Raw genomic sequence first — 71,626 nt, 5'->3', positions numbered from 1 at the left:
GTAGGAGTAATGCTCCCTCTGGTGGCCGAAAATGTTCTAATATTTGTTCCAAGGTTTGCCGGAACCAATTGGGTGACTCTGTGAACCCCTGGGCTAGAACTGTCCACCAATACTGTTGTTTCCGCCCACGCTCAGGATCTTCCCACTCAAAGGCAAATATGTCTCTGCTTTCAGATCCAATGGACAAGACCAAAAGGGCATCCTTTAAATCTATAACACTGAACCGCCTGTTCCCATTTGGGATTTTGTTCATCAAGGTATATGGGTTTGGAGCCACTATATTTTGTACTATGTCATTAATTTTTCTCAAATGTTGCACTAATCGGTAGGAACCATCGGGTTTTTTTAACTGGCAAAATGGGGGTATTGAAAGGTGACAGCCATGTTCCAGCAACCCATCCCTTAGTAATCACTGTATTACAGGTTTAAGGCCAATACGTCCCTCAAATGGATGTGGATATTGTCTCTGTCTTATGACTTCATATTTTTCTTGCATTTTTATGTTCAAAGGGGTTATTTTTAATCCCCCTCTATTTCCTTCTTTGACCCAAACCACAGGGTCTATCCCTCTCTCATCTGCCTTAGTTAATATATTTATTGATACAGTAATTCCATCTTGACACAGTGTTGTTTGTATTCCTGGTTTCATCATGAGATGTCTCCCCAGCAAGTTAGTCCCTGCATCAGGTACATAGAATAATTGTCCTGTGATTGCTTTAAACCCCAGTTTCAACTCGATACTTTCATCCCAGTTCCCTCTACCCCATTTATCTTTAAGGTCTCATTTCTTAATATGAGTCCTGACACCTTATGGGCCAGCGATGAACAAGCTGGCCCTGTAAAAACACAAATTCTTCCCCCTCAGGTTCCACTTTTATATTTACCAGGGGCTCCTGGTGGGACCACAGTTTTGAAAACCCCGGACCCCCCTATTCTGAATTCAAAGCAGCTGGTAACTTTTTCTCTCTCTTCCGTTCTGGGCAGTTTTTCTTTATGTGTCCTGGCTGACCACACCAGAAGCATTTCCCTACACTTGGTTGCAACTGGGGCCTCACTTGATATCCTTGGGATCTTTCTTCTCCCTGCTTCCCTCCAGGGCACAACCTTCCTCCAATTTTCTTTTCCCTATTACCCATTCTTTGTTTCACCACCTGTTCTGCCATGGAAACCATTAACTTTGCCTTTTGTTTTTCCTTCTCATCTCCCCTTCTAACGTACACACTCTGAGCCTCTCGTAAGATCTCCTCCAGAGACCTCTTACTCCATCCTTCTGTCTTCTGAAGCCTCTTTTGCACATCTGGCTGCGCCTTGGTTACAGAGTTAACTTTTAGAAGCCCTTGGGCTACAGGATCCTCAGGATTCATTCCCGAGTATTTTCTCATTTTATCTCTAAGCCTTTCCAGAAAATCACTGGGGGGTTCTTCCCTATCCTGCTGAATCCCAAATACCTTGGTAAGATTCGGGGACTTGGGTACTGCCTCCCTAATCCCAGCCATTATTATGTCTCACCGATATTTTGCCGATGTTGTGCGTTATTACTATCCCAGCTGGGGTCTTCCACTGGCTATTTTTGCTCTGCTGGTACCACTCCAGGACGCCCAGGAGGGTTATTCTTTTCCCACTCTTGTGTAGCTGCTCGCCTAATCATGCCTCTTTCTTCTGAAGTAAACAACATATCCATAATAGACATCATTTCCATCCACGAGTACAAATTTGGCCCCAGAAATTGATCTAATTGTTCTGCTACTCTTATAGGATCTTCAGTCGAGGATTTCAATTCCTTTATAAAATGTCTGACTTCTCCACTACTGAGTGGGGAGTTTACACAGCCTATTTGTCCTTGTCCCAGTGGTACCTCCCGTAAGGGGTACACTGAGGTGCTGGTACGACTGGGGTCTGGTGAAGGAAAACTTTCGATATCCCTTTTACATACAGGGTCTTGCAAATGACGCCAGGAAGGAAGTACAGGCAGGAGGCCCAGCACCCTGCAACCTCCAGGTGGGGGAGAGCAGCCAAGGATTCCTTTGGGATCTGCAGGCTCATTGTGTGGAGCATTGCATCAAGAAACATCTGTGTATAGAGATGATGGCAGAGGTACAGAGCTGAGCATCATAGAGAGGCAGAGAGGCTCAGCTCGTTTCCCACCATAAGACAGGAACTAGGAGCCACAAAGAAAGTGTGGGCGCATTCTGCTTTCCTCTTCTGTCCCACGCCATCTGCCCCGTCAGAGGGGAGGAACAGCCACGCTTCCACTGAGACGTTCCTCTCACAGGCAGGCACCCCTCAGGTTGGAGCACTGCCGGCTGCTGGATGGGAAAAGCAGCTGCAGAAGTGCGTGTACACAGGAGTGTGCGGAGAAGTGGGGTAGCAAAAGTGTGTGAGTGCAAGTGTGAGTGTGTGCAGGATGGGTGGGAAATGTGTGTGCATGCACGTGCATGGAGTGCAAGGATGGGGTTGTGCACATTGGTATGAGCAGAGGGGTGTGCAGAGGGGTGGGGTTGTACATGTGTGAAGATGCAAAAGCGTTCCTGGATGGTATTTGCACGTGGATGTGCAGAGCGTCTGCAAGCATGTGGATGCACGTGCCTAAGCAGTGTGTGAAGGGATGTTCTTTCATGTGTATGTGTGCAAGGATGGGGCTGAATGTCAGGGTGTGCAGGGATGGGGTGGAACGTGTGTGTGTGTGTGTGTGTGTGTGTGTGCAGGGATGGGGTGGTACGTGTGTGTGTGTGTGTGTGTCATGGTTTTGTAATTTTGTAATTTTGCTATCAGTATTCCACATCATAACATCATGTCAAGTATAGATACTTCTGTTGAATGTGCAGTCCACAGAAGAAGACTACATATCCCAGAGAACAACAGGAGTAACAATAAGTCACGGGACCAGGACTCTATATAATCTCGTTCCCAGGCTGGAGTGCCCTCCTTCTTCTCTATAACTTCTCGGAGAGTGGGAAGCGTTCCAGCCGTGTCGCCTAGAGTTCACAGTAGGCCTCTCGGTTTTCGGAGACTCTCTCTCTCTGTTTCATTCGATTTGTTAGCCTTAATTATATTATATTGTGTTATCTTGTATTTTGATATCATATTTAGTAAAATAAATTTTTCCTCCTTAGATTGTCGCTGTTTTATCCCACTCCCCTTTTCCCCCTCCTTTCCGGGCCCCGGGGGGGGGGGCGTGGGGTGGCTTCCCCTGTCACGGGCATAGGTAAATCTAAGTAACCCGTGACAGTGTGTGCAGGGATGGGGTGGTACGTGTGTGTGTGTGTGTGTGTGTGCAGGGATGGGGTGGTGGCCATTTGCACGAGCACAAAGGTGTGCAAAGCGGTGGGCGATTGCTCCGTTGAAGCAAGAAGGAAGCGTGACAGTGCTCCAGTTGTAAGGAAGTGCATTGCTGGAACAGGGCAGAGCTGAGCCTGCAACTGCAGCCTCCTTTGCACAGCCCAGCTCTCAGAGGGTGAGACAGTTGTGCTTCCTGAGCAGCTCAGGGACGTTGTGGACAGAAGCAGCCGAGTCCAAAGTTCCTGGTGTGAAGTGCTCCGAACATCGGGCTCTCTGGGCGAGCTCCCGGCTGACAGCACTGCTCCCCTCTGCCCTCGCCCGGGCCTGCTGGGAGCTGCAGGGCCTGCTGGGAGCTGCAGGCCCCGCAGGAACTACCACTCCCAGGATGCTGTGCGGCAGCACCGGGCGCCGCCATGACAGTGCTGTGTGCAGTGCTGTGCAGGGCTGGGCCTGTGGGCTCAGGGCACCGGGTGCTCCTTCCCTGAGCCTGCCAGGAGGTAAGGCACCGTGAGGGTGGTTTGGGGGAGACCAAAAGACGTAGAGAGGACGTAGGTGGGACATGGAGGTGAGATAGATGGGGCATGAACTGGATCTAGAGAGAGGGGTGAGAAGGCAAGGTGGATATCTGACAGGTGGGGACAGGGGCCTGTACAGGTCAAGGGCCAAGTCCAGCTCTGCAAGCACAGCAACATGTCGGGGACGCCGGGCTGCGGCTGGGGATGGAGCAGAGCAAGATGGAGAAAGGGGGGAACATTCAGGGAGCGAAGAAATCTCCAAGTGGGGCTTTCTCCATAGCTCAGCCTGCAGCGCAGCCACACGACCTAGGCAGGCCTCAGACTGGGATCCTGCTGCTGGGTGCTGCAGGGTGCAGCCTGGCTCAGTCCTCTCTGCACCTGGGGACTGATGGCTGTGTCTGGGATGGCAGTGAGCCTCCTCCACTCCAGGCTGAGCCACTCAGCTCTCCCAGAATTCCCATCCATCCCCCTTTCTCATCCCTCCATTCCCACGCAGAACTGACTGAGGAGGGGAGGGATGGGTCCAATGGTGGTGGCAGATCTGGGACACTGCCCTTTCTGCTGCCCTTTCACATTGCCCTGAAGGTGGGCCCGGGGGCCTGGGGAGGTGGGCTTTGTAACTGAAGGAACGGCCGCAGGCAGGCAGAAATATGGCAAAGACATTTAATAATTGAACGTAGCAAACAGTCAAGAAATGACAGTATTCCCAACCATTTCCCACCCCAACAATCCTTTCTGATCCCACCCCCTCAAACTCCCACCCCCAGTCGACTTCCCTCCCTCTGCCAAAAACCTCCCAGCCTCTTGTTGTAATCCAAGAAGAATGGCAGCAGCCATGGATCAAGAGAAGGACTTGACAGAGCAGCAGCTGTGGAGCAGGATAAAGAGCAAACCGTGTTGGTGGTGGATGCGACAGGCAGTGCCAGCAGGGCGTCCCCTGCTTCAAAGTGCACCTTTCCTCTCTCACCCACCACACATTCTCTCCTGCATTCAGGGTCTGAGGGATTTCTTCCAGTTGTACTCCATATCCGCATGGCCAGTGCGTGATACAGAGCCCAAGTGGAACACCTGCTTGGAAAATGAAATCAACTCTCCCATTCAGTTCTATGAGCGTGCGCCGTCCTCTCAAGTGATGCGTGGTCATATTTGAAAAATCCAAATTAGTTGGATATAAGAGAGGTAATAGCATCATAACCGAGCATTACTAATACATTCAATGATTATTGCCGCAGATTCCAGCACCATTGGTAACATCAGACCCCATTGGATTCACATCCAATCTATTAAATTAGTAGAAGCACACGATAACCTGGATAATGCCTAATAACTCTGGTTCCTGAAACAGTAGTTGGCGAACCTGAAGGCAAAAGGTCAGCGTGCTAGGACAAACAGCCAGACAGCAGTATGGTTAAATATGGCTGCGTCCATCGACTGCCCAAAAAGCCATGCTTTTATAGCAGACAGACGAGGGCGTTTAAAACCATACACACCAATTGGAGGAAAGCTACCGCAATAACAACCCCCCCTTCAAAGACCCCCCTTGAAAGCCGCGAGCTACTCATTCTTTTCCTAGAGGTGTCCTTGGTTCTCATGCTGTTTCTCCCTCCACAGCTGCTGCTCTGTGAAGCCCTTCTCTTGATGCATGGCTGCTGCTCTGTAAAATTCTTCTGGTATTACAACGGCCCCCCAGATTCCCACCCCAATAATTCCTTCCTCCAAATTGCAACACTGAATTTCAGAGTGTAACATTATCAGAGTACAATTTCTCCCCCAGAATTGCCACCCCACCAAGTTCCCTCCTCATCTCCCTTTCTGCTCTTCTCGTCTGCGCGTCTTCCTTACTTTCACCCTGTCCTTTTTCTTCTGGTGATGGAGATCTTCAGTCTGGAGGAGCTCTTGTCTTGCTGCAGCCACCCCAGCATCCCTTGCCAGCTGTGCTGTGCCCAAACTCATCCTCGCTGATCCATGCCAGCCGATCATTGATGTCTGCCATGTCCTCCGGGCTGCCTTCTTCTCAGTTCCTTCTGATCTCGATATACAAAGTAGTTCCAAGTCCCTGTAGCTTTTGTGTTTTCTTTTGCAGAAGGATTCTGTGATTCTGTGTGATTCTGTGATCTTTGAGATCCTTTTCAACCCAGGCCATGCTATGACTGTGCAGTTCCATACTGGAACAAATATAAAATGCTAACTATGTAAAACATGGAGTCAAACCTGTGTGATTTGTCCACACCAGGAGGTGATTAGAAAACAATTTGTAAGCTACAAAGCTGCTTGCTGGAAAGGAAAAGAAAATAAAACTACAAGAAAAATGGAAATCATTTCTTCCTGAAAATAGGAAGAATAATGGACCTGCCATGAAATTTGAGTGAAGCTGCCTGATTTTATGAAGCTATTCCCATTATTTTCTTGTTGCTGTGTGTCCCAAATGAGTGGTTTCTGGCTGTGCTGCAGCACCAGTCTGCATGTGAACATCAACTCCATTCACCATCTGGGAAGATTAGGACTTCCCTTCTCCCGCCAGCACCACTGAATTAGTTACTCAGTGGTTAAACACAGGAATCCTTAAAGAAGGGTTTACAGCTGTCGTGTTGTCTGAAGTGCTTGGGGCATTCTGATGCTATTAAGCTCTATGTATTAACAAGTTCAAAAAGAAAAGGTAGGCATCTGATTGTTGTGACAGTTTCTAAGTTATTTGGAAAGCTGTACCACCCAACCACTCCTTCTATTTGATGGAGGTGACAAAGCTCAGTTTAATTTCTGACTGCTGTTTAAATTCTGAAGCTTGAGCTGGTTCCTGGAGCAGAAAAAGCTCGGAAGCTGTCCCTCCTACAAGCAGGCATCTCTGAGCAAAATATGACATCTCAGTTTCTGATGGTAAGGTCAGGAGATCTGATTCCAGCGTCTAGCTTTCGGCTTCATGCTGTGTTAGTGGGACATTTGGCATCTAGCACTGACCAACAGCAACTGACAGGCTGGTAATAGTGCACCCCAAAACAGTTATGTGTCTATTTATGTTATGAGGGAAAATTGTATCGCATTGAGATTTCCTATTTTTACTCTTTGCAGATCTAACTAGCTGCTGGAAGAATCCTGTATGCCATGTTCACACCATTTTCAATGAGCTGGATGAGTCTGTTGTTGGCATTTTAATACCATTTACCAGGCAGGCAATATGTATGGAGTATTTGGCTCTCTCTACAGTCATGAATGTTTGAGTACCTTCAACATGTGTCTCTTTGCTTCGATTTCAGGCTGCCCAGAGAAGCTGTGGATACCTGTCCTTGGTGTTGAAGGCGAGGTTGGATGGGTGATGGGCAGCCTGAGCTGGTTAGTGGGCAGCCAGCCCATGGCAGGGTGTTTAGAACTTGATGATCGTTAAGGTTTCTTCCAACCCAAGCCCTCCTGTGATCCTATGATTCTGTGATTTCATTCAGGTTTATTAAGATGAGATGAGTTCTCCTAAATGCGCTCTTCTCCATATGATTATAATCAGAGTCTAGATGGTTGACTCAAACCAGACACCAAACTTTCTGATGGCCAAAATGAAATGTAATCAATCCTTTAATGTGTCAGTAGTCTGTAACTAGAGCCCATCAAGTAATTCCCAGCCTCCTGCCTGTATCAGTGGCTGCACACAGTGAAAAAGTCTGATGGGATTTTAACCTCTAAAATGTTCCAAAGCAGCCAGAGGGTGAATATATTCACTATGCAAATACCTGCAGGAATAAGCTTGTCATGTATGTCCTCAGGTACCACAGTAGTTAATGGTGGGACTCAGTAGGTCATGCTGACAGTTGAGTCTGCTGATCTTGAAGGTCTTTTCCAGCCTACATGACCTTCTGCTAATATTTCTGTATTTCTTTCTGTTCAGCTCCCAGAAAACCTCCCACCCAGCCCCCAACTGACCCCGTGGTGAAAAATAAAACAGAAACCTCAGTGATGCTGGCATGGTCCCCTCCGAAGATGCACCGCCCCATTCCAATCAATGGCTACATTGTGGAACCCAATAAACTAACTGGCTTCACCTGGGTGAGGTGCCACAAGTCTCATGTCCCCGTCCCAGAGTTCACGGTGAGCAATCTGTCTGAAGAGGCTGATGATCAGTTCCGAGTGTCTGCAGTCAATGCGCATGGACAGAGCCCGTCTCTGGAATTCCCAGGGAGCGTGCACCTTGGTAAGCACAAAAACCCCAATGGAAATGGGTCAGTGTGTGCTGAGCAGCTGTGTTGGTTCCCTAAAGATGTTTCCTTTGACTTTAAGGATAGTAGTGCATTAACACACCAAAGGCTTTCCTTTATTCCTAGTTCTCCTATCTCATATCAACCTCCAGCTACCACTAAAGTGATACGAGATATGTTTCTGTGACAGAGACATGAATATCCTTATCTTTTGATATCTCACATGTGCAAGAGGCAGAACATTCTGTAACAGATCTTAAGCACAGAAGTGCTTCTTCTAGCAAAGGGAGAAGTAGAAATGTCCCTATGATTTAATCTTCCATCTCTAAATGAGATACCAGACTTGCATCTAAAGAGCATTAAGACATACATGTTGTTCTTCCTCAGGACCAGTCCTGGTTGTGAAATCCCCCCTAACAACTGGTGAAGCTGTACCTGGAGGGGATGCCATGTTTACTATTGACCTTACAACAACGTGTTGCGGCACTTGGTACCTCAGTGGTAAAGTCTTACAGGAAAGCGAGACCTGGATCATCAAGAGAACCCAAACTACTCACAGCCTAATCATAAAGAAGGTCACCAAGAACGATGATGGAGCAGAAGTGAAATTTGTTGCCAAAAATGTTGATGTCAGCAGCAAGATGAGAGTGAGAGGTATTTGCTTTGATCCTTCTCCTTTCCTCTTACAGTCAAGGCATAGTTGCTGTGATCTGACGATTAGAACTGGGGCTGCAGGCATTCACTGACTGTACCAAATACCTGAAATTGCATCCCATGGACTGACGTGAGTCCTGGTAATGACCTAAACATGATAGCACTGAGTGTAGGGTAAGCCAATCTACCCAGCTGCTTTGTATCTGAACCAGATTGCTTCATGCCAGCTGATGAATGTCTGCAGTTCACAGCTATTGGCCAGTGCATTCAGTCACCAGGTTTACCACTGCATCACCATAGAGCAGTACTTTCAGCTCCAGGTTCAGATAGCCTTTCTGATTGCACTGGAATAGTTTAGAAGTAGGGGAGCAATCATTCCAATAGTATCTCTATCAATCAGCTTTGCATGACAAAATAGAACAAATAAACATTCATGATGGGAGGACCTGTTTGTCATTGGGTGGAAACCTCTGCAGAAGCATGTTTAGAGCATTATTAATCAGTAGAAGGAGATGTTTGGTTGTTTTTTACTTAGTAAATCCGGCAAGAAGACCAAATTAAATATCTTGAATTGCTCAGCTGACACAATGATGAGTACAGGAACAGAAGGTGATACTTTTTCAGAGATGTTGCAGCAAACATTGACCACGTTAGCCTGATATCAATTGAAATAACGAGGCCTTTGCTCCTGACAGGTGCTGCAGTGAGATTTACCAATAAGAGCAAAGTTGTAGAAAAGATCTGCGCTCAGCTGCGTGAGGAAGCCAAACTGCAGGCTGAGCTTTCAGACACAGGTGCTACTGTGGAGTGGATGAAGGATGGGAAAGAGCTCAAGGCCAGTGAAAAATAGGAACTGCAAATTGTGGGGGAGAAACACACCCTAAAAATTCACAGCGTCTCAATGAATGATGCTGGAAGTTATCAGTGCATCTGTGAGGGGGATAAAATGCTCTATCAGCTTTCAGTGAAAGGTATGTGATATTCTGGGCTGTCCTCTTCCTGCCCAGGGCCAGCAGACTGCATTCACCTGACTCCCCGACAGTCCAGCTGTTGTCAGACAGCATCTGGGGTGTTTTCAGTGGCTGTTTTGACTTGAACTGGCCAATCTGCTTTGTAGAGCCATTTGATTTCTGTGTTCTGTGCTGTGATTCGTCCCTAAGATATAGAGGAAATCAAGGGAAAGATAGGAAAAAGAGCATCCCAGCCTTCCTGCTCTTCTGTCAGGGTGGGCCACGAGAGATGATGTAAACAGCTCTTTTTGTAGCAGTGATCCCAAATGTAGAAGAGACCTGTGAAGAGTCACAGGGATGTTTACTTAGCTGTCATTCCATGTTGGGCTTTTTCTTACACAGATGGAGAGAGAAACTGAACTTTCCCACGCAGGTCTCTGTTTTGCTGCAGGGTGTAGGTCTGATCTCTGAGATCCTCACGCTGGGCCTTGATTGCAATAAATGAGAGCCCTTTGTTTGCTCCAGTGGAAGACTTTCCATTTCTGCAGTACCCTCTGCAGATGACACAAATGCAAATGCACCTTCTTCCCAGCAACTATTGCCTTTTTTTTTTAACACTGAGTATGCATGAGGCTCTTCATCATATTCTGCTGGCTTGTCACCCTTGTTGATCCATGGAGAAACAACAAAGCCCTAGAGTAGTGTATGCACTTTGGCATTGGAGAGCTTACTTAATTGCTTCTTCTCAAAGAACAAACTCCAGAGAGGCATGGAGACAGCTCCCAACAGAACTGAATAATGGGACTAAATTGATGGAGAGCAGAACTTCCTGCCAAAGCTTGTCAGCTAGTCTTAATTTTGCTTTTCTTCTCTCTCTTTGTCATGTTAGCATAATATTTCATACTGGCAGGTCTGCCCAAAGAATTAATTGAATTAGCTGATGGACATTTCCACGTGCTTTGCACTGTAATGTGACTATCAAATGAGTAATCAATGCTGTTATTTTAAAATCTGTGTTGGCAAGCTGTAAGACCAATAACTGCTGTTAGTTGCTTGGTTACTGCAGAATCAGCTTTCGTGCATCTCATAGATAGGGAAGAGACCCTTAAGGGTCAGCTAGTTGGACTCCCCTGCAACGAACAGGGGCACCGCAGCTCCATCAGGTGCTCTGAGCCCTGTCCAGCCTGACTTTGAACATCCTCAGGCTCACCAATCTTATACCCATGCCACACACTCGCAGTATTTCACCATTCAGCATCGCCACTTGTATCTTCTCTTGCTGTAAACCAGAGCTAGCTGGTAAATCATCTGCTGTGCGGGTCAGCTGTGTCTCTCCCATGGGCATCACGTGGCTGCTGGGAGGCTCTGAAGAGCTGCAGCCAGAGGTGTGTCACCCGCTGGGCCTCGTGCCCAAAGGAGCCCACAGGAAAGTGTTGTTGCAGTTTGTCATGCACTGCACTGCCATGAGACTTGACGTGCCAGACATCCTCTGACACGTGACCTCCTGCATCCAGGCAGGACATCTGAGACGTCTCCTTCAGCCTGACGTGGCTGCAGTTTCACACTGGTTTTACTAAGGAAGGAGAAGGCACGTGGATGAAACACTTTTCCTGCTCTTCCTGGCATTAGCTCATAGTACAAGTAAAGCACTGTCAGGTCAAGCCTGGAGGAGTAATGCTTGTCACTGACATGTTCCTGTTCAGGGTGGAGCTGGAGGGTAAAATAACACAAGAAATTGTCATTGATATTCAATATCTGTGAAATTCAGCTGGCTGCATTCACAGAACCTGGCGTTAAGATCTGTTTTCTGGTTTCTATCTTGAGCCTCTTTTTCATAACGCAGTCCTCATTTATGAACTGAAGCTCTACTGAAAGCCTTTCGCTGTGTATGCTCATGCTGCAGCGCAGTGCTTGTGACCTTTAACAGCACATTCACGTTCCTCTGATCACAGGATCCTTAAGGTTGATTAAGACCCTCTAGTCCGACTGCTCACCCATCACCACCATGATGCTCACCATCAGCTTAGCTAAAAACTCAGCAGAGATGATAGATCAAGCACAACACTGGATTTGGGATGGCTAGAGAATCCTAAGATATTGAAGGATTCTTGCAGGTGGTATTGGCTCAGGTATTCACCCTGCATCCCACCTCCTGTTCTGTTTGGTTGAGAATCATGCATTCTGCAATTTCACTTTGTAATTCAAAGACCCTGGATTTATCTGTTGAAAAACTGATCTAAAACAAGCCAAGAAGACTCCGTTGGAACTGGTTGATGCAGAACAAAGGCATCCCCAAAGGACAAGTTGCACTGTTTGATGAACATTATTGGATGAGAGCTAAGCTAAGATTTAAAAGGTTCTGGGGCTGTCTCTGAGCATCAAATACAGAGGAAGCCTGCATGATTCCCTGAGAATGGATACCTCCTACTTTGGTGTAGGGTTAAGGGAACACTGGCAGTAACTCCTATCACAAAATGTCACATGGCTCAGACAAAATGCCATCAAGAGGGCTTAATTAGGAGTACCAAATGGTCACAAGATGGTTTAGGGCAGGGCAGTAATCTATCTACGTGATATTGGTTGGTGCTATTAGTTCTTCACAGCTTGACTCTAGAGGGACTGTTCTTCTTTGGTCACCTAGTTTTAAAAGAATAGATGTCTCCTGTCTATTACAATTTTTAAGGAATTATTTGTTCACTGATGTCATAAATGTGCCTGGCATAGTAATTGGCCTTTGTGTATTCAGTGACTGAAAGCAACAGTTGTTGCTCTAAGAAATGCGATACTAAGCTAGGTCTGCCTGTAGCTGACAGCCATCAGCTTGCTCCTCAGGCAGGTTCTGTCTGGATGGAATGAAGGGCATGAAATACTGATGTGCTCATCAAACGCTGCTTGTTAGCTTAGAGACAAGGTGTTGAATAGGTTTGTTCATGTATTGCAAACAGGTTACTTAGCTGCCTTCATTTTAGCTTCAGAAGAACATGTGCAGAATACAGAATTGATTAAAAGAAATAAGAACTGTCTGCATAGAACTTACTCTTTCCTTACACAGGAGAATCAAGCACACGTTTGTATGTGAGTACCTCCAGAGGTGAAACTCGATCACCCAAATGTAATGAGCAGAGACATTACAATCAGTTCTAACTGTATCTTCTTGCTGTGCTGAATAAGCCTGAGTCAGGATGTAAACCACTTTCTCTTTTTTTCTTCAGATGAAGCCATTAATTCTGTCAACAAGCCCAATACGACTCCAGAAATATCAGTCAGTCCTTCTGAAGACCTGGAGCTGGTGTGTGAGGTGTCAGCTGCAAGCGGAGCTCTCGTATGGAAGAAAGATCAAACAGAGGTGAAGCAGGACCAGAGGACAACCATCATCTCCCAGGGGACGCACCGCAAGCTCATGGTCAAAAATGTGACCCTGAAAGACCAAGGGAGCTACAGCTGTGAAACAAAAGATGCAAAGCAACATTCCAGGTGAAAGTCAGAGGTGAGAAAATGCTTGGAATCCCAGAGATAAAGGAACGCTTCATTTTGTGTGTCTTGCATTTGGAGGATCAACTTACAGCCTCTCTGGTGCAAAACATTTTGGCTATAGGACTTTCTTTGTCATGTAGTGTCATAGCTACACTTTTCTACATGTGCTCTTCCATCCAGGAATGAATTACTGCAACAAACAATAGGCAAGGAGGGTAGCTTGTGCAGCTCTTGTAGTCAGCTGGTGTCTGCAGGGTTACAGTGCAAGAGCACACCAGGCATGCAAGGAGTGAGAAAAGGGGAGGTGTTTGAAGAGATCTGGTTACAAAATTTGAATGACACAATTAGGTGGAAAATGCCACTAATCAGACTCATATATGGCCTGGGTTGCAAAGGCCCACAGTGCTCATCCAGTTCCAACCCCCTTCTTCCTATGTGCAGGGTTGCCAACCAGCAGCCCAGGCTGCCCAGAACCACATCCAGCCTGGCCTTGAATGCCTGCAGGGATGGAGCATCCACAGTCTCCTTGGGCAACCTGTTCTAGAGACATCAGAAGAAAAAAAGATAAGGGAGGAGGTTCAGTTGTGCATGCAGGTGTTCTAAATCACATGTCCAAATCTGCTATCAGACTGCAAAATGTTTAGCTTTGTGATATGATGTAATATGATATGATATGATATGAAATGATATGATATGATATGATATGATATGATATGATATGGTATGATATGATATGATATGCCTATCATTTCCCAAGGCAAAATAGAGGGGAAAGTATTTTCCTGTTCCTGGACGGGGCCCTGGGCAACCTGATCTAGTAAATGTGTATGTTTGGTGGCCCTGCTAGGCAGGGGGGTTGGAACTACATGATCCTTGAGGTCCCTTCCAACCCGGGTAATTCTGTGATTCTGTGATTCTGTCTTAATGAGGCATCATGATGGTCCCTGTGAAGGGCAAGTATAGTGAAAATGGGGAACTGGAGTTAGCTCTGCAGCAGACTACAGCAAAACGGTGTGACTGTTGTGATGTCCCTGCAGAGAAAGAAGACCTGTTTACAAACAAGGACAAGGTACAAAAGGAGGTGAAGGCTGTACAGACTCAAAATGCCACGCTGAGCTGCAAGGTGGCCCAGGAGAAGACGGAGGTGAAGTGGTACAAGGAGGGGAAACTGATCACCTCGAGCAAGAAGTTCAAGGCTGAGTCAGAGGGCAAACAGCATCGGCTGGTGGTGAGCCAGGTGGAGAAGAAAGGTGCAGGGGAGTACAGCTGCGAGGCTGCTGGCCAGAAACTCACCTTCAAGATTCATGTAACTGGTAGGAAACACATTTTGGTTAATATTCTTTGATTATTCCATAGTCTGGCTGTGGAAACGTCTGTGTGAATGTGTCCTCTTGATTCTGCCATGAAATTGTTTTGGGGAGGATGAAAAGAAATGCTTACAAATGTGCAGCTAAAATGATTATTTGTTTTTAACAGTGTTTCATCCAGCTCTTCCCCTACGACTACTTTTATAATGAGCTGTCCATAGATGTCCAACTGTGATTTGTACAATGTGCAACACTGCTCTACCAGTTGATATTCCAACAGTAGTAGTTACAGATCTCTACTGTGGCTGCACTGAGAAGGTTTGGTTGTCGGTGTCCTAAGAACATTTAGTCAGAGGCATTGCACTTGCCTTTGGCTTGTTGAATCCCATGTTGACGACCATTCGTTCCATGTTCTGTAAATGTAATGACCAGTCGTGAATCCATTGATACCTTTCTAATACGTTTCTCATTAGTCTGAAAGTTTAGAACAGAGGCAGATCTCTCACTCCAGCTGCAGTAGAGATTGCTCTGGTGTCAGTATATTTTGCACATGATCTGGTAAATTTTAACTTAGACTCCAGATAGCCATGGGCACATCAGCTGCATTCTGAGTGACCATTAGTGAGCTGGCTGATGATGAGGGTTTGTCTTCTGTTTTATTTGTAGCTGCACTCTGCTGGTTTTTGCTCATAAGTCAACTTGTTCTCTGTTAACTTTACAGTTCTCGTATTCTGAGCTGATCAGGACAGGGAATCTGTTTTCTCCTCTTCTTTCTTATGGCAGTGAACACATTGGAGCTTAATCCTGGTCAAGGTTTGGCATTTGATCAGCTATGTGGAGGAGCAACTGTACTGGGAGTCTACTGCCTTTCTGCTCACACAGACCTGGTGTCCTTGCAGGGCATAGCTTGCGTTCTGTTCCCTTCTAAAGGTTGCAGTCTTTGCTTTCTCCATCTTGGGGCATTCTGCTCCTTCAGTCCCTGGTGTGCAATGTATCTCTGCTACTGTAGTAGACAGTTTTGCTGCTGCCTGCGGTGTAGACTCTAAACTATCAGCTCTTACTATTCCCACACCATGTGGATGTGATTCTGGGGCCTTTGGATCTGTTCCGTGAGTTGTGTAGCTCATGCTTTTGGCTCAGGAAATTGGCAGTTTCAGCAAATAGTGGATTACAGAAAGGGTAGATTTGGGAGGTATCTGTCAGAGAAAATGAAATATGAATGATGACAGAAAGACTATGGCAACAGCTGGAATCTACCAAGTTAATCCTCCGCAGCCAAAGCCAGCCCACGTCTTATTGCAGAGGTGTAGGGAGAAAACACAGCAATGTATTGCTTTTACACTTGAATTTTGCTAGCTGAGGGCTATTATTAGCTGTTTGCCTCAGAAACCAAAGGTTTTCTGTTCTCTTTCAGACCGGATGAGCTCATGGCTGCACAGGGTAATGTAATACCTCCTCCTCTGCCATACGTGGAGAGTGCTTGCCTAGCTACCGTTGCTGTATTTCTCATGTGTACCACTGTAACATGACGTGCAAGTCCAGCCCTCACTGCAAAATGATGTGGTGTGAAAGTCAGGAGGGATTATGAGTACTCTTGGAGTGGTTGGCTCTTTCACTACAGAAATCCTCATCTTACCAGCTTCTCCCAAAGTGCAATGGCTTTCTGAGTCTTAATTTCTCCTCTTACCATTGCACTCAGAAAGCTTTTCAGGGTTCCTCTACCCCAGGGTTCCACTGTTAGCACAGAACAATCCCATTTTAAGGACATGTTGAATGTTCGGCGCTCAGTGTTGAGCATTATGGGATGCAGATTAGACCTTCTTGCTTAAAAGAAACAAGTGCTGTACACCTTGGAAACCTATAGAAAACTAGAGTAAAAAGGGCTGATTCTGCCATCTCATTATCTCAGTATTTGTGGTGCGTGCTGAAATCCTTATTTGAAGTTGGCCAAAGCTCCATTGCATTTGTGAGAAGTTTTGCATCACCTGGTTGGTCTAGGCCATGTTTGTTGTCTTGCTAATAAGCAACCCTTCTGATCTTCATCAAATCATTGCGGTTGGAAAAGACCACAAAGATCCCCACATCCAGCCTCACCCCATCCCACCATGCACACTGCCCACGTCCCTCAGTGCCACATCTCCATGGTTATTGAACACTTCCAGGGATGGTGACCCCACCACCTCCCTGCAAAGCTGTGCCACCACATCACCATTCCTCTTCAGAAGAAGTTTTTCTTAACATCCAACTTGAACCTTCCCTGAAAATCATCAGTCAAAACAGGGGCTGTTTGAAGATGGGCGGAGAGAATGATGCTTCTACAGTCAATACAAGCAGGGAGATCAAATGTAGAGTGTATCAACTGCATTCTTGCATTGGCTTGCTGCCCTGCTCCCTGGCCGTCAGTGGACTGCAGTGCTGGTGGTAGAGCTGTGGTGTGAATCCTGGGATTGCACGTACTGCAACAGTCAGCAGCACAGCAACTTGAGCTGAACTTACCCTCCTGGGCAGCTGCTGCCACTCAGAATTCAGACAGCATGCAGAGGAGAAAGTCATGAAGGAAGGGAAAGGGATGGCAGCAGAAGGCTTCACAGAGTGACAGCGGGGAGGAAGGAGATAGGGGACAGGTCATGGAAGGGTTTGCCATGACTGCTGGGGAGCAGGAACCTTCCCGGTCACCTGAGCTGGGTATGCCTGAATATGCTTGCATGAATGATCTGAATGAGTGGTCTTCCATGTCTCCACTGCAAATAAAAGGCAATGTCAATCCCCCTCACACCTGCTAGTCCTGCATTCATGCTTGGAGCCTCTGTCTTGGTATCAACATCAGGACCCTGGGATCTTTCCTGGGACCCAAACAAGCATAGGAAGCTTATTCAAAATTGCTCTGCTGTTAGAAGCTGGCTAGCACTAGGGAAGTCCATGATGTAAGTGTGTCAGAAATATTCTGCACTTCTACAGCCTTTTGTAGGGCAAACCATGGAATAGAAATGGAAGCCCATTTATTTAGGGTTTATCTGTTCTCCCACGCCTCAAATAGGAGCTAGCATGAACGCTCTCAGCAACCAGTTGTTGGTAAAAGGAGAATCAGATAAAACAGTCATTAAAGTAATCAATAAAAGATTCAATGTATCAATCGATCCCACTTAGCAAAGTGATTAACTGAATCCCCTTAACTGAAGTGTGTATGCCTAACTAATTATACTTGCTATCTTTCTGGTGCTAACCCCATTTGTTGACACAAAGGGTAAGGTGGGCTTTAAACACTTTCTTCTATATGTGTTAGGTATTAAGAGGAGATGACCTCAGCCAGTTCTCTGAAGAATCAGGGGTTGCTGAGAGTAGAAAACCATGCTTTATGCATAAAACCGAGCTACAAAATCTAATGTAGGCCAAGTATTCACAATATTAAGGGCTATATCACTGCCATATGGTAGAGTCAAAAGATGGTTTTCTGCTCTTAAATTTCTATGGTTTCCTGATTTTGAGGTCTTCATAATTGAGCTGTATTTGGCTGCTCTCCAGCGTAGAGTGGAGCAATATCAAAAAGACAGACAGATGAAGATCTGTCATTGTCTTCATTAGAAGAAATCTGAAAATTAGGAGTCCTAGCTGATAGTAAAGACAACCCAGAGGGATGGGATGACCATAGGGACTGTGCTGAGGATGCATTATAATGTGTGATAAACACTGTGAAGCAGTGTTGCTCCAGGAAATGGTCCAATACAACATAGAAGCAACTTTTAATGTCTTCCAGTCACAAGTTGTTCATATGTAATGTATATTTTACCCAGTGTTTTCCAGTTCCAGAAGCAGAGGATGCCTTTATCAACAAGCAGAAGGTGCAGAAGGAGGTGAAGGCTGTACTGACTCAAAATGCCACTCTGAGCTGCGAGGTGACCCAGGAGAAGACGGAGGTGAAGTGGTACAAGGAAGGGAAACTGATCACCTCGAGCAAGAAGTTCAGGGTGGAGTCAGAGGGCAAACAGCGTCAGCTGGTGGTGAGCCAGGTGGAGAAGAAAGATGCAGGGGAGTACAGCTGCGAGGCTGCTGGCCAGAAACTCACCTTCAAGATTGATGTCACAGGTGAGAGAAATTGTTTCGACTGTATTGAACCCCCCAACAAAGAAGGAGGGGAAAGTTAAGTGGTTTGACACATTTAACCCCAGCATTCAGTGATGTAGACAGTCCTTAAATTCTGTTTAATTTGTGTACATTCCTCTTTGCCTTCTGAAGCTATGAACGCAGAGGACTTGGGTAGCCTCAGCTTAAGACAGGCTGGAAATAATTTGTGAATTTCCCTGGGGATCTCAAGTAGATGCAATGATAGCAAAATGAGAAGTCAATAATTACAGGGGAAATTAAAGGTTATTAAAGATATCTTCAGGGCACAAGCACACCCCTGCAAATGCTTCTTCCTAAATAGTCTCAGAGACAGCATTTGGTCACAATGCTAGAAGGCGGCACTGGTGGTTTCTATTAAATTAAAGAAACCTGCAACTAAAAAGGTTTTCCAGTATTTTCTTTTGTTTTCTTCTCTATAGCAGGTACAAAAGAAATGCTTAAAAATAGAAAGGCTTCAATCTGGTGCTTTTCTTTCCAAAATGGAGGAAGACAGGCGTTCTATTTATTAGGAGAGTCTGATAAGAAAGTGGAAAAAGGCTTTTTACCAGGGTCTATAGCAACATAACAAAGGGCAATGGTTTCAAAAGTGAAGAGAGTAGACTCAGTTTGGACATGAGAAAAGTTCTTTATGATGAGGGTGGTGATACACTGGAACAGATTGTCCAGTGAAGGTTGTGGGTGACTCATCATTGGAGTGTCCAAGGCTGAATGGGGACCCTGGGCAGCCTCATTTAGTGAATGATGTCCCTGACCACGGCAAGAGGTTGGACTGGATGATCTTTAAAGCTTCCTTCTATACCCAAACCATTCTATGATTCCATAGGGGAAACCATTTTATTACTGCCTCTGAAAACTCAGGAGATATTAGAACTGTTTTCAGAAATAAGTAGGTGAGAAAAATACATTTCCTCACTATGACTTAATCACAAACAGAATTTAACCTTGACCCTCACCTGGCTTTTGCTGGCAAAGCAACTTACAGCTGTCAGCTTGTTTGGACAATTTAATGCCTGTCCCCTTGTATGAAACAGATTTTTCAATGACTGCGTATGCTGGTGTGCTGCTGGTCAGTGGGGAAAGGGGTGTTTTTTAATTTTTGAAGATTTTGGAACATGATACTGGTGGAAATGAAAACAAGTTTAGGTCTATCTAAGCTGTTTTGGTCTGGCAGGGAGGAAGTTCTTCACTGGCAATTGATATAGTTCAGATGTTGGCATTCAATTCATAGCACTGTCAGGAAATGTGAGTGGGAAAGCTGTCCTCAACAGTACAGTCCAAAGACTAATTTGGGCATTTGGGGAAGGCTGTGTAGATAAGATTCATGTCTTAAATGTGCCAATTTGCCTTCAATTCCGGAAGCAGAAGATGCTTTTATCAACAAGGAGAAGGTGCAGAAGGAGATGAAGGCTGCACCAACAGAAAATGCCACGCTGAGCTGCGAGGTGGCCCAGGAGAAGACGGAGGTGAAGTGGTACAAGGAGGGGAAACTGATCACCTCGAGCAAGAAGTTCAAGGCTGAGTCAGAGGGCAAAAAGCGTCGGCTGGTGGTGAGCCAGGTGGAGAAGAAAGATGCAGGGGAGTACAGCTGCGAGGCTGCTGGCCAGAAACTCACCTTCAAGATTCATGTCACAGGTAAGACAGGTGTTGTCTGAAATACAGCAGAGATCAGTAAAGTAAAATCTAGTTTCTATTATACAGTGATCCAGTTGCAGTAGTCTGTGCTGAGGTTTTTCCCCTATACTTGATTGCCTGGGTTTGTAGCAAGTATTTGGATTTAGTGTGGCACAAAGACCTGTTTCAGTCTGTCTGTAGAATAATAATTACTGATATATGTACAATGGAAGCAATATTCAAGATATTATTCAAATCTCTCCTGTGCCTGAGATCCCAAACTGTAATTCTTGTTCACCGAAACATTTGACTAAGATAAGTATGTGCAGTGAGGCTGGAGTGCATGTTCTACGTGCAGCCTTTCGTGGCAGGAGAAGCAGGAACTTCTCCTAGTAGTACACTGCCTTTTTACTATGCCTTTATGTTGGAGGCTGCATCTGGATAGGTGAGTCTGCTACTCACAGTAAGAGACCTGGTAGAGCTGACTATTGCCAGAGCTCAAAGTAAGATAGATATCTGCAAATCACACACAAAGAACAAAGGACTGCGTTGGTGAGCATATTTCCTTTGTGCCTTTGACAGTCACAGTTGTGGCAATGGTAGAGGCCATGAGGAGTCTGTTCAGGAAGCCAGGAGTACTGTTCTGGGTCATGAAAAGGCAGCCAGTGGTTTGATTATCGCATGTTTATGTGTTTTGATGTTTCACAGTGAGTCTTAAGCAAAAGGAACTCAGGTTTTGGTTGCCTGCAGGACCGATGTTCTTTTGGGTTCAATATGTTTGCATAGTGACTTGCAACCATGGGACTGGTGTTCAAGGACCCTTTTGGTTCCTTCAGTTCCTAGGTTCTTTCTTGCCTAGATTTGACACTTTGTTTCAACAGAAGAGCTGATATTCTCTAGTGAAGGCTATTAGTTTGGGCACAAGTGGTAACCTAAACCTGTTCCAACCTGTACATACAAACCTGCAAGATGGTCTCATTTCAGTCCTTCTGTTTTTCTTTTCTTCCCTCAGAGCCAAAACCTGTGTTTATAAACCAGGAGAAGGTGCAGAAAGAGGTGAGTGCTGCCCTGGCAGCAAGTGCCTCCCTCAGCTGTGAAGTAGCACAGGATCCAACTGGAGTAAAATGGTTCAAGGATGGAAGACTGCTTGCCTCCTCCAGAAAGTTCAGAATGGAATCTGTGGGCAAAACACGGCGTCTGGTTGTGGAGCAGCTGGAGAGGAAAGATGCTGGAGAATACATCTGCGAGGCTGCAGGCCAGAAGATGACCTTTGAGCTGGAAACAACTGGTGAGCATTCAGAAATTCTCAGCCAGGATTTTGTAGCCTTGTTGTGAACTGGGTTTTAGGGTGAAATCTCAGTTTTCTTTGCACCTGACAGTGTGAGAATTTGCTCTGGCCCTTTGTGTACCTCCCCAGTGCTCAGCTGTTCCTTCCCTTACTTGGGGATAATGTCATATATTCAAGGTGATGTCCAAACAAGCTTGGTAACAGTCCTCTGCAGTGCTTTAAGCTGTCATACGTCAGCCAGAATTTATGCATGTTCTATAGCCATTCCTACATGTTGAAAACACTGCACTGTGCTTAAGCTTCAGCATATGTTCCAGTAAGTACAGTTCCATTAATTCTAGGGGAGTGGGTGAATTAAGCATAGATCTGAAGGCTGCCTTTGCCCAGTGCAGAGATGGAAGGACTAATGTAGATTTGACTTGATATTTTCCCTTCTAGGATGGGAAGGAGCTCAGTCAAAGTAAAAAAGTGGGTATTACTTCCCAGGGAAATAAGAGAAGTCTCATTATTCACAGGTGGTAAACTCTCATTTTCTCTCTCAGTCTGCAACCAGGTTGGGTTGCTGTTTCAGTACAGGCTGTTTTATGCAGGAACTCTGCTCCTGAGGTTAATCCAAGTTGTATCCAGGCCCTTCAGAAGGAAAGGGAAATAGCAGCACAGAAATATGGTCTGATTCTGACATAAAGAAGTGCAGACCTGGACAGTTAAAAAGGATTGTGTGATGTTCAAGGGATTATGAAGCAAAGATGTCCCCTAGGTAAGATTTGTGGCTGACATTCCCCATACACTGTGGGCACACAAGCTAAGGAGAGACTAGTGATGAGCATGCAGAGAAGCCAATCATTCAGACAGGTTTGTAGTGACACGACATTGTAGAGTTCTGTCTAGTTCTCCTTGGCATAGTTTGGAAAATGAAGATGAGGAGATTGGTGGTAACCAATATGGCTTCCTCAAATTCAAGCCATGCCTGACAAACTTGGTGGCCTTTCATGATGGAGTAACAGCATCAGTGGATAATGAGAGAGCAACTGACATCATCTACTTGGACTTATGCAGAGCATTTGATCCCGTCCTGCATGACATCCTGGTCACCAAACTGGAGAAAAATGGTTTTGATGGATGGACCAGTTGCAGGATAGGGAACTGTCTGGATGGTCACACTCAGAGAGCTGCAGTCAATAGCTCAGTGTCCAGGTGGAGGGTGGTGTTGGGACCTGTGTTATTTAACATTTTTGTAGGCAACATGGACAGTGGAATCAAATGCAGCCTCAGCAAGTTTGCAGATGACACCAAGCTGAGCGGTGCTGTTGATGTGCTAGAGGGAAGGAATGCTACCCAGAGGGACCTGGACAGGCTGGAGAGGTGGGCCCTTGGCAGCCTCATGAACTTGAATGTGGCCAAGTACAAGGCCCTGCACCTGGGTCAGGGCAATCCCAAGCACAGGCACAGGCTTAGAGGAGAATGATTTGAGAGAAGCCTTGACCCTGAGGAAAAGAGATGGTCTGGAGGGAGGTGTCCCTGCCTATAGCACGGGGATTGGAACTAAATGACCTTAAAGATTCAGTCAGTTCTATTGTTTTTCTACCCTTATTTTTACTTAAAATGTTTCAGAATAAATGAGATTCTGGTTTCCAAGAAAACTGTTTGCAGGGAGCTCCACTGTAGCTAGTAAGTCTATCTTTTAGTTCAAGGGCAGTAATGCATTGACTGTGTTGAAGAGAGAAATGACTCAGGAATGGATGATGGTTTAGAATAAAACATAGTCCTACTTATTTTCTATGCGAACATGTGTAAGGAAAAGATGCTGCACTCAGTTCTGGAAATATCCTGACAAATATATCTCTACTGTTTCACAGCTGGAGATATCAAGATTGTTAAACCACTGGAAGATGTGGAAGTGAATGAATATGGGAGTGCATCTTTTGTCTGTGAGATTTCACACGATGAGGTTCAGAGCCAGTAGTACAAAGATGACAACAAGCTGAAGGCTGATGACAACATCAGAATGTGGCAAGATGGTAGGGTGTAAGAGGGGGATCTTTCTCCTGAGTGGGGGGTGGGTTGGAGATCAAGCATATAAGACATCTGAAATGAAGAAGGTTCAGAAGGGAGTTCCCCTTTTGTTTTGGGACTGAGGTTAGGGTGGAACAAGTGACATGGTGGGATGCTTAGTGTGGGAAGTGTGATGCTATCCCACCATCCCACACTGCCAGGAGCAGGTAGGAAATGAGTGCAGTTATTTCCAAAGTGGGGGTGAACAGGGCAGTCAGTTCACCTCTCCAAAGAGGTTTTGTCTGACGGTGAGTGTGATCCTTCTGTATCAGGTACTTTGAAGGCGACGACAGCCACATTCGGTCAGTCCTTGTAGAAGCCATGTTTAGATTACACTTTGGTGGGGATGTGGACGTGGGGGAATGGGTGGTTTCATTGACATGAGAGAACAGGCAGTGATGCTGTGAAACCAGATGGATGATGCTCAGCCTGGCCATGTGCCTCAGAGCTCTTTGCTCAAGGAAGCCAAGTGTATTTGTGGGTTTGCTCTCAAGAGCACAGTTTGGTAGGGATGAGCTGGCAGTTGGACTAGATGACCTTAGTGGTCCTTTCCAGTCTTAGTGACTCTGTGGTTCTCTGCTTCAGGAAAGAGCTACTTGCTGACTTACACACGTGTCCAAGTCAAGGATGCAGCAGAAATAAAATCTGTAGCAGAAAAGGCAGAATCTCGTGCCCATCTTACAGTTAAAGGTAATTATGCTTCTGATGACGATTTTGATTAAATTATCTTATGTTATAAACGAGCTAACATCCTTTGCTTTAATGTCAAGGAAGTTAAACACCACCAGGACCTTTCACAGAAATAAAAACTCCTACCTACCTACCTTTCTGCCCACAAAATAACCAGCTTCTCTTTTGGAATTTACTTTTGCTAAGTAAAACAGATTATTTCCTTAGGAGGTTGATTTTCTACGTTTAGACTTCAGATTTGTGTTTGAACGTTGAGGGATAAAAAACATAGCTTGACTTTTTCTTCATTTTCTCTTGCTGTTTGAAAAGAGCACAGAGTTTTGTTTTTTTTTTAAATATATACAATGTTAGGGTATATATATGATGTTAAGTGTGATAAAGAAAAGGGAGACATTTGAGTTAGCACACTACTCAAGAGTTCAGTCCCCAGCTTTACCACTGTTACAATTATAAGGGCAAGAACTTCCTGGAAAATGAATTTCTCTTAAGTAGTCATTACATTTGAGCTACAGAGACCTTTACTAGGTGAAAACTTGTTGTTCAGAGCTAAGTTGCTGTATTTAACCAAAGTAATTATCAATGTCCGTGTTTCATTGAACCTCTATTCCATTTCGTAATGTGAGGAGTTTGATATTGTGATGGGAAGGTCATGGTTTGATTTAGATGTTGGACTGGGAATCAGAAGATCTGGGCTCTTTTCAGGTTGTCAGTCTTATTGTCTGACTTCTTAACAACATTCCTTTCTTTATATTATTTTTAAATGATGTTTTAAGGCATTTTGAGCTGATAGGTGTAGTGTTCATGTACAGTAATGCTGACGTGAGTAAGTGGGGTGATAATGTAAGGGTTTTTTACATTCCTTCTAAATCTCTGCTTTCTCTTGTTCCATCCTTCTTAAAGAGCAATCCATTAATCTAGTAAAGGAGCTGCGTGATGAGGATGTGACTGAGCCTGAAGAAGCCAAATTTGAATGCGAGATATCCATTCCTTCTGTGAAACCTCCCAAGTGGTATGCCTACATGGGGAAGTCTTACAGGCTGGCAGAAACTTGATTATGCAGCAAGAAGGCACCATCCACCAGCTGACCATACCGAAAACCACCACTGATATGACAAGCACCATTCAGTTCTCAATTGGCAAATCAAAATCCACAGCCAATCTGCTTGTCAGAGGTAACATATCAAGGCTTGGTTTACATCATGAAGATGAAGAATTAATTAACGTAAAGTCTTCCTTCACTGGGGTCTTTGAAATATTGTGTGTGTGTCTGGAGGGTCTGCTCCATTTCCAGTTCAAAGTCATTGGACACTAAATGAGACAGCTGCATCTCAGTAAAAGATCTGTTTGAATAGTTGTGGTGTGCTTACTATTCAGATCTACAGAGATGAGGTTTTGTCCTTGGCTATAACAAAGAAGTCAGATCAGGTGAAATTAATTGTATTTCTGAACTAGACAAGTTTAAGTTTGGTAGCAGCTAAATTTGATGCAGTTTGTCATTGATTTCATCTGAAAGAAACTTGCAGGCTTTTTATCTGCTGTTGTCCCCAGCGTAAGAGTCTCCATTCACATCCTGAAGTACTTGTTATATTTTCAACTCACTCTTATTTGAATAAAAGCCTCAACAAATGGGAGCAATTTAATTAGCACAGAACAAGAGCTGGACCTTGCATTTGGTAGATAATATACAGTATTACTTTATAGAAATGTAGTCAATGGCATTCCCTATAGACAATCTTTTGTTTTATCTTTAGAGTGGTTCAAAGAACCATTGTGAACATGACATTAATTGGAATGGAATAGACGCAAGAGACTTTCCTCTTCTTCCAATTTTCCTCATCCTTTCTTCTCTTCCACCCCTGCTTTGCAGATTACCATATAGAAATCACCAGGAAGTTGGAGGACAAGACAGCTTTGGAACGTCATTCTGTCATCCTGTCCTGTGACTTCAGGCCTTCTCCAAAGGTTGTGAAATGGTTCAAGGGCCACACACTCATCAAGCCCTATTAGAAGTACAAGATCAAGAGGGATAAGCATTCAGAAGAGCTCAAGATTCTGAAGCTGAAGCCCGATGATGCTGGTGTGTACAAGTGCAAGGCAGGAATTGCAGACTGAGGCCACGCTGACAGCTGAAGGTATGAGCAGGGAGGGTGGCCTCTTCCATGTCCTATTTCACCTCAGATTTCTCTCCTTGGGGTTGATTTGTGCTGTTCTCTCCTGCTAACTTTATAAATGTATAATCTTCACTGAGAGGATTACACAAAGATCATCTAGTCCAACCATTCTACCACATCCCAGTATGCTTTATAGTAACAGTGGTAACAGTTCACCTTGTTTCCTCACAGCCCGCAATGTAGAAGTAACGAAGCACCTGCAGGATGTGGAAATTGAATAAGAGAGCTCTGCTGTCTTCTCCTGCGAGCTGTCCCATAATGACGAGGACGTGGAATAATTCCTGAATGGCAACCTCCTTTACACCAACAATTACAATGACATCAAGAACGTTGGCAATTGCTGCACACTGACAATGAAGCAGGTTAAGGTGATAGGTGGGTCTGATCACAGCCCTCCTGGATGTAAGAGATGCTAAGGAGCTCCAGTTCTTTCTACTGTCAGCAGTCCTGCTTCTAAAGCTCACCTCTCTGGGGTGACAAGTCATCAGAGGCTTTCTTCCAGAGGAAGGTTCCATTGCAGCAAATACCAACGAAGGAGGATGGTTTTGGTGTCCTGCCAAAGCATTCCATTGCTTTTTATCATCATTTTATTTAGCACAAGGAGAGTTACAAGAGCAATTTCTTTTACTGCTTCAGTAACATGCCGTGTCAATGCTGTTGTCTCCAAGGATTTATGACTGCAGGGAGAGATCATTCAGTGTGTGTTTTGCCTCTGGGATGACTAATGACCAGGCTGTGAGCAACCTGATCTAGCTGTGAATGCCCCTTTTTATTGCAGGGGAGCTGGGCTAGATGGCCTTTAAGGGTCTCTTCCAATTCTAAGGGTACTGTGATTCTAATATGCTCTCCCCAGCAATTAAGCTCTTTTACTCTATGCGCTCAGAGTTTGAAGGATTTCCTCTTTCTCCTTTCTTTTGCATTTGGTGGAAGTTTTTTCCCCAGTATAAACATCTGATGTGTGAAATAGAAGATAGATAAAAGGAGTCAATAAAACAGGAAAATCAAAAGTGTTCAGCAGCTTATCCTCTTAATCCTGTGGCCTGCTGTATGAGCTCTGCTCCATGTGAGGGCAATGCCAGCTCTCCAGCTTTAGAAGAGCTGCATCCCAATTACTTCATATGATATCAGTCCCACCCACGGCAATGTAGGCTGTCCCTCCTGTTCCCTGTATTCTCCTACTGATTAGTTCAGAATTCCATAAAGTGCATTCAGTTAACACACATGAAACCGCTTTAGGTTCTATATTGATGTCGTCAGTGCTGGTAAAGATTTATTTATCCCTCTTTAAAAATCTGAAAGCAACTGGAAATGTCTCAACTTCTGTATTACATTGTTCTGTTTTGCCTTTTTAATCGCAGAGAAGCCTGCTGTCTTCATGAAGTCCTTGGATGATGTTTTTGGTGAGGAGCAGGGTGTGATTAAATTGGAATGCGAAGTCTCTAAAGAGAAGGTCAAACCAGTGTGGAAAAAGGACGGTGTTCTGCTCCATTCTGGCAACAAGTATGAGCTGGTACAGTCTGGGAAGACCCTATGTCCCCTTATCCATGACTTCGAGAAGTCAGATGCAGGTTTCTATACCTGTGATATTGGCAGTGATGTTGCCAAATCAAAGGTCGGCATTCAGGGTAAGTACTGTGGAAAGTAAAGGAGTGCTAAAAGCACATTCAGTGTGGTCACTATGTCTTACACCTATTCCCCCATGAGCCTTAATAGTTTCTACAATAGAAGTGTATTACTGCAATTTAGCGCAGTGATGTCTGGAAAATTCCCATTGCTTTTGATGTAAATGTATCTCATTTTGCCATGAAAATCACCAAGCACGTCAAGAATGTCCTGGAAATGTTTCCTTTCTAAACATCCCTAAAAGGCAGAAATGGTTTGAATACCAGTAGGGTTAGGATGGTAACAAATTAGCTAATAGAAACATTTAATTTCTTGTCATAGGCAAAACCCTTTTTCTCACGCAGCATCCTAGAGTTGTCCTCTCTGTTAGGATTTTCCCTCTGTATCTCATTGAATCTTCATTCTGCTCCATGGACTGAGCTGCTCTAATTGTAGTTCTTCCAGAGCAAAGACAAGAGATTCACGTCTCTTTTTTTTTATAGCTTTCTGGTAATTCTGAGTGGAGAATGTCTTAGAGAATACATCAGTAAGGAATGCAGCCATGTTCTGCAAATCCTGAGTTAAAACACCAGTACTGCTACTCATGTCAGTCACAAATGCCTTTTCTCCATATAAACCTCATACTAACCTATCTCTTACCTTCCAGAGCTGAATAGTGGCATTACCAAACAGCTGAAAAACACTGAAATCCAGGAGGGAGAAGATTGTACTTTTGAATGCATTCCGTCCCATGAAAGCATTGATGAGTTCAACTGGACACTGACTGGAAGCAGAGTGGAAAGTGGTGGGCGATTTAAAGCTTCTAACGTGAGTCGGAAATATACTCTCATTATCAAAAGTGTGACTCCTACTGACGCTGGGGAAGTCGTTTTTACTGCCCGTGGTCTAACCTCCAAAGCCTCTCTGTCTGTGAAAGGTAATGAGATGGGAGAGATTCTGGGGTCTGATTCTTTCAACTGTCTTCTGATAAGATTGTCGTGAGAGCTAACTCATAATATGGTTAAAGTGAATAGCAACCTTCTACTTGAACCTCGAAGCACTGAGAATTTCTCTTAAAAATAAGTAAAAGGAGGAAACATTTTACACAAATGTGAGAACTACCCAAAGCACTGGGGTAGTGTTGGAAATGGGCATCTCACTACAGCTTGTTCCATTAACAGTAAATCAGGAATGATCTGTTGAGGGAAGTGTGGGAGCAAATATCCTCTAAGTATAAGCTGAAGGCATGGCCTTCACACCATCTAGCTGTACAACAAATTCCTATCTAGAACATGTGCATCTGAGAGCATCATCCGAGGCTCCCAGTGTGATGAGTGGAGAGAAGAAAGAGGCAGTTTTCAGACATGGTTCATCATCCTCAATGGGGTAGATTTAAGAGAGAATAAATGCTGCCTGGAATTCTATTGTCTGTACTTTGCAGATTACTGCTGGCTGTAGGATGGTGTCTGTTGCAAGTGCCTCTCTAACTTATCTCCAGCATGTAGATGCATGTATTTTGAGAGAGGCATCCTACCATAAGTGTATGTTACTCAAAAAGCATGTTTTCTTTCAGAAAAACCTACTGAGGTTACAAAACAGCTGGAGGATAAGACATCAGCCTGAGCAGTGAGCTGTCGAAGCCTGATGTGAACATCAGGTGGTACAAGGATGGCAAAGCAATCAGAAAAAGCCAGAAGTACGACTTGCAGCAGGAGGGAACTGGGGCCATTCTGATCATCCATGACTCTACTGCCAAGGACAGTGGGAAGTACCCCTGTGAGACAGAGGACTCCATAACAAAAGCCAGGGTCACTGTGCAAGGTGAGTTGAAAAGCACACTGGGGATGGCATGTAGAGAAGTTGAGGTAAATATCTGCAGCCTGTGGGTGATGTTTTTCTCTTCTGTTTCCTTGAGCAGGATCAATTCTTAGTTTTCAGAAAATATGATGGATTAAAATCTTTTCCTTAAAATAATCTGGAAACTGAATGATTCTCCAGTGTGATGTGGATCTGGGCAGCCTGGTCTGGTGGTTGGTGACCCCTTGGAGGGGGTTTGAAAGTAGATGATCTTTGAGGTCCTTTTCTACTCAGGCCACTCTATGATTCTGTGATCATTCTATGATTCTATGATCTTGGGTGTTAGTGAGCCAAGAAAAGATGGCAATCTGAATTAGTCTATATTGAATATGTGTAATCAAAACTATATGCAGTTTATCAGATGAGATCCTACCAGCGCATGTATAATGGTATTGAACTTTCCAGATATCTACTGGAATTATCAAACCTATGTAAATGGGTGGACTCTGTGGTCTTCTTAGACTCTTTGCATCTCTATGTGATATTCTGAAATGAGGGCAAAGGATATTCAGGACACCTCTGTATGCTTGGGACTTGTTGGGGTAACAAATCCCTTTGTCCTACACCCTCATCCTTTTTTTTTTTCCTTCCAGAAAAACCTAATTACTTTATCAAGGAACTTTCAGATGTGAAAATTGAAGAAAGTGGAAGTGCACTTTTTACATGTCAGAGCGAGAAAGCCGCATCCTTCGTCATATGGAGGAAAGGCATTGCTGAGCTCAGGCCTGGCAGGAAATACAAGAGGGCACAGAAAGGACGAGACCTGCAGATGAGCATAAAAAATTTGGAGAAAAGTGACAGTGACGTGTACACCTGTGACATTGGTGATGCCCAGTCCAGAGCCAAGCTGGTTGTACAAGGTATGTGTGAGAGCCATATGACCGCGCATCCTGTTTCTCCACTACCAAGACATTATCCTGGTAGAATTTGTACATTTATGGCAGGTCTTTGGGGCTGCAGCTGTCTGGCCTGAATAGCGGTTCACAAGCCATGCACAGAGCGAGCTGCATGGAATGGGAAAGAACTACCGACTAGAGCAGTGCCATTGAGAACTTTATGTATCATTTAAAAACCAAAAATGCTGATGTACGGTGAGGCTGGTGACCCAGAAATCAGTGTGAACTTTCTACCTCTGACCTTTCTGAGTTACAAATAGTCCTCCAGAGTTCTAGGCAAAAATTCCCTTATGCTGCATTCTGGGTAGTTGTCACGGTTTAAACAAAAATCTACCTGTGTCCGTGACAGGGGGGCCACAGGCAAGCGAGGTGCTAGAAGGAGCTGAACCTCTGTCCCAACTACTTCAGAAGCAGCCCAAACCCCCTCATACACAGCTAAGATCTCTTTCTCAGTTGGAGTGTAGCAGTCCTCAGACCCTTTATATGCTTGACTCCAAAGTCCCGGGGGTTGGCCTTGGGTTTCTCCTAAAGCTCTTTGCCACAAACTCCAAGTGGGACCTTTCTCTCCAGCAGCAGTGTAAAGGATGTTCTTTACATCCTGTCCTGTCCGTACTGGCCCCAAGGCCACGGCACGGGCTATCTCTTGTTTTCTCTGCTCAAAAGCCTGCTGCTGCTCAGGACCCCATGAGAAATTATTCTTCTTCCGTGTTACCTGATAGAGGGGGCTCACTATGTGGCTGTAGTTTGGGACATGCATTCTCCAAAAGCCCACTACTCCCAGAAAAGATTGGGTCTCTGTCTTGTTGGTGGGAGGAGACATAGCAGTGATTTTTTCAATCACATCTGCTGGGATGTGTCGATGCCCATCTTGCCATTTTACACCTAAGAACTGGATTTCCTGGGCAGACCCCTTCACCTTGCTGCGCTTAATGGCAAAACCAGCTTGCAAAAGAATTTGGATTATCTGTTTTCTTTTCTTGAAAATCTCTGCTGCTGTATGGCCCCACACGACAATATCATCAATATACTGCAAGTGTTCGGGAGCAGTAAAATTATTCATGCTTTATATGATGTTATGATGTGGAATACTGATAGCAAAATTACAAAATTATTAAACCATGACACCCTGGTATTTTTCTTTTTTTTTTCTTAAATATTTTCCTTTTTACTATTTAAATGTTATGGGCACATCTTATAGTAACACAAGGCTGTTTACAAAGAAGTGCATGCTGTGTTGCTGTATGATGAGCAAGGTACATCTATTCTTCATCTAGCAGGAATAGTTGCTGAGCCTTAAGAACAGTTTCAGAAAGCTTTGGGAATTTGGGCGTTTTCCTTGTTTCTGCAACACAAAATGAAAATTTACGCTGTATAGAAAGAAAAGGGGAGTCTGAACTTGTACGTTAAATTTGAAGGAGATCAATCTGGGGTAATATTGAAAAAAAAAAAAAAAAAAAAAAAGGGGGGAGTGTTCCCCCCATACGAATCACTGTCGTGTTGTATGTGAATTTGTGAGGTGGGTTTTGAAGCTGAAATTAAAAACTTCTTGTATGGCTGTCTTCATAGTGGCTATCCAGACTATGTGTAGAAATAACAGCTATTATGTAGTCAGCTATTCACCAGTTTTAACTGATTATAAATTACGTTTCAGGGTGGAGAACATAGCATAGTGCCTGACACCTGTGTTGATCCTGAGGGCATTCTTGATTCTGTGCATTATGATGTCATGGATATTAAAGAGCAAGCTGAGGCAGCACATAGTTCCATCGTATCCCTGGGGGACCCGAAGGAAGATACTGGCTGGTTTGAAAAGCAGCTGGAGAAAACTAACTTTGAACTGATGGAGACCAAAGAAGAGCTAACAGAGAAAAACACCAAACTACTTAAAACTGAAGAAGAGCTGATGCAGAAGAACAAAGGTGAGTTATGCGATGTGAAAGGTAGAAGACAGAAATAGTTCATTAATCTAAAAGAGAAATAACCAGTTTGAGTAGGAATTAGAGGAGATGTTCTACCTTTGGAACCATAGCCTGTAGATAAGTGATAGTTTGTTCCTTTTGTATATTCAGGTTCGGCAATTCCACGGTTTTTGGTTATTTCTTTTCTTTTTTTCCCCCTCTCCTTTAAACTGCAACTAGCAGCTTTACGCTTTCGTAAGTATGGGGTTAAATGTCTATATCTTGATTTTTACTTTTATATTGTAATCTCTACTCTTCTTTATGTCTTGTTGATGCAATGTTTTCGTTCCAAGAAATATAGCAAACTTTTGAATCACTCCCAATAAGTGAAGACCACATGCAAATTAATTAATCTGTTCAAAAGCTACCTAAACGTTAGAATATCTGGAAAAATTGATTACTTAATAAACTATCTATTGGCTACTTATGTAATACAACCTTTTCTGTGTGTTACAGACTTTGAAATGCAGATGATTAAATTGGATGAGTCTGTTGAGCAACTTAAAGAAGCAACTGAGGTAACTTTATCAAGAAGATGTTGTGTAAAATTGTTTTAATACCAACTTGTGGTAGCTTAAAATGCTATTCCAGTAGGCTCCATTAATAGATTTCTTACCGAGCTTAGCTTAACTGAATTTCCCTTTAATGCATTGTGTAATTCAGCTACTTAACACTACATTAGAAACTGATGACTGAATTGTTTTTATTTTTTATTTCCAAGAAAATTAATGCACAAAATGAAAGGATTCGAGGGCTAATGGACATCGTGGTGCAGAAAGATGACATTATTACAGAGCTACAAGACTTAAAATCTCATTTAGAAGAAAAAGTAAAAGATTATGTGAGTTTTACACATCTCCGTATCCTTATACAAAAAAAGGAAAACACTAATTCTATGCTTGTAATCAACATATTTTTGGAAAACTGATTTTCTGTATGTAGCTGGTACTCGCTTGAAATTGTAAACAATTCAAATTTATCTGAAGGTAGTTGTTGTTAACACAAACAACAAAAATATCAGTGTGTTCCACTAACTCCTGCCTCACACTCCTACATCAGAGGAAGAGCAACAGTAAAAGTATGTTGAGTAGAGTTGGAAGTACGAGTATGAATGGTCAGGATATCTCCACGTTCTATGCAGTGCATAAAACTTTATCCTGACTAGTGTACCGCGAGCTACTGAATATGTGAAGACTAGCTTGATTAAGTATGTGTGCATACCACTTCTGGTGGTTTTTGTTCATTTTTTGATGTTTGGTAGCCTGAAGTAGCTCTGAAAACATTTATAGTTAATTCTGTCACTCAGATCTCTAACCTTGTAAGCTTAGCAACTTGACCCTTCTTAGTCTTTGACTGTCTGCATCACTGCAACTTAGTATTTCCATGGTATTAAAGCTGACTGTGATGAGTAGTCATGTCCTCACCTATTACTTCTTCCAAGAACAAGGCTCCAACTCTATCTGTGAGATTGTGTGGCCTGAACACTTCTGAGGCTTTTCTTTTCATAAGTTACTAAAGATGAATAATCAGTCCTTGGCAGTGCCAGCATGGCTTAACAATCGTCATCTTGTAAGTAAGGAAGCTTCACTTGTGGTCAAGGACACAATCTAAAATATGCGTGACAGAGCTGACTAAGCTTTAAGGTTGGATTATATCTGTCACGATGAAAGTGATTTTAGCAGCTTAGCAGAAGTGTGATGTGATGAACTTGTATGAGAGCTGACCATTTGCTCTTTGACCATGTTTGTAATTTTGTTGACTTCTTGGAAACAGGAAATTCTTTGATAAACTGGTAAACTCTTGATTGTGTGCAAGTCTTTTACTTTGTAACCTGCTAGGCTCTTGCTTTCCCTTGTATACTCTACCGAGTATTGCACTTGTCATTATCTGAAGGTGTACTTGTTCTGTCTGCTATTGAGATTTGTAACTGATGTCTATAGAGTCACCGGGTAAATATTTTAGCTGTATGGTTTTGTGTAAATATTTGCCTACAGAAGATTACTGAGACTTAAGTGCTCCTTTTGTTAAGCTTCAATGTAACTGATCTTATATCAATACAGGAAAAGACTGCCTACCATTTAACTACCATTAAAGCAGAACCGGCAGAAGAGAACACTAATAAAGGAACTGAAAGCAGCCAATTTTCAGTGCTTTCAGTTACAGCACTGAAACAAGAGAAAACTGAGTTGGAAGTGGGAAGAAAGCGCAGTACTGATGAAGATAAGCCTACTGTGGAAGAGCCACCTCCAAAGAAAGGTACAGTTTCTTCCATCGTTGAACAGGGTGTCTTCCAAAACAATAAATTGCTTCCTATTCCGGATCGGAAGCAAAAGGCTGTGAAGCACGTACCTTATGGTATAAGGAGAAAAGCCACTGTGTTAAACTGTAAATAGAAGTAACTGTTATGTAAATATCCCTTTTTCAGAAGGTCCTATGCTGTTCATTTTTGAATGCTTAAGAATAAAAGTTTTTTGCACTATTTTTTTCCTTTTTGCTGCTTTTTCCTCATCTGTTGATGCACTTGCAGATTTGGTAATAGTTTTAAAGCAGTTTCTTTAGGATTGTTTCAACTGCTGTTGCTGATCTTCTGAGTAGCATCAGCTGCTCAAGTGCTTTTTTTTGTTTGTTTGTTTTGTTTTTCCTGAAGCAACTATCAAAATTGTTGACGACCTGCTAATTGCTCGCTCATGGGCAATATTTGAGCAAAATGGTTTGGATAAGCTCTGATGCATTTAACTTCACTTCTGGGCACAGCTGAGCATCAGTGTTCCTAGAATTACGGAAGGCATATACAACGTAGAAGGGAAAATCTAAAACTTAGCTGTAGTCCCTTCCTTTCTTGTATTCCTCTTGCAAAATATGTGCAAGGGAGAAAGTCAAGGCCTTCTTTGGATGAGATGCTGTTCTTGGATGATTTGTCCCTGCTGCCTTTATTTGGCATAAATATTGAATCCTAATGTGACCACTGAATTGCATCACATATAAGCATCTTACCAGAGACTGAGGGAGGGATGTGGACTCCTCCATACTCCAAATAGTAGTGGGTTTGTTCTAATCATATGACCAAAGCTCTCATTTAAAAATTAATGACAGCAGTGCTCCACATAGGAATTAAAATGGGTAGCTGATAGTCACAATGTCAGCATGAAGTTTTCTGTTAAGAAGTACTGAGTATTCAATCATGTTAAAATTTTCTTCTATTTGTGAGTATTAATAGCGTCCAATTTCAAAAACTGCTTAATATATATTCTTTCGCTATGTTAAATATACACAGTAGAACAATGAGCACAGGTATGTTGCGCTGGTTCTTTTGTAGAATTAGTTATATAAGTAGCACGAGCCAAAGTGTTTTAGGAGATGCTAGGTTATCTCAGCTTCAAGTTCATGGTATTTACACCATTCTCTGAGCTGTAAGTCTCGTTTCCTATGCTCTGTAATAATGCTTTTTCCCTAATTCCTGTGTAAGGAGCTTCTAGACTGAACATTACACATCTTCTCCCTAGTCTTATTTATCTTGCTTTAGTGCTTGCTTGTTATTTTCAGCATAAAGTGTTTAGATTACTTATAAATCATATTCCCCTCACTAGTGTTGCTGGGAGCAGCAGTCAAAACCCAAAACCTGGTTAGGAGTGGAATATGCCACTGCTTTTTCTTCAGTATGACTTTTAAATCAGTTGAGGGCTGTATATAAAACTCCTTAGATGAGTTAAGAGGCTGTTTCCATGCAGTACATGTGAATCTGTATGTAATGCAGGCTGCACGTGGGCGCTATAAAATTCTGCATTTCTGTAGTTGTAGTAATAAAAGGACTGTACAAGAATCACCATGGAATATATTGTTGTGGTGACCCAATCCCTAGTAAGTCTTGACTTATATTTATTTTTCTAATACTTAAAGTATGCATATTATGGAATGGACATAACTGGATTCTAAAGCAATGATGAAATACAGCAGAAGTCGCTTTTGATAGAAAGAAAATGCATGTGATTTTAGCTAATTGCTCACCAGTTAAAGAAAAAAACAGCCCCAAGCTAATGGAATATTTATGGAAACTTGAATCTGCAAATTTGTACAACTTTATGAGTGAACTTTATATGCAAAAGAGTAAGTGTGGACAGAAGTAGGAATCCTCATATTTTGTTTAGAGATCAACTGAATAAGAGAGACAGATACCAACACTTAAGTGATCAACTTGTCCAGAGTTTTATCTTTCTTTTGAAAGTAAGAGGACTGTGAGTTGGAATGAAATTTCTTAGAGAACTTTTTATCTACCATTTAGATGTAGATGGAGTGATTCCTGGCTGCCTTATAGGGATTGCTGAAGCACGGAAGATAGAAAGAATATAGCTGTGAATTATCTATCTCGTTCCCATGTTTCTTAATCTATTAATCTGAATCTATTATTGTTAATCTGGAGACAGTTACAGCAACTCTGCAGGAGAAGTCTGCAAATGCAGACAGAAAGTTTGAAGAGTTAAGTAGCAATGAAGCAAATCTGATTCAAGAAGTTATGCAGCTGAAAAACAGCTTGGAGCAGATGAAACATTCTCTTCGGGAAAAGGAAAAGAGTGAAATGGAGAAAGTGCAACGTATAGAATCGTAAGTAACCACTGAGTTAACTTAGAGCCCTTTGAGAATGAACTACAGTTAAAAATAGTTAATGGGAACATCCCTTCGACTTAAGGCATTTGCATGCTTATCAATGGCCAAACTACTACTTTAGGATGCTTTGGTATGCTACTTGAGTTCCAAGGGAAAACAGGAGTGTGCAAGGAAATGAAGAATAATATGGGGATTTCTGGTGGTTTTGTTGTATATCCCTCAGAATAGCATCTGAATAATTTATTGCTTCAGCGTCTGATTATGAGAAGCAAGCTGAAATTCAAAAGTAATTGTTTAAATCTTGTCACTGGTCTAGATAGATTTAAGAGTCTATTTACAAATAGAAACCAACAGGCAGGGCATGGATGAAGCTGTAATTGCTGTTTCCATGAGATGTGTAACAGTAATGTTCTTTGTCTCTTTATTTTTAACATAAGGCTAGAAAATATTCTTTCTGAGAGTTCTGCCCTTGTACTGAATTTGAAAAAAGATTTGCAGAGGAAAGAAGAAGAGTATGCAAATCTAAAAGACAAACATTCTGATGCCGAGAAACAAATTCAGCAAGTACAAAGCGAGGTTTGTAGTCAACTGAGATATTTTTTTCTGTAAGATTATGCTTGGCTTTCTGCTGTTAAAACTTCTCAAACTTTAACTATGAAGCTGGAAATTTCACACTAGTGTGGCTAGCAGCAAATCTTAGGTAAAGTTGCCATTGAAGCTCTAGAGGGGACCAGAAGTTAAAACATGGTTTCCCATAGATAATGAACAGAGGAAAGTAAAGTTGGTTGGTAGTCTGGAATAAGGTTTGTGAAGAGAATAGCTAATCTGCCTCTGGAGGGGACTTGTTATTATCTCTACGTTACTGGTGACTTGCCATTGGTATCCGTGGTAACTCCAAAGCCTAAAACCTATGTCTTGTGAAAAAACGCTGATAACTGGGAAGAAGAATGCTATTTACTTGAAGAGAAATAGACTAATTTCCAGAGGCTATTTAATATAAGCATGTATATTTTTTTCTTCAATTTCAGCTTCAGTGATGTTAATAGTTAAAATTTAATTATTAAACAAGTAGATATTTTAAAACCCATTTTGCAGGTACTTAGTCTGAAAGTTTATTGGGTGTGCTTGGGGTGGAAAATTGAAGCTTAAAAATGAATTCATGTCTTCCTTGGTAACCTTGCACTTGCTGTCGTTTTCCTACTCAGCACTTGTTTGTGAATTCCTCTTTATTTAACAAAGAAGTATTTGGCCAGGTTGGATTACAGAAGTCTTTTAATTAACCGTGAGCTGTGCTTACATTACAGGTGTCCACGATGCGTTCTGTGGAGGAATCCCTCAGGAACAAGGTGGAAGAACTTGAAAGGATTAATAACCAGTTTAAGGATGAGCTGGATTATAAAGACTATACTATCCAACAACTTAAACAGGTATTTTCTTGCTCTTAATTTTTATTAAATGAATGATGCAGGTTTTCCAAGCAACAGGAAAAAGGTAAAAAAAAAAAAAAAATTGGAGCAAAATGAAAGTGGCCAACTGAAATTAGCGGTAGACCATGAAAGATATTCAAATAATTAGTCACTACAGAGCACTGGCAGATTGCTTTAAATACAATAATCTGCATAGTAAATACATATGTAATACATGCATATAACCTGATCTTGTTGAGTGACATCACGATATGTTAATTGAAATGTCTTACCATAAACTCTTTTTATCAGCTTGAGTCCTTATTTATGCTATATGAAAAACTTATTAATTCTAGGCTGTCTTAAAAATTCTGCTTGTTTTTACTGTGTATGCTTTTCTTTCATCATGAAATATAGGAGCTGGAGGAAAAGGACCATAATCTTCAAAAGTGGCCTGAGGAGAGAGATCAGTTAGTTGAAGCTTTGGAAGAACAGCTCAAAACTTTGGCTTCTAATGCCATACAAAAAGAGACAGAAATAGCAGAACTGAGACAATCTGCCTTAAAGGATTCAAGCAAGGTCAGCTCTCCTTTCCTCCTACCTGATTAGCTACCCATAAATTCTGTAAGACTCCTGTACCTGCTCTTTGTATTCTGGGTGTGCTTCTGTTCTTGAACACTGTCGTATTGACATCATGTGCAACTAACCAAAAAAAGCACCAGCTTTTATTTTTGTTCTTCAGAAACAGAATTTCTGTTAATTACTAAAATTTCAAATTTTTCAGTAGTTCAGATAAGCAGATGTCAGTTTGATGCTTATGATCCTACAATCAGACTGGACATCTGTAGCTTTTTCCGATAATTCACAGCATTTCCGGATCCCAAGCTAGGCTCAATACTCAGACGGTAGTTCTGTCTCAGGTTTCTTACTTTCTTTGCTTTCTCTGAGGTAGTATCTACAATGGCATGAAAAGACAGAAGGGGACGTGGAGAGAGATTAAGGGAAGCATCAAAAAGCAGAGGGGGGATGATCTCTGGAAGTTGCATTTCTTATTTCAACATCCAGCTTTTAATCAGGATAGCCAATCTAAGCCGTAGCATAGAATTTCAGAAGCTAAACAGAAGACTAAATGAGTTGTGCTCTTTTGAGAATGTTTGGATTCACTTTGTCTGAGAAGAAAGATGTTCTCATAGCAAAACTTCCCCTACAACTGCCGACTTTCTCACAGTACCGAGGATTTGGGAACAAATAAAAGCTCGGGTTATTATATCTTAAGGGAGATGAAGGCTGAAGCACATAAGTAAAATAGAAGAATCAAAATATATTGTATTACAACTTCCCAGGCAATTCTGTGACTACTGCACTTGTAACAGTGACCGTACAAATCCGTGAAATGTTACTGTTCTTGAATAGTTAAGTGTTCTAGCCTGCAATTCTAAAACTGATGCTACTAAGTAATTGCAATACTGCTTGTGTGTGTTAATTCCTTTTTCCAATCCCACAACTCAGCAGTTTTTACTGTTTATTAGGATAATGCAACTGTGATAGAAGAGTTAAGAAAAGAACTGGCTGACAAAGATGACTTTATAAAGGAATTAAAACAACGCATTAACCACAGTAGCCCTCAGTGTTTGCCAGAAATACCTTTACTTGAAGAAAGACAAAGTAGAAGGAATGACTCTGTAAATGAAATGGTACGATTATATTTATAGAAAGTCAGTACTTAACATCTTGTTAACCCCTTTTTGTTCTTCTGTTTTCCTAGGAGATACTGGAGCTAGAATCATTTTTCTTAGCATATAGTCCTTTAACTACATATTCAGTGATGAGTACTTGTTGGTTCTTTTTGTCTTTTTGAACTTTTTTTGTGATCATAGATTGGAAATAATTTTAAATGTAACAAGTTCTAGGAAAGAAGGGTAAAACTCTGCTGTAACGGAAATAGACTCCTTCTGTTACAAGTGTTATTACAGCAGGAAAATCGAATGCTTGCATATCCTTTTCCAGATGCTTTATAGCTTTTTAATCTCATGGCTACCTTAACACTTGCACTTAAAATTCTTCTGTGCTATCAGGAGCATTTGGAAACTGTCCTCGACTCTTCTGGAGTGTCCGCAGAAAATGGCAAAACTAGTCGGTTCCCAAAACCGGAGCTGGAAATCCCACTGACACCTCTGCAACCTGATAAGATGGAGATAAAGCAACACGGCAGCATGATACCTTTAGGAGTGAAAATGCCTAAGGCAAAAAAGAAAAGAAGTGATGACATGGATGAAGTATGACCTAGACCCAACAGAAAAAAAAATATCTGGTGCCTTTTTACCATTCTCATTCAAGCATTATAAAAATGCTATTTCTACCTCAGTAAAGTAGTTGAAGAATTTAATCAATGAACTGCTTTAATGAACAAAACTAATAGCCAAGCTCAGTGATAATGGTTTAAGAGAAGGGAATTTCTCTTAACTCCATTGTATATTTTCTTTGAAACCTGTACAGCTTTTTAGACATCATGAGATGTCTAATACTGATATCTTAATGTCCTGTTTTTATAATTGAATGCTTATTTATTATCTGATTTACAGTGGAATAGTTACCACTAGCAAATACTTTCCTACTATTAGCAAAAGTGTTTAAAGTGTTCACTTTTGTGACATCAATTGTTCTTTCCAAAAGAATCATGGCTGAAACGTGTCTTATTTTCCCAGGATTTGGTGAAAAGTGAGAACACGAAAAATACAAAATCTGTCATGGCTTTTAATTCACCCTCTGCAAGTGACGAGAAAATGGTTGGTTTTTGTTCTAGTTTTGAAGCTAGCTTGGGACTTCCTGTAATTGTGTGGTCACACGAAAGAAGCAGTGTCTTATCCTTATGTGTATACCTGAATGGGAATCTTACATGCTTATGAGCTCTTCCTATTAAATTCCATAAGCTAACCAAAGGGCAAGTCAGTCTGTCCCCAGAGCGTGTAATGGCTGTACTGTGTAATGATTTGGAGGGAAGGATATTGCACACTGAATAGTTGGGAAGAGAAGCTTTAGTGTATTATCGTGTGCTTTTGTAAGTGAAGCCCTTGTATTAAACTAAGGTTCATATCATTAATATGCATGGCAGTTATTAAAAACAGATGTTCACATGTGATAGCAGTATCCTTGGCAAGGTCAGAGTATGAGTAGTAGATTTTTCCCATCTGTTGTCTTCTGTTTTGTATGTTTGTTTATTTTATGTAATTAGAACAGCTTATGTAAGAAACAACTCCACAGCTTGGGAGCTACTTTTAAAGAAACTACTGCCTTATTAAGAAACTTTAAGAAACGTATGCCTTGAAATAGCTGAGATTTTGACAACTCCCTAAAGGGTATAAAATTGTCTACATTACTTGCCGTTGTGGTATCATCAGCATAATGAACAGAGGTGTCAGTAGTAAAGCTCAAAATGTCAACTTAAAATAACGTTGAACTAAAATGAAGTTTAAACAATGCTCTTGTTTCACATGTTCACATCTCTGTTGAACAGAAATCCGGAAAAGACTACTTCCTGAGAAAGCAAGTACATGCTTCAAGACTGACTAAAAAGAAGGATGAAACACTGCAAAAAGTTGGAGATTTTATTCAAAGCTCTCCTTCTATTATACACTCTAAAGGTTGGTGTAGAATAAGTTTTATTCCATGTTTTCTAGACATTGTAGAATGGCTTGTTTCTGCTGTAGGCTATTAATGTATGTGTTCTTAGAGAACTTGTCTGCCATGTTAAGTTGTCTTGTCCTTTGATTTATGAAGTAAATGCATTTATTCGTCTCTTCAGAGATTCATTATTACATTTGTGAAAACCTACAAGTATACAGAGAAAGTTGGTTCTGTCTTGTGCTTCTGTCAGCACGAAAGTTAGGCCTGTTGTTTAACTCCTGCTGAAGTTTCTGACTTCCACCGACTTCTGAGCCATGATTGTCTTTCATACTCCATTTTAATGCGTGCTTTAAGTTGCCGTACCTGAAGCTATAAACTGTTTCAGCTATAGAAGCAATAAAGAACCTCGATGAACAAATACAATTTCTGAGTATTTTCACTTAAATTTTACGTGTCATTTATAAACCAAGTTAGTTACAAAGCTTTTTTTGCATTCATTGATTTAAAGACTCACAAAACCAGTAAGTTGATTGGTTTATGTATCTAAACAAATTTCTTCTAGCCAAGAAGCTGATGTCAGCAGTAAGTTCTCCTAAATCAAACGAACCTGAAAATCTTGAAGAAGGAGAGACCAAGCCAAAACGATGCTAAAGGAAGCTGTATTCAACTGTCGTTTCTGGCCCTCTAGATATACCTGCTTCTTCGGTAAGCGATTCTACTGACTTGCGGAATCAAACTCTATAATCCAGAGATGGGTTATAAAGCAGGTATGTTTATTCCGGCGTTGCGCAGCGCCGGGTGCAAGGGGGATAGCTCCTCCAAACTTGCACCCCGTAAAGAGAAAAGTGTGTTACAGATATAGGTTAAGCTAATACATAATCAATAGTCTCCTCCTCAGTTTGATTACATATTCATTACATTCCCTATGGCCCCGTTCCCCGCGACCCCATTCCCTCATTCCCCCTGACCCCATTCCCCGCGACCCTTGCCGATGTTTTGGGGTGAAATTCTTCTTCTGTTTTCTTCTTGGTGTTATCTGCTGTTATTGTTCTCCCATGTCGGCATCATCTTGCCCGGGGGGGGGATCTAATCCTTCTTGTCAGAGGTCTCCGGGACAGTTTCTTCTTATCTTTATTGCCCTCTTCTCTGGCTTTATTTTGACTAAGTGTCTGCAATTCCCCCTTTCCCTGCACTTTTAAATGTAGTTACCCTTTGTCTTGGTTTCTGTGAAGTTCCCCTTTCCCTTTCTATAGCAAAGTGTTACCTTACCACCATTTTGAGGCTTTGCTCACTCTTCAATTCCCCCCTTTTCTTTAATCTAGCAGGCTTTTACCTGCTAGATTCTTAATGGGTCTCAAAATAGGCTCCACTCTCTACCTTTTGTCTCAGCTCATGTCTCTTCCAAACCCCATATTCCCTTCTGGTATCCTGGCACAGACACAAAAAGCACCTTATAACAACACAAGTAAAACACACCAAGAGTAGCAAGGTGATGCAGGCTAAGAAAAGCTGTTTTAGTCATCCTAAATTTGGCAACTAGTAAGTTTATCCCATGATCCAGAGAAAACTATTCCCCAATCGGTGTTATCCCTGCCTACTCCATGTTGCAATGCATCTTTGGATAAACAGGATATCTCCTTTTGGATTGTCCATCAAGCATCTGCAGCAGCATCCTCAATTGTTTCTAAGGTTACAGAAATTTTCATACAGCGATACCCCCCTTTTCTTGGGAGTTCTGTGAACTCAATTTGCCGTTGTTGCCCTGGAAGGCCCTCTCCTGTGAGGCCCACTTATGCCCTGTTCCTGGTACTGGGACTGTACTTTGTAGTGTTGGTTTGCCCAATATATTCTCTTATCTTCCCTTATAACCAATTTCCATAAAATACTAAAGGGCATAATAATGTGTCCATTTGGGCATGCACACATCTGTCAGCTTGCTCTCTTCCTTTCTAAATTATTAATTGGACTCCTGTTCTCTTTAGAATATTTTACAGGTTTTGACTTGGCTTCAGAGATTTTAAGTTTACCGTCTGGAATTGAAGCCCTCTTCAACTGCCTGTTCTGCCACCTGATCTATCATCTTATTTTCTGTTTCCTGTACAGTGTTACATTTCTGATGTCTTTTACAACATATAATAACCATTGGTAGATTTAAATCAGGCTGTTTTCCTTGTGTGTGAGCAATCCTTGCTCTTTTCAGATAGTACTATGAGCGTGTGGCACATATTTAGCATCTGTCCATATGATTAAAGCTCTTGTCAAGGCAGTTATTTCAGTCTTCTGAGGGGAAGTCCCCACAGCTGGTGGTTGTGCTTCGGTTACCTGGTCAGTAGCAGTTACTGCATGTCCTGCCTTACAGTCTCCTTGTCTCATAAAACTGCAGCTTCTGGTAAACCAGGTGTCTTCTGCATCTTCTAAGGGTTCGTCCTTCAGGTTCGACTGACTGGCTGGAATGTGCAGCTTCAGTTGATTTAAAGCAGTCATGTAATACTGGTTCTCCGGGAGTTCCGCTAAGGAAAGATACTGGGTTGACAATATTAGTCACAATTATTTCTACATCACCCTGCTCTACCAGGATGGCCTGGTATTTCAGGAATCTTTGGGGTGAGAGCCAATGAACTAATGTCCCCCTTTTGCCTCCAATACAGTAAACACTGTATGAGATATTAAAACTGGTATCCTTTGGCCCAGTGTAGATTTATGGGCTTCTTGAATATTGAGCACTAGTGCAGCCACTGCCCTCAGGCACCCTGGCCATCCCTTACTCACTTCAAGGTGTTTGAGGTTTACCATCAGTCCGTAGCTGTGTATCCATGGTCAGCACCCTCCTGTCATTCCTGGGAACGTATGGAGTTCCTTGGCAGTTTGCAGCTCAGGGGCTTAGCAGATGGCTTCTTTCTTGGCAGTCCTTAAGGTTCAAAGTCCAGCTGTAATTTCTGAGTTATTTGTGCTTTCTGTAAACCAAGAAACTCAGCAAACTCTCAGTCTATTGTACACAGTCCTTTTGTCGCTGTGGCATCCACATGCTCCAGTAAAGTTCCACCCTAGGATGGAGGATCCCAGGTCTCAGGCTCACAAGTTGACCGGTTCTCAAAAATCATTAAGCTGTTCTCACAACCCTGGGTAACACTGTCCAGGTTAACTGAGTCTCTTCTCCCTTTATTAGGGCTTTCCTATTCAAAGGCAAATAACCTTAGGCTTCCTTTAGCCAAACCAGGCAGAAGAGACATCCCTCAAATCCAGAAGGTAAACTCCACCTAGTCATTCCTTAACTTGGTTGATAAAGTGCATGGATTTTCCATCACTGAGTGTATCATTCAACAATTCTATTACTTGTCCTCATGTCTTCTACCAAACTACCGAAAATTTAGCAAATTGGCAAAACTGGAGTTTTGTACTTGGCTTCCCATTCAATTAGTAATTCAAACTCAAAAAAAATTATCTATTATTTCTTTTATCCTTCTACAGTCACATATTCTCAAAGGGCATCACTTTACCCTGAGTGGGTGAGCTCTTGCTTTTAACTTAATTTTTGGCCCTGATGCCCACACCCCTAAGTGTGTCTTATTTGAGATTGCTGTGGCTCCTGGGGGTATAACATTGTTTTTCCCAGTTTGTGTTAATAGTCAGACTTACAATTCTTAATCAGCCAATATTGTTTGACCCTTAGCTCCAGTTTTATTAAATTTCTTGCCAGGGTAACCTGACAGGTACAAGAATTCCTGTATTCCTACTTGTTTTCTTAGCTTATATTTAATTAATTCCAAAAGTAAGCCTTTTCTTGTTGGGCAGTAGCACCTACTAATGTTACAAAACCATCTATGGGTAGTAAGAAGCTCCCATATCCATCAGAAAATGAACTACTTTATCCTGCTTCTTTAGCTGCAGTTTCATCAGTGTATCTGCTAGGGTAAACTTCCCAAGTTCTCATTGTTCAGTTCTGCAATCAGAGACAATTCCTTCTCACTCAGCTTGGTCGGATTTCTCTACCAGTGTCCCACTGCAGTTTGTACACTGCTTTCATTCCAGCGGAGCAGAGCCCTCCCTGGGCTCTTCAAGCCTCCCTCCCCTTTCCTCGTGGGGGATCTCTGGGTCCTATGGCCCTACTCTAGCACCACAACAGTAACAGCTGTTATTATTCTCAATTTCCTGAACATCTCTGATTCTCAATCAGGTGTTTGTTTTGTTTTCTGTTGTTGTTGTTGTTTGTTTGTTTTCTTCTTATTGTACTCCTCTCTTCAGACCTGACATCCCTGTTTTTATCTTTGCCTTCCTCAACCTGTGTCCTTCCCAAACTTTTTCGCTTTCTAAACTCTAATCATTACATTTCACCTCCTCTCCAGAGCCATCCAGTGCTGCCCAGATTTCAGATTTCCCACATCTCTGCACATGAAGGCTATTCTCACTTCCAATGCCCTGTCCTCTCCACCTCCCCCTTTGCAGTTTACAGCAGCAGTCTCTGACCCTGGCTCCCTCTCCCACTCTGAGAGTTCTGATTGCAGGGGAACGGTGCGGGGGAGTTGTTCTCATGCCAGCACAGATAAACTCACTTTCTCTTTAACCCTTTTTCCTCTGTACACTATTCCACTATTTGTACCCTCAGTTACACTTCCACATACCCTCAACTATACTTCCGTATGCCATTAACAACTACACTTTCTTATACCAGCAAAACAGTTTGTCCCATTCCCTTCAAAACCCACAAATCAAGCAACACAGTTCTTCAGTTTCCATAAACACCCTTACTACCTTATAACTTTCCCTTAGCAATCCATATTGTTCAGTTATAAACCTCTCGCCACAGAGCCAGCACTGACTGACCCACCTCCCTTACACCTCTTCGCAGGCAGAACACAGTATCATATAAATGGCTTGATACTCATTCCACACAGACATCCCTCTATATGTTCATTGTCCCTGTCCTCTAGCTTATACATCAACCACCACTGATTACAATATTTAATCAGGATTTTTTTTTTCGGCTCAGGGTTCCTCCTGGTTCCCCAGCGATATCTCGCCAATGTGCCAGTATACACCCCAGGGGTGAGCGCGCAGGGACCTCTTTGCTCTGTGATTTTCCCATCGTAACTTAATATAAACCACCGTATTCTTTTATAAGTAAAACCACTTCTGACACAACAGCATTGTTATGACTTATGACCACATACTTTACAACAACCAGTAATTAATAATACAAAATAAACATGTATTAAAACAAAGACAAACAAGTATTGGAGACAACTTTCGCTTTGTCCGTCCCCGGCCGTTTCCCTCGCGGGAGGACGGAACCGCGGGTCGAGACTCCGCACTCGCCCCGCAGCTGTGCTGCGTCTCACTCACACCACACTCACACGACAATTCAAACAGAATTACAATATATCATTTGTTAAGCTTAACCAAAGATGTTAAGAACACCGGTGCTAGTTGTTGACTTAGGTCACCTATATAAACAGCACTGTACGATACCAATTATCCCAGGATTACCCAAATCACCCTGTACCAGAGAGCAGACAAGCTCTGCCCAATTAGCAATCACCTGAATGTGAGCAATAGCTCTTTTACCATGCGTACGACTTACTGGCCCCTTTGTAGGCACTCCCTAGGGAGTCCTAACCCAGCCGGCAACCTAACCTAACCCGTGAGCTCACATCCCTGGGGGGGAGCACGCCGACTCCACTGTGCCCTGCGTAGGACGTCTCCTCACGACTTACGGGTCCCCCATTTCACATACCTGGTCCGCCGATAGATGGTTCTTGTCTGCTCCTGCAGTGATCAGATGAGGGAGGGGAGTCCTTCCGAGAAATCTCGGGGCGCGCCAAAGGCGTCCCCCTTCTCAGCTGGTCCTGCAGCCGAACAGAGAGGGTCCCATCTGGGGTGCCAAATTGACTTGCGGAATCAAACTCTATAATCCAGAGATGGGTTATAAAGCAGGTATGTTTATTCCGGCGTTGCGCAGCGCCGGGTGCAAGGGGGATAGCTCCTCCAAACTTGCACCCCGTAAAGAGAAAAGTGTGTTACAGATATAGGTTAAGCTAATACATAATCAATAGTCTCCTCCTCAGTTTGATTACATATTCATTACATTCCCTATGGCCCCGTTCCCCGCGACCCCATTCCCTCATTCCCCCTGACCCCATTCCCCGCGACCCTTGCCGATGTTTTGGGGTGAAATTCTTCTTCTGTTTTCTTCTTGGTGTTATCTGCTGTTATTGTTCTCCCATGTCGGCATCATCTTGCCCGGGGGGGGGATCTAATCCTTCTTGTCAGAGGTCTCCGGGACAGTTTCTTCTTATCTTTATTGCCCTCTTCTCTGGCTTTATTTTGACTAAGTGTCTGCAATTCCCCCTTTCCCTGCACTTTTAAATGTAGTTACCCTTTGTCTTGGTTTCTGTGAAGTTCCCCTTTCCCTTTCTATAGCAAAGTGTTACCTTACCACCATTTTGAGGCTTTGCTCACTCTTCACTACTGTAGTCTTGGCTTAAAATAAACTACTAAGGAGTCCAAACAGACTGGAGGTTTCATCTATTTGCAGGGGGAGGTTGAAAGTACTGAGGTATTTCTTTATTCTACCAAGTCATTCTTGTTGGTCTTCCTGCTGTTCTGTTTTATTTTGTCCTCAAAGATCTCTGTGTTTGGCTGGCTTACAGTTTACTAAGTAGGTGATGTAGCAATCACGGAGATGTCTTCTAATTTGGAATCATAGATAATCTCAATGTGTTGGAGTGGGATTATTCTACTACACGCATTTCTAGAGCACAACTTAGACAGCTTTTTAGGTATGCTTAAACTATGATCTCCTGTCTAAGCCAACTTGCAAAGGATCTGATGTGCCAGTTTCATGACTCTGTCGGCAGCTATTGTGCTAAGAACATTCTTGCTCTGTTGGAACTGCATCTTTTAATTATATTAGAGTCCTTTTTCTGTTCAGCATAGTGATCATTTGCCCATACTGTAATATCCCTCTGAATTTTTTGATGATTTGACAAATGATAGGGGCAGAAACCAAAATGTTATTTTTTTTTTGTTAGAGGATGAAGAAGATGAGAATTTCTTTTCTCACTGTAGTTCTGAGAACATGGAACTGAACCAAGAACTGAAATTCTGGGCAAGTCATAGCTACAGGGATTGAGGCTAAAAATGTTTTCTGAACGCTTCATGTTTCACAAAACAAGTATTATAATACTCTTTTGAAAACAAGTATTTCAAAATGAAAGCTGCCTTCAGACTTTCCTCAGATGTGTGTGCTTTTTTAAGATAAACAGGATTTTGTACATTCTCCATATTTGTTCCTTGTGATTAAGCTGCATTAAAATGATCTCGGTATCCCATAGTTTTCTGAATAAAATATAATAATCAAATTCCATTCTGAAATCCATTTAGGGGAAGAAATATGATTGCGTGGGTCAAGAAGAGCTTGTCAGTCTTGTGTGAAAAGATGAGTAACTTTTGAAATGTTTTCTTCAGGAATCTGAGGAACAAAAGAAGGAAAGTGATCATCTGATCATCAAGCGACGGCTGAGATCCAGAACAGCTAAAAAACCTTGAAGAAGCATGTTTGTTCCCCTTTCTCAGGACATACTTTTATCGTATTATTAAAACTGGTTGTTAATAAACAGTAACAGTTACTCCGTTGTGTTCTTAAATTTGTATATAGATGTTTGATGCAGAACGGCTGGAGAAAAGCAGACGACCACACCTGTCACTGACATATGATCAGCTAATCTCGTTTATTCCTTGGCTGCGTGTACATTTATAATACGGATAATTAGCTCATACATATTGCAAAAGTGGAGCTCATCATTGGTTCCCAATTACATACCATCCCCGAGTATCTTAACAGCTTGTTGTTATCATCCTGAAAGATACTCCCTTGCTGAGTTCCCAGAACCATGGCTAGTTTCTCACCATCCCAGGGCATCCTGATGTTCTCACTGTCCTTGCAGGTGTTATGGCTGCTTGATTAACCGCACCGTGTTTACGACCCTTCTCAGCTAACTAGCTGTAAAAAAAACTCTCTACATTTCCCCCGTTTTCTTTTAGGCTGAAAAAGGGTTTGATTTAACGACCGATTAATCATATTTAACAAGCAGTTCAGTTCATTTGTTCAATCAGTTCTCATGTAGTTTTATCCTGCTTCGTAGCTGCTCTTCTGTGAACTTCTCATCTGGATCCATGACGGACGCTCCGTAGAATTCTTATTACAATACTGCCTATAGAATAGCAACACTACTTAAATTAATAACATAACTATTATAACTCAATCAAGGCCTCGATTGACAATACTCTAAAAGTGAAAAAAGAGACAAGTCAAATACAACATAACAACATTACTCTTAAACCCACTAAAAAGAACAAACATGTTTGTACTGCAACCTAAGTTTCTGTAACCTGAAAATAAATCCATGAGGGTCCCATTGTGTTAATCTGTAACTGATCAGGAAAAGTCTTCAATTTTCATATACTCTGATATATTGATTTTAATGACCACTAAAATTTGTGCAATAAATGCTTTTAGGATGCTCATAACAATGCTCTACCGACTGAGTTATCCGGGCTAATAATTGATTAATGATCATGCAATTTTATGAAGTAGCATGTCAAATAGAACCAATTTTAGAGGACAAATGTACTAAAGTATCACTAGGGGCATTATTACTTATTGACCCTTGAGAAACAGCAATTCACGTTGGTGGTGGATGCGACAGGTAGTGCCAGCAGGGCGTCCCCTGCTTCAAGGTGCACATTTCCTCTCTCACCCATCACAGATTCTCTGCTTCATTCAGGGTCTCTTCCAGTTGTACACCATATCCGCATGGCCAGTGCGTGATATAGAGCCCAAGTGGAACACCTGCTTGGAAAACAGAATAAACTATCAAATTTAGTTCTATTAGCATGCACTTTTGTCTAAAATGATGCATGGTTATATTTTCAGATCCCAATTAGTTGGATGTAAGAGAGGTATCTATTCTATGATACAGGGTAATCTCTTTGCCTGGGTTTCCTTTCCAGGTTTTGTCTTTGCAAATTAAGAAAAGCTAACTAATAGGCTAATAACATCATAACCAAACAGTACTAAAACATTAAAAGAGCTATTCCTGTAGATTCTAGTATTGATTAGATCAAATCCTGTTTAATATACATCTGATCTATTACTAAAATAGAAGAAGCACACAACATCCTAGCTAATGCCTTAAACTTAAAAGAAAAGCAGACGACCACACCTGTCACTAAATCTTGAGACTGCATTGGTAAAACAGAAAATCACACACTATGTCAAACTATTACTAATATTATCTGTAACACAGCAAGTTTCAAAGCAATATCACTAAGTAAGAAACACACAATTACAATTACTATGAAGGCTGGATGCTATTTTCTGCCTTCAGATGAGACCGAAGATATCATGCTGGAACCCACATAGGGCCAGTCCCTGTGGAAATACGAGCATATTCACAACCCCAAGTTGTCAGTGGTAGGGAACAGTCCCAAAGACCTGTGGCCATATTCCAAACATTAACCATAGGCTGCTCCTTGAGCACTGCGGAAGCCTCAAAATGACGATCCACATAAGCTATATCTCTATGAACACAATTCAAAAAATTCAGCACAAACAAAACAAGCAAAACCTTACATAATATTTTCAAAAAATTCAGCACAAACAAAACAAGCAAAACCTTGCATAATATTTCTTGTAGCGTGTCTCCCATATTCCCCCTTTTTTGTTTAATAATAAGAAGAATGGATTTCAATGTTTGATAAATGTGCTCAGTGATAGCTTGTCCAGTGGGAGAATGAGCAATGGCCGTAGTATGTTTAACACCCCCTTCTTGGAGGAAAGTTCGAGTGGCCTTAGAGGTATATGCAGGCCCATTATCTGTTTTTGTAGTATGTGGAATTCCTATAGCAGCATAAGCAGATAACCAGTGTTTATGGGTGTCATGACTGCGTTCACCTGTATGTGTTGTGGCAAATACATAAGAAGAATGAGTATCTATTGTTACATGTGCATATTTTAGACGGCCAAATTCAGGAACGTGAGTGACATCTGTCTGACACAGTTGAAGAGGTGCTGTGCCACATAGATTTGTCCCAATTTGAGGCAAAAAGATATCAGTCAAATTATGTAGCTGGTATTCAGTCATAAACATGGTGTATTGCATAAGAGAGAGGATCATTCTTAACACAGTTTTCCAGTCGTGAAGGGTCATAGCGTAACTGTCACTGTTTTCAACCAAAAGATTGTATGTAAAGGCTGACTGAACTCCGTATGTTCTCGCTGACTCCCTTAGCTCCTTCTCTGCCTCATAAGTCAGGGATTCCCAACGGGGGACCTGATTCGGCTGATACAACATAGGAAAGGCTTGCAATGTGTCAGCATCACCCCTTAATATTGTTTCTTTTCTGCACTGTTCTAAGACATCACAGTACGCTGTAGGGAAATTTGTCGTTCCTGCTCCCTTCAAAGTATCATCAGGAGGAAATGCGTCCGATTCTCCTTCTGGATCTACAGGACCGGGTTCACAACGATCCCCTGGTTTCGGTCCGTCCGTGTCTTTATCCACGTTACACGCCGGCTGCACAGACGCAGCCACGCACGACGAGGGGGGGGCGGCACGGCGAGGCGCAGAGAACGATGTGGGGGGCAGCAGAGGGCAGGGGCACGACGAGCAACGTAGGCGGACTGAAGGGCGGGGGGGCCGTAGAGGCCGACAACGCGGCCAGCGACATGGGGGGGGCGGCAGGCGGCCGCTGGCTGGGAACGGCTGGTTGTGTCGGAGCGCGGCCGCTGTTCTTTCTCGCGCTGGGCTGGAGGTTTCCCGACCGGTGACGGCAGGTGACGGTGTTGTGGTTGTCCGAGCGGCAGTTCTGGCACCACACACCGACAGCTTGGCAATTCCGTCGCAAATGTCCCTTAACACCGGACCGGAAACATTTAACAGAGGTGCTTGGGCCTGCACTGGTTACCGCAGACGCTTGTAAGGGTGCAAGAGCTGCTGACACTTGATTCTGAGAAGCCTCAGCCTGTGCCTTTAATCCTGCCCCTAGCTCTTTAATAGCCTCAACTATGAAAGCCTGAGCCCCTGTGGGAACGCTTGATAATCTGTGTAACGCCTCCTCTATTGTCCAGTTACTCCTCAAAGTACTTAGAATGCCACGAGCTGTAGCATTACAATTCTGAAGTGCACAATGTTTTAGCATTATTTCCCTCATGTACTCTGGTACTCCAGCCTTCTCTATGGCTCCAGCTACCTTATCTAGAGGCGCTCCAAAATCCTCATTTCTTCCCTGCTGGGAAGAAACTTGTTTAGCAGTATCTTCACCCTGTTCATCAATATACCATGAGAAAAGACCTTTCATCTCATCTCATTTGATGTATGTATGTTGCAGAACGGCGGGAGAAAAGCAGACGACCACACCTGTCACTGACATATGATCAGCTAATCTCGTTTATTCCTTGGCTGCGTGTACATTTATAATATGGATAATTAGCTCATACATATTGCAAAAGTGGAGCTCATCATTGGTTCCCAATTACATACCATCCCCGAGTATCTTAACAGCTTGTTGTTATCATCCTGAAAGATACTCCCTTGCTGAGTTCCCAGAACCATGGCTAGTTTCTCACCATCCCAGGGCATCCTGATGTTCTCACTGTCCTTGCAGGTGTTATGGCTGCTTGATTAACCGCACCGTGTTTACGACCCTTCTCAGCTAACTAGCTGTAAAAAAAAACTCTCTACAGGACCCCACAGATTACCTTCAGAATTCAACAGTTAGTTCTGTTTCCTTTCTGAGTGCATAACAACCTGAGCAAATGAATTGAATGACGTGGCTTGTTAGTCTGGTACAAACTCTGCTGTACACTGGAACATGGTCCATTTGTAAGCAGGACTTCGTCCATCTCTGCAGGACAGCAGAAAACCCTTTGTGCTAATCATGATGCCAAGAAGCAGAATGCAGCAAATGGCAGATGATCCAACTGCTTCAGGTGTTCATTTCCTTAAAACTGAGGATAGTTTTGGACTGAGAGTTTGTAAGCAGAACGGAGCTCCTAAAGCTGTCAGAGATTATTTCTGCACTGTTCAATTCTATCTGTATAACATACATAGGATCTCAGAACTGCGTTGCTTGAACTGGTGGAACTTGTTGAAGTGAACTGGGATGAGCAAGTTTTAGAACTTAGAGTGCTGTAAAAAATGGATAATCTCATGAGTATTAAGGTACAGGCTTGCTATTTCTGCACTGAATTTGTTTTTATTTTACATGGCTGTGATCTGAAAGTTGCTTGAAACGCAGGCACCTAGGCACTGTTGTGTAACTGAATTTCACACATGATAGGTCCTGAAATATCCTGGAATCTAAAACTCTGACTTGTTTTAAGTCTGCTGCTTGAGTATAATCAGGGTCATAGTGTCTGTGTGTAGTGTTTCTTTCCCTGTAATGCTCCACATCATTTCATTTTGGGAATATTGAAGGAAATGGACTATGTGCCATAACTGTTGTTAGAACAAAGTATGCCTGGTGTGATCTTATGCATAGGTTCTGTAACTGCTCTTCACAGCTCAGGTGTTTGACCTTCCTTTTGGTGAAGTGATGAAATACTGTTGGTTTCTATTTGTGCTTCTAGGCACCTTGAAGCTCTTAGGAATAGAACAATTGTCTCCAGTTCTTTTCAGTGATATCAGTAACAGCTCGAGTGTTGCTGCCCACTAGGTAGACCCAAAGAAGCAGATTACAGTGAAACAACACATGAGCTGGACTTGCATGAGAATCACTTTCAAGACAAATAGGCTTGAAGCCTATTTGCTTCTTCCTGCCGCCACTCTATTACCAAGTATCAACAACCTCTCATGATTCAACTTGCAAACGTTTGACACTAACCCTTGTGTTTCTATGCCTTCCTAGGTGATTCGAGCCCTTGTCAACCCCAAAGATCCAAACCAAGTAGTGATGTGCAGTGTGTTTCCATCAATGGAGAGTTCTTATTAAGCACGAATCGCTGCAATTCGGATGACAGCCTTCCACATGGTAACAGTGATGGACACAAGGGGCTCATCCACGTTCATGCTCTCATATCTCCTGGCTCTGCTGAAGATGCTGACCTGAGCCTGCCAGACACAGCAGTCACCTGCCTGGATTGTGACCCAGCGCCTTTGCAGAGCTGCCCATCCCAAGCACAGCCCGAGTGCCCCAACAGCAGCACCACCATGCAGGAGCAGGTCAGCACCAGTGAGGTGAAGCTGAGCATCTTAGATGGGGACTTAGAGTCAGGCTGCCAGTCCCAGGCACCAGGCAGCAGCACAAGCTCTGAGCCACTCTCATCTTGACAAGAGGAGTCCCATCTTCACCCCTGACCTCTCAAGCCCTTCTGTCTTTTATTGAATAAAGTCACTCTCATACTCAGTCATCGCCTTCATTTCTGAAAATGAAATGAAGGTGAGTTAGCGGAAAGCACAAGGCCATATTATATTAGGCTCTAGCAAATTTACAGGCAGTCACTGCACAAAGAGGTAGATCTGAGTTGCACATTATATGATTTCCACAAAGATTAAGGAAATCTGAAGCTTTCAATATATTTTTTTTATTCTTTTTTCTTTCATTTTTAAACAACTGTACCAGACCCCAACCCCCACAGGAGCTGTAAAGATAACAGCATTAATCCGCAATGTAACTCTAATCCTTACCCTTACCCTGATTCTAAAATCGTCCCTAACTCCAAATATAACAAAAAAAATGATGCTAGAAGTTTGTAGCAAAAGGAACCTTAACCCTGATCATAATCCAAAAAAAAAATCATTATGGTAACAATAATCTTTACCTTAAGAGTAATATTAATCAGAGCCCAGATGATGCCTGCATCCAATCAGAAGCATGCTTTGTATTATTTAAGAGTTGTATATTTTCCAGTGAACTCTCTCTATTATCACGTTTATAAAGTAACAGAGTCTGTTCTTTTTCTCCTGACACTGTGCCTTACTCCTGACATCCCCTGGAAATGACCCAGATAGGGCACCATCAAAGTAATGCTAATAGTAATGTCAGTCCTAAGGGTATCTCTAGCCTCAGTGTTAATGGGACGCTAACAACAATCCCAACAGCCTTAAACATTCTGGTGGTGTGAAAGAGGTGCTGCCTTGCACATGCTGGGCAGTCCCATTGCCTGTTAAATGCGGGCGGCAGCGTAGAAACATGATGCCCGTGGTCAGAATGCCCTGTGGCAGATCCTGGCACCGGAGAACTGACCGGAGAACCATGAGAGAACTGACAACAAATCACTCGACATCAGAACCGACCCAGTGGTTATTTACAAGGCTTGGGTGACCCAGACAGGATCTCAGAGTGGTGAATGTAGGTACAGAAGTTGTTACTACTGTGTTTTCTTCTAAAAGCTGCTCAGCTGCTTTGCATTTCAGGCCATCCCTGGCTTCACTGTGTGCGTCTGTCCAATTGATAACAGGTGTTTTTTTTTCATCTCAGAAGTTTTTCTGGGGGGGGGGGGGGGGCGGGGGAAGGGACATAAATTCAATTACTCATTTATTTATTGACAGACATTCACGTTTGCTACATTTGCAGAAGTTTTTATTTGTTTGCTGTGGTTTGTTTTTTTCTTTTTTTCTTTTTTTCCCCCCCCTTCCTTCCTCTTCCATCTTTGTGTTCTTCCCCTTATAATCAAAAGAGAACGGATCCCCAGGGTCTGTCCCGCAGACGTTCTTTCCGTGGTCTCTGCTGCCACCTGCTGGCCAATACACGGAACTGCCACTGGTGGGCGTTCGGTGCCGCAGGAAGCACAACGCAGATCTGAGTTCTGACCGGTCTACGCAGCAAATCCGCCAATCTTTATTGTGATAAGCCCTCCACATGGCATTGCGCATGCACTCGAACACGCAACAGGCACAGATTTCTCCTAACTCCTTGAGGAGCAGGCAAGCAGAACAACTGAGTGCACCACTGCTTGTGATTGGGCCACCCCCATCATAGAGATGTGTGTTAGATCTTTTACCCACCCCGGGACTGGCCTTGTTGTTTAACGATAACCTCTGAAATCTGAGTTACTGGTTCTACCACCTGTAGTGTAGAATAGGTATCCAATAAATGCTTTTCAACTGTGATATATCTTTATTCTGCTCCATGCCAAACCTGTGACCAAAACCTCATAGGGGTTCACAAAGAACTCTGGCTCTGCCAGAGCCCCCATCCAGACCCTTCTTGAGTTACATTCACATCTAGTTTGGCTGAAAAGGTTAGACTATAAATACTCAGTGCTTGGGCCTGTTTAACAGTTATTTTTTCCTGATTATGCTGTCCATCGATCTTTTTAAACTGAACTCCTGCTCTAATCTGGTCTTTAAACATTTGTTGTCTCAAGACCCTAATGGGTCCAGACTGGATTACCTTAGGGGCTGGACGCCTAAGTCATGGCAGCAGATGGTTCTCTGACCTTTTCACCACCATTCAGAGCCTGCATCTGGCCGTAGGCACTCTTGTCTCCCCATCAATTGGGCAGCCTGTTGTATTACAGCACCTGAGGGCCACTGGGGGGTTCAGTATGGATAACATAGACCCATCCAGATGTAAAGGTGATGGCTGTAGGATGAGATCCCTTGTTCCTGATGAAAAATTTATTGACTGGGCTCTCAAAATCATCTTCATAGATTGCCTCTTTCATGCCTAATTCTCTAATATAATTTTGTTAGTCCTCCATAGAGGACCACAGGCTGATATTTAATGGTATGTCATTCTTATTTGGCCATGTTATATGACACACAGCCATAAATCATTCACTGATCAGATGGCTATCCTCATTATGTTGGACAGAGCATACAGTCTTTGCCTGAGGGCAGGGTGAGTAGTAATGGATGTCAGTTTTGAAATTTCCAGTCCATTCACCACAGCGCTTTCTGTCTCCATGTCCCATAACCAGAGCAGCTATGCTGGCATGCTCTCTTGGTTTCTGTCTAAACCACTGTACTATATCCATCAGTTCAGCTGCTGTATTATGGGCAGCAGGGTTTGGGGGGTTGGACACTGGTCAGGGCACTCCCACCAGCCTATCCTGCATTTTTTTTTTCATTTTTGGGTTACAATCAGTCAGATCTCAAATAGATCTAGTCCAAATGGAACCTCAAAATCTGACCTTTTAGTGCCTTCATTTACAGAGTCCATTTAATACAGATTCCCTTGTACAGGGTCCCCATGGTCCTCCAGAGAGTTGTTACTGATCTTCCATAGGAGAATGATTGAATTAGGTTTTTTTCCCATCAAAACTGCCACCTGTCTTTCCAGTTTTTCAACACTGTCATTCAATAGCTGATTTGCATCAGCCTGAGCCTCTTCAGTTATGTTCAGACAGTTCAAGGCCATCAGCAGTGGCCATGCCACCATGAACGCAGCTAACTGTCATTCTCAAGTTGTAAGTATGTCTTTGCTAAGACCATGGAAATACTCAGTGAGGTGGGCCAGGGACTCATGGACCCTCCCTCCGTCCCACACAGGGCCCCATTTTTCAGTGACAGAAGCAATGCTGCATTTTGAGGATCCTAGGAATCCCAGGACATGCCCTGACAAAAGGTCATTCAAAGGGGTAGTCTTTCCCCATCCAAACAACTCCATGATATTCACAGAATCACAGAATTGTAGGGGTTGGAAGGGACCTCCAGAGACCATTGAGTCCAACCCCCCTGCCAAAGCAGGTTCCCTACACCACGTTGCACAGCTCGGCATCCAGGCAGGTCTTGAATATCTCCAGAGAAGGAGATTCCACAACCACCCTGGGCAGCCTGTTCCAGTGCTCTGTCACCCTCACCATAAAGAAGTTATTGCACACATTAGTGCAGAACTTCCTATGGTCCAGTTTCTGTCTGTTTCCCCTTGTCCCTCCTCCACACACTGCTGAAAAGAGTCTGGCCTCACCACTTTGCCCCCCACACCTCAAATATTTATAGACCTGGATCAGGTCCCCTCTCAGCCTTCTTTTCTCAAGGCTAAACAGACCCAGTTCCCTCAGTCTCTCCTCATAGGGGAGATGCTCCAGGCCCTTCACCATCTTTGTGGCCCTCCGCTGGACTCTTTCCAAGAGATCGCTGTCTTTTTTATACCGGGGAGCCCAGAACTGGACACAATATTCCATATGAGGCCTCACCAGGGCAGAGTAGAGGGGGAGGATCACCTCCTTCGACCTGCTGGACACGCTCTTTTTAATGCACCCCATAATGCCATTGGCTTTTTTGGCTACAAGGGCACACTGCTGGCTCATGGCCAAGGTGTCATCCACCAGGACGCCCAGGTCCCTCTCAGCAGAGCTCCTCTCCAGCAGCTCATCCCCCAGCCTGTACTGGTGCATGCAGTTATTTCTACCCAGGTGCAAGACTCTACACTTGCTTTTTTTAAACCTCATCCGGTTTCTTACTGCCCATCTCTCCAGCCTGTCCAGGTCTTGCTGAATGGCAGCACGGCCTTCAGGTGTGTCAGCCAATCCTCCCAACTTTGTGTCTTCAGCAAACTTGCTGAGGGTGGTCATTGATGAAGATGTTGAACAAGACCGGACCCAGCACAGACCCCTGGGGGACGCCGCTAGTTACAGCCCTGCTGCCAGACACTGCACCGCCAACAACAACCCTCTGCACTCTGCCAGTCAGCCAATTCTCGACCCACTTCACTGTCCACTCTCCTATCCCATACTTCCTCAACTTTGGTATAAGTATGTCATGGGAGACTGTATCAGTTATAGAGGTTATAGAGTTCAATTCCTGTAGTCAATTTGGCGGCCCAGGTGGGACCAGCTCTGTTCGCTGCAGGACCAGCTGAGAGGGAGACACTTTTGGCGCACCCTGAGATTTCTCTGAAGGACTCCCTTCCTCACCTGATCACTGCAGGGACAGACAAGGTCCACCCATAGGTGGACCAGGTATGTGTATGGTAAGTGGAGCCCATATGTCTTGAGGAGACATCCTACACAGTTTACAGCCATACGTGCTGCTCCCAGGGAGGTGAGCTTATGGCTTTGGTTGCCAGCTGGGTAGGAAGACTCCTTGGGTGAGTTCCTATGAAAGGGAACTGTATGTCATATGAATGGAAACAAGAACAAATACTCTCTCCCAGGTGGTTGGCAATAGGAGGGACCTAAATTGGTCTCTCCTACGGGTATGGGATATAGCCTGTCAAATGGTAGCCTGGGTTCTCCAAGGTGTAATCATGGGGCTTATAGGTTGTATGTTCAATATTATCATCTGCTTTAAGTGTTTGGTACCGTGTGTCAAGCCGACTCTGGGAAAAACATTAACGTTTGCAACTGGTCGACCAGAGTATGAGTGTTATTAAGATTCCAGCTAGAAAATGTTGTCAGCATTGTGCAGTATGAATAAACCATGGTTTTTGATCTAAATGTCAGAGTGAGTGTGGTGTGAGTGAGACACAGAACAGCTGCAGGGTGAGTGCCGAGTCCCGATCCATGCTTCCTTCCTCCTGTGAGGGAAATGGCCGGACACAGACAAAGTGAAAGACTGTGTTGTCTGTCCACTCATAAGTACTTTCTGCTTGTATGTAAGAAGATGCGAGTTTGTACTCTGTAGATTAGTAAAATTGTCCTGAGGAGAGGTGTACATTCCACCCGACCAATGAGTGTCAACCCATTTATGTAATACTATGTACTGCTTGTGAGGAAGTGTGTGAGGGAGGTGGTTCAATCAGTGTTGCTTCTGTGGCACAGTGTTTATAACTGAAGAATACAGACTGTATTAAGGGAGTTTATGTGCACTGAAGAACTGTACTGTTTGACAAACTGTTTTGATGGTATAAGAAAGTGTAATTTTTAATTATATATGGAAGTGTACTTGAGGGAATGTGGAAGTGTATCTGAGCATACAAATAGAGGAAGCATTTACAGAGGAAAAAGGGTTAAAGTGAGTTTACCTGCACTGACATGAGAGCAGCACCCTGCCGGACCGCTGCCCTGTGAGCTGAGCAGAGCAGAGCAGAGACACAGTCCCCGTGTATCAGGTAGTGTTATTCTGCTTACCAAATGAATGAGTTCACTACAGAAGAGGCAAATCTTCCCCTCTGCTCCATCTGTGGCATACTCTGGAGTTCAAGGCATTGCAAAGCTATGGCACATCTACTTTCTTTCAATGATGACACCTTAGTATGCTCTGGGCTCTCATTTCAATTGCATCTAAAGAAGTCTAGGGTCATGCCAGCTGACAGGAAGCTGGCAAATGTTGTCTCATTGTAAGGAAGAGCAAGAAAGATGACATGGGCAATTATGGACCTGTCAGTCCAGAGCCTGGTAAAATTATGGAGAAAATGATGGTGGGAGTTATGGAAAAACAGCTGAAGGACAATTCTGTCATTGGTCGCAGCCAACACAAGTTTGTGAGGTGAAGGTCCTGTTTAATTTAAGCTCATTTTGTAACACAGTTATCCGTTTAGTTGACCAAGGGAAGCCAGTTGATGTAATCCTTGAGGATTTCAGTGGAGATTTTGACACTGTTTCTCACAACCTTCTGGACAGAATGTTCTGCATACGGCTAGACAGAAACACAATGTGGTGGGTGAGCAGTTGGCCAGTAGGTCAGTCCCAATGGATTATAGTCAGTGGGTTCCATCAGGCTGGTAGATGGTCACTGTCAGGGTCCCCAGGGTTCCATTTGGGGGCCACATTCCTTTCATGTTTATGCAGATGACTTGAATGCAGGACTAGAAGACGTTCTGAGCAAGTTAGCTGATGAGACCAGATGAGGAGGTGCTGTTGCCTCGACTGAGGGTGGAGAGGACTTGCAGAGAGATGTGGACAAGTCAGAAAACTGGGTACCAGTTGGTACTAAGCACCAAGTTCATAAAGTATAACAAGAACAAGTGCCTGATTGTGCACCTGGGTAGGGGCAATGCTGGACATACACACTGACTGGATATGGGACACTGGAGAGGATTCTGACTGGAAAGGATTGGGGTGCTGGTCAGCATCACACTGAATGTGAGTCAGCAGTGTGCCAAGGCAGCCAGGAAAGCCAACAGTCCCCTGGAGTGCATGAAGCAACTTATTGCCAGCTGGGTGAGGGAAAGGATCGTCCCTCTCTGCTCTGCATTGCTACTGCCTCACTTGCAGCACTAGGTGCACTTCTGGGCACCGCAGAACATAAAGGACTTCAAACTCTGGGAGAATGTGCAAAGGAGGGCACTGGAACTGAGAGATGTGAAGTTCAGAGTTTCACAGGGATTGACTGCTTGTTCACACTGGGCCCTTCTCACATCCCTTCTCACATCCTGCAATGAAACATAGGTCTCATATGGGACATGAACCTCACAGCATCCTTGAACCACATGTAGAGCCTGGGATCTTCTGTCCCCATGTCTTTCATTTAACATCATACAAAATTCCAACCCATTGCCCCAGGAAGTGCCCGGAGCCTACATGAGATACAGGACCTCTCTACCACTGGTCTTGCAATCAGGGCTTGACCTGTCTGCTTCGTAAGGCAAAGGAGAGGTTTCTTAGCATGCCAGTGCCTTTGCCTGCCTGTAGTCATGGCTTCCAGTTATCTTCTCTAACAAGTCCCTTGGGAAGCTTACTTGTTAATGTTCCTCAGTGGGCCCATTAATACTCCAAGAAACGTCACTGTTACTTCTGACTTTGTCTTGTTGAGCACTTTGTGCAAACTTCTCTCTGCACTGGAGGTTGATTGACTCAGCATCAAATGCGCCCTAAGGCCCATTATAACCTAAAGAATCTCCTGTGTTTTATGCCATCTTGTTATCTTCTTCAGGTTATCAGAACTTGTTCAGCAAAAAGGAGGGATATCTGGAGAGAGCTTAAAGAGAAAGAATCCATTATAAATTTATTGTCTCTTTATTTATAGCTGGGTTTAAAGCAGCTCTGTGCAACTGATACCAATCCAGGATGTCCCAATGAGTTCTGTACTGTTACTGTGTTGACAAAGGTCCTTCTCAACCTCCCCACCCAATTTCTGCCCACAATGGACCTATGGGATTTGCATCACTTTTCTTCACATCACTCTTCTCCTCTGCATTCATCCGCTCAGTGTTAAAACTGCTTTACACCAACTCCCACTGGCTTTCCTCAGAGAACCAGCTGCACATGGAAAAGGAAAGATTTCTCTTTTTTATCTGGCCAGCAAATGGAAAGAAAGGTGATGCAATTGAATGAACAGTAAAACACAGTGATCAACTGCATGCCATGTTCAAGCTGCATCTATTGAAGTTTGTCTTTCATATGGAATACTTTTAAAAGAAATGATTTATACTGAGGTAGGATAGGATAGATTGATTCACAGTGAAGTAGTTGACAACAGAGGCCATCAGACTCTGGGAGTTGGAGCAAATTCCAGTAATCTTCCTGGGATAGATCAGCCAGGTAGTTGAGAGGTATCAACTTAAAACTGAACAGGACTTGTGAGTATTTCACACATTGAGACGAGTTAACATATTCTCACTGATTTCTATTTTTGTCTCCAACTCTATTTTACACTTTTACTGACATTAATGAACATCTTTCAGACTTCGTGCCTTAATAAAAAAGAGAGAGTGATTGAGAAAAAGATAAAGTATAAGAAGAAAAAGAAAAAGAATAGATAGGAAGGGATAGATCAAATCACAGTGAAGGAGTTGACAACACATTCCATCAGACTTTGGGGAGATGGAACAAATTCCAGTAATCCCCCTAAAAGTCAGAAATCAGACAGATAATTGGGAGGTATCTGACTGAACAAAGAGCAAGGGATGGAGAAATCTGGAGGGCAGTGGGAGTAGTGTGTGCCCAAATGGCCTGCTGAAAACATGCCCTTAACCATGACCATTTATTTAGGAGAGCTGAAAACACTTGGAGGATGAGACACATCAAATAGGCAGCAGGGAAGAGTAGTGCCTGGCACCGGGCTATAGTCACAGGGCATTGGCACTGGCACCGCTGTCTGTGTCTCTGAACCTGAAGGCATTTGTGTCCAGCGAACACAGTTCTGGAAAACATTGTAGTTTCAGTAAAAGAAAATAAAAGACATTAAATCACCTCAAAGATTCATATTTACAACTTAAAATGGAACAAGACTCATGAGAATTTCTCATGTTGAGAAGAGTTAACACATTTTCATTGTTTTCCATCTTTGTCTTCAATTATTTGTTTCAGTTTTATTGACATTTATGTCCAACTATTAAGCTTACAAACTCAAAATAAATAAATAAATTAAAAGAGATACATTTTCATCTTGCACATGGCCTGATGCCCCTTTGACCTTCACAGTTCCCACAAGTCCTTCCATGCCGGAGAGTATGAGATCCAGCAGAGCACCTCTCCTCTTTGGTTCCTCCACTGCGTGGTCAAGAAGCTGCCATCTGTGCTCTCCATGGATCTGCTGGATGCCACATGCCCTGCTGTGCTGTCCCTGCCGCAGATAATGGAGTGACAAAGGCCACCAAATGGGACAAGGGACAGACAACATCAGATTCCCATCTGTCTGCAGAGGGCACCTTCCATTAACTGTCCCTGATCAGGAAGACATGAAAAGACACTGATGGTCTCCTCTGTTTGCCATTTCCATTAGCTCTGACCTGTCTGCTCTTCCATCCCCAGGCAGAGCTCAGTGCACTCTCACAGAGGGCAGTCACCCTTCTTTATCTCCTCGCCCATCCATCCTAAAGACTCGGTATTCCCCTTGTGCTACAGTGCAGTTGTGGAAGCCTTTAAACTGTGTCCCCATGGTCCAAACAGGAGCTCAGGCCTGCAGCTCTATCAAGATTTCTAGCTTCTTGTGTGTTGGTGTTTGCATTAGTGCAAAAGCACAGAAGTAAACATCCTAATTGAAAAGCATCACTGGACATAGCCTGACTGGATAGCTCATCTATGGTATCAGTGTGCAGAAGGTGGCACACAAACGTTAGACCGATTGTGGGTCGTGGAGCTGACGTAGCAGCACGGACACACCATGGGCATGGCTTTGCTGAAGGCCCTGTGCTGCACTTGCAGCTGTGAGTGAATTCACCGGACAGCCGGTGCTATCCCCTCTCTGGCCCTCAGCTGATGCCCAGGAAGGAGGTGTCTGTCTCAGGGACTTCCCACACGGTTTACAAGCACTGGCACACATCAGGAGCAGCCCAGGCACCTTGGGCATCACCCAGTGTCTGTGTGTGAGCAGCTGCCTCCCCGCTGAAGAACCGAGGACTCAGAGCAGGAGCTCACATGCAGGCAACTCCTTGTGCACTTCTGAGCTGAACCAGAGGAATCCCAGCTCCTGTGGTTCTGTGGGGAGCTGAATCCCATTTCAGCTCCAGGATTTCTGTCAAAGGATGAGACTCCTGCACTGCCTCAACTGGATCACTGTCCTGCAGAGGGAAAGTCCAAACCTCGCCTTCCTTGTCTGGGTGCCCATATTGTTTCATCAAACGATCTCTGGGAGAACTCCCCATATGTCTCCAATCAGTCACTGACCACTGGACATGTGGTGGTTAATTGAGCGGATTTCAACGCACAGTCATGATGCTGTTGTCTTTCAGGAGCTGTTGGCCGTGAGGACACAGGGACGTTTCAGGGGAGATGAGTGGGAAGGATAAAAATGACATCATCTGCTGCTTGCTTGTCCTGGCACCTGGGACACAGGGAGCTCATAAAAGTGTGCAGGGCTGCAGAGAGACAGCTGTGCCCAGGAGCAGCTCTTGTGCACAGCACAGCCTGCAGGTGACAGAAAAAGAAGAGAGAAAGTGAAGAGAGCTTACAGGATGTGTGTGGGGTGAGAGGGCTTCGAGCTCACTGCAAGAGGTTTGCTCACAGATCATGACAGGGTAAGTCTCACTGCAGACCATGCAGATGCTTTTCATAGAGGGTTAACTTAATCTGGGACATCCCGTAGCAGATCTGGCTGCAGGCACTGCATATTTCTTTACTGTGTTAAAAGCCTTCTGCTCCAGCAGAGGTCTTCCCTGCTTCAGTGTCAGAGCACAGCCATGAGGGCTGCGTGTCCCAGCACGGCTGCAGGCTGTGCAGCCGGGGCTGCAGGTGGGTGCCCAGGGCTGTCCTGCAGAGCAGGGTCCCTGCTGTGCCCCAGGGGCTGTGTGCCGGGTATGGGACTCTGCCGCCTGCCAGGCTCAGCACTCAGCCTGCCCGGGGAGCTGCCCAGGGCGCTGCGGGGAGACGTGTGGGGGGAAGGAGCCCCCGGCAGGGCTTGTGCTGCCACAGCTGATGCCTGGGGCAGGGGGATCACAGCTTCACTGCACAATAGCATGTTTTTGAAGGCCCTTGGCAAGAGGAGAACAAAGGCAGGAGGTTTCCATTTCCTATTCTGGGGCTAAAAGGATTGGAGTCAGAAACCTAAAAGGGGCTGTCAGAGATCTGAGAATTTTTTTCAGTCATTTGCTTGTTTTGTGAACAGTCACACATGATGTGCTCTCAGTCTACGCCTTCTCTAAGAATGGAACCAATTGTAATTATCTTCAGTTTCTGCAGGCATGAATAATTTGCTTATCATAAAAACAGGCAGCATTATCTAACTGAAACTGTATGTCACTGAAGCTGGGGTAGGAGCCACTAAGAGCACTTGGGGTAAAGATAAGTCAAGAAACAGAAGGAAATATCCAGGGAGAAGGGATAAGATAAGAAGAAGAGGAAAGTCAGAGCTCCATATGCTGCTTCTGCTTTAGGAATGCTAAAATACATGAAATTAAATGCAAGTAATGGTGCTAAATGTACACTGTTGTAGGAGAATTAAAACATTTCATATTATAGCAGGAGGAGTGTCTCTGAGAATGGTCTATATTTGTCATTATCTTCTGCACTCTGAGCAGGACTCAAAGCCCAACAACAGCAGATGCCCAACAGCAGCTCCACCAGCGAGTTCCTCCTGCTGCCGTTGGCAGACACGCGGCAGCTGCAGCTCCTGCACTTCTGGCTCTTCCTGGGCATCTACCTGGCTGCCCTCCTGGGCAACGGCCTCATCAGCACAGCCGTAGCCTGCGACCGCCGCCTGCACACCCCCATGTACTTCTTCCTCCTCAACCTGGCCCTCCTCGACCTGGGCTGCATCGCCACCACTCTCCCCAAAGCCATGGCCAACACCCTCTGGGACACCAGGGCCATCTCCTATGCAGGATGTGCTGCACAGCTCTTTTTCTTTACCTTCTTCATCTCAGCAGAGTTTTCCCTTCTCACCATCATGTCCTATGACCGCTACGTTGCCATCTGCAAGCCCCTGCACTACGGGACCTTGATGGACAGCAGAGCTTGTGCCACCATGGCAGCAGCTGCCTGGGGCACTGGGGTTCTCTATTCCTTGCTGCACACTGCCAGTACGTTTTCACTGCCTCTCTGCCAAGGCAATGTTTTCAACCAGTTTTTCTGTGAAATCCCCCAGATCCTCAAGCTCTCTTGCTCAGAATCAAATCTCAGGGAAATTCTGTTTATAATTTTTAGTGCAAGTTTATTCTTTGGATGCTTTGTTTTCATCGTTGTGTCCTATGTGCAGATCTTCATGGCCGTGCTGAGGATGCCCTCTGAGCAAGGACGGCACAAAGCCTTCTCCACGTGTCTCCCTCACCTGGCCGTGGTCTCCCTGTTTCTCAGCACTGCCATTTTTGCCTACCTGAAGCCCCCCTCCATCTCCTCCCCACTCCTGGATCTGACAGTTGCACTTCTGTACGCAGTGGTTCCTCCAACCCTGAACCCTGTTATCTACAGCATGAGGAACAGGGAGATCAAGCACGCTCTCAGGAAGGTGTTGCAATACACACTATTCCAGCTTCCATAAAATGCGCAACTTTTATCTTTGGTTGTTTGATTATGTGAGATATAGGAATGTGCAAAAGAAAATAATGTTATTGAACTTATAAATAAAAATGAATTTAAATTCTTTCCTACCTAATTTCATTTTGTCACTTTAGGAGCTGGTGTAAACATGTAACCAGATTCCCTGAATACGTTATAAGATACCTAAAAAGGTTTCAAAAAAGACATTTGCTAAGCTTTTCTTTCTTCCTACTTTGTCTGGATTTGGGGAGGTGCAGCCACAGACAGCAGCTCAACGTACAGCATAGGAAGTTCCGCACGTATGTGTGCAAGAACTTCTTTACAGTGAGGGTGACGGAGCACTGGAACAGGCTGCCCAGGGAGGTGGTGGAGTCTCCTTCTCTGGAGATATTTAAGACCCGCCTGGACGCCTAGCTGTGTGACATGGTGTAGGGAGCCTGCTTTGGCAGGGGGGTTGGACTCAATGATCTCTGGAGGTCCCTTCCAACCCCTACAATTCTGTGATTCTATGATTCTGTGATTTTCATTTCTGATCTCTTTACACTGCCACAGTGCTCTCAAGTCCTCTCATTTGGGCAGGCTGAATGTCTTCTGTGTCTCATGACAGTCCTGTTGTCTCTACAGCAGCACTCCGGGACAGCAGTCAGTAGCCAGCAATAAGAACGACTGCATCAGTGCTGGTCTCCTTGCTGTCACTGCCATAACAAGAGGGCCCCTTCGGAGCAGGTCCAGAGAACTGGAGGCCTCTTCCAAATCTGGTTTAAGGAATGTACCTCAGGAGCTGCTCCCTGAGAAGACTTCAAGATATTCTGGTGCATTTCACTGACTGCCAGGGATAGTTTCAGAAGTCCCAAGGAGATCTGTAAGGGTCTCAAGGCAGTGCTGAGGATTAGAATCTGTGGTCTAAGGTCAAGATAAAAAGAAAACGATTATAAATATGATAAATGCATATATACATATCTTATATATATAGTATATTTTCACATATATACAATATAGGCAGTTGCTAACATATGTGCATGTACTAATACATATACATATCATACATAGATGATAGAAGTTTATATGCATATCAGTTTGCAAGTCCAGGACCTGTTGCAGGGTTTTTAACAGCCCCAAGGTTCACTGTAGGAACTGGAGAGACTCTTTTCCTATTGCAGGAGTTGGAGCAATTGCAGAGCTCATTGCCAGAGCTGAAATCACCGCAGGACCTGTGACTGAAGTTGGAGCAGCCACTGTGCTCATTGGAGGGGTTGGAGTGACCACAGGGCTGTACCTCCTGGCACAGTGCACCTCCCTTGGGAGGAATTTGTTTCACTTTCTTATAGCAATACTTGGAACAGCTACAGGACCTGTTGCAGGAGTGACTGCAGAGCTCATTATGAGGGGATGAGTGACAGCGGGATCTGTCCAGAGCATGGAGCAAACGCACGACATGTGGCAAAACCTTGGAGCTGCTGCAGGGTCTGTGCCAAGAGTTGCAGAGGCTGCAGCACTGTCAGCATTTCCAGCTCTCTGGATCTGGCACACTGCAGTCATGTGTGTTTCTTGGGGGCTACCAGAGCCACAGCAGACCTGCCCCCAATATTCTACCAGTTTCTCAGGATCCTGCAATTGCTCAGAGATGAAGTTCCAAAGCCCTGGGGGTGCCCACCGCTCCAGGCAGCTTCCCAGACCATCCCACACCCCCTGCCATGCAGAGCCTTCTCACCTTGGGGTAGATCTCTCACTGATATTTCTGAATAACTGTTTAATCTGAAACATAAGCTGAAACACATTAATGACACGTAACAGTGGAAGTGTTCTGGTGTAAGCATCCCATGGATAGTCAAAATTTTCAAGAGCTATTGGAACTAGCTGTCAATCTCCAGGACAAAAAGAAGTGAGAGTGAGTCTGAGGGACTACTGGAAAGTGTCATCCCTTCTCTCCTCCGTAGCAAGACTCCCTGAGGAGTCCAAGTCAAGGGTGTAATTACTAATCTTATCAACAGTATAACTTCCATAACTCAAAGATGACATCAGAGATGAATGTGCACAAAACTTCATTTTGTCAGCTGCCAATTTTATCATGATATAAACCAGTCGAACAGCATAAAAAAATAAATACCCTAATCCAGCATCCTGAGTTGACAAATGATGCAGCAGGGAAAACAAGCAGCAAGCAAGGAGCTGTGCAATGAAGCTTCATGAGAAGACTCATCAGTCTCCACAAATAGGGAAACTATCAGCATCATGGCCTGCAGTTCTCCAGCTCCCACAAAGCCCTGTGTTATCTCGCTCTGGACAGATGTGCTGTTATCTCAATCGTTGGAGTCTCACATCGGGCACCAAAATGATGGTGGTTGTTGAATCCAGCATGTGGCTCAGCAGCACACAGTGCTTTGTGCACTGTCCCATTCCCAGTGGGATGGGGAAGAGAACTGGGGAAAAAAAGTACAACTTCTGGGTTGTAACAAAGCAATTTGAAAAAAGAGATAAAAGCAGAGGTGAAATAGTTATCACTATATATCTATTTATATGGAGTAGTATGTAACAACTGATGCACAAGCGCTTGCTCAGTATCACCAGACTGATGCTCAGTTGGGCACTGGGAAGAGAAGAGAGTGAGATAAACTGCCACCCCTTTCAATACAATTTCTGCTTGCTGTCAGGTGCTACAAAACATCCCTTTGACCACTTCCAGTCAGCTGTGCATAGTCTGTTCCCTCCCAGCAACTTGAGCCCTCCACTGACCATGGCCTTGGCTCTGTACAATGCTGCTTAGCAGCAGCTGTAAACATCAGAGTGTTATCACCGTTGTTCTTCTCATAGAAACAAAAAACTGCACCATAGTAGGCAGCCTGAAGAAAACAATTCCATCCCAGCTGTAACTCAGATACCTGCTTGTCCTCCTCCTCTTGTTCTTCCTGATCAGGAAGCAAGGAACAGAATCCGCTGCTCTCCTCTCTGAGCCCTTTCTATCAGTTCTCAGCTGGCTCCTCTGCCATCCCCAGGCAGAGCTCAGTGCACTCTCACAGACGGCAGCAGCCTTTCCTAATTGTCCTTGGCCATCCGTCATAAAGAATTGGTATCTGCTCTGCTACAGTTCAGAGGTGAGAACCATCCCACCATGTCCCTGAGAGACAAACAAGACCCTAGGCCCGCAAAGGCACAGAGATTTGGAGTTCGCTGAGTGAATGTTTGTGGTCCTCTCATTAGTGTAAAGACTCTTCAGAAAGCATCCCCTTCCAGAAGCATGTTTTGATTTAGCCTCGCTAGGCCTTTCATCTACACTGTGGTACTGGTGTTCAGGGCCTTGCTCAGAAGCAGAAGCCTGCATGAAAGGAAATGCTCTGTGGTTTTCTCTTGAGTTGTCCCGTTTATTTCTCATGCTACCCGCACTGGTCTACAGGCAATTTTGGGCAGCAGCAGGTTGGGGTTACCCCCAGAGGGTACATAGTAAGATTTAGGAAGGGGTATTGGCAGTAAGACCTTCTCTGAGGAATCCTCCCACAGTCCTATGGAACAACTCAGAGGCTTTCCCTGCAATCTCCAACACGAACAACATCCCTCAGCCCTTCTCTGTCACATCCTGTTCCCCTCCCTTCGCCCTTTGGACCTGGTTTAAAGCCCTTTAATCAATCAGTGTAGGAGCATTTCAGATGGGGTC

The 71,626-nt window shown here is 43.7% G+C and overlaps 2 protein-coding genes and 1 long non-coding RNA gene across 3 annotated transcripts; all 3 read left to right on the top strand.

Moving 5' to 3' along the window:
• Nucleotides 1-27,550: 27,550 nt before the first annotated feature.
• LOC146759534 (obscurin-like) lies at nt 27,551-29,751 on the top strand. The gene is made up of 3 exons (XM_085510306.1): nt 27,551-27,916; nt 28,561-28,830; nt 29,467-29,751. The coding sequence occupies exons 1-3, from the start codon at nt 27,667-27,669 to the stop codon at nt 29,514-29,516; spliced, it is 570 nt and encodes a 189-aa protein (XP_085366432.1). The 5' UTR covers nt 27,551-27,666; the 3' UTR covers nt 29,517-29,751.
• A 3,313-nt stretch (nt 29,752-33,064) lies between these two features.
• LOC146759533 (uncharacterized) lies at nt 33,065-39,577 on the top strand. Its single transcript, XM_085510420.1, has 7 exons — nt 33,065-33,122; nt 33,326-33,445; nt 34,665-34,989; nt 37,026-37,203; nt 37,644-37,782; nt 38,511-38,633; nt 39,030-39,577. Exons 1-7 carry the CDS (start codon nt 33,069-33,071, stop codon nt 39,219-39,221), a joined length of 1,131 nt encoding a protein of 376 aa, XP_085366546.1. The 5' UTR covers nt 33,065-33,068; the 3' UTR covers nt 39,222-39,577.
• Nucleotides 39,578-41,265: 1,688 nt separating this feature from the next.
• On the top strand, nt 41,266-50,876 carry LOC146759532 (uncharacterized). Its single transcript, XR_014932447.1, has 4 exons — nt 41,266-41,398; nt 42,127-42,253; nt 42,799-42,941; nt 49,701-50,876. It is a non-coding gene; the product is annotated as an uncharacterized LOC146759532 (long non-coding RNA).
• The last annotated feature ends 20,750 nt before the right edge of the window (nt 50,877-71,626 follow it).

Source organism: Coturnix japonica, chromosome 10 (genome assembly GCF_054131305.1).
Source record: "Coturnix japonica strain WE chromosome 10, WE-NBRP24, whole genome shotgun sequence".
In the NCBI taxonomy this organism is placed as follows: Eukaryota; Metazoa; Chordata; class Aves; order Galliformes; family Phasianidae; genus Coturnix; species Coturnix japonica.
This window is presented reverse-complemented; position numbering and strand designations above follow the sequence as displayed.

Coding starts and splice junctions, on each gene's coding strand:
- LOC146759534 (XM_085510306.1), top strand. CDS start 27,667: ATGAAGTCCTTGGATGATGTTTTTGGTGAGGAGCAGGGTGTGATTAAA. Junction 27,917..28,560: donor ATCAAAGGTCGGCATTCAGG/GTAAGTACTGTG, acceptor CTTACCTTCCAG/AGCTGAATAGTGGCATTACC. Junction 28,831..29,466: donor AGCCTCTCTGTCTGTGAAAG/GTAATGAGATGG, acceptor GTTTTCTTTCAG/AAAAACCTACTGAGGTTACA.
- LOC146759533 (XM_085510420.1), top strand. CDS start 33,069: ATGCAGATGATTAAATTGGATGAGTCTGTTGAGCAACTTAAAGAAGCA. Junction 33,446..34,664: donor AAGAAAAAGTAAAAGATTAT/GTGAGTTTTACA, acceptor ATATCAATACAG/GAAAAGACTGCCTACCATTT. Junction 38,634..39,029: donor CTATCCAACAACTTAAACAG/GTATTTTCTTGC, acceptor CATGAAATATAG/GAGCTGGAGGAAAAGGACCA.